Here is a 65,641-nt window from a genome sequence, read left to right as displayed (position 1 = left end):
TGATCATGTGGTCCTGGTTTTCCATTTTATTTTAACTTAGAGATTACATTAAATAGGTAAAACAAACTCCATACGTTTTTATTTGACATGATTTAGTGACCTTATTATGAAAGACAAAAGAAAAGAGCTGGGGTTATTTAAAGGAATTTTTTCTTTGTATAACTTAAAGGTGTCAAAGGTTAAAGGTGTCTGGTTTCATTTCTAGTTTCATCAGAATAGATGCTCACCAGAACGTCAGCCGGGCAAGCCCAACCCCCACTGTGGTGCCCTACCACAGCAGTAGCCTCCCCAGTAAACAGCTTAAACTCACGGCCTTGGCGGGGATCGATCTCTTGCCATGCAAATGCGAGGCAAACACGTTACCACTGTACTAGCCAACTTGTGCTGCATATTTTCTACCAACTTAGACTAATAATAATCAGTGACCATGCTTAATTATTACTGTAATTATATTTAATTTTCAATTTACATTTACAGTCACCCATGGGAAACTGTGACCCAAGCAGTTTGGAGAAAATATCCCAATCCACATAACCCAGCTGTCGTCGGAACTGATGTCATAGAACGGCATGTGGAAAACGGCGTCTTGCATACACACAGACTCATCAGTTCTCGGTGGGGCCTGCCATCATGGGCACAGACGGTATGTGTTTCCCTTTATGTTTGTTTTTGTCTCCTATGGTTTAAACTTTGTGTTTATGATTGACTAGGAGTATTTCTTGAAATTAATGACTTGTTGGAAGTTTATTCTAAAATTAATTTCTGTAGGTGTTAACCCTCTTACCCCCAAAGGACGTACTGGTACGTTTCACAAAAGCCATCCCTTTACCCCCATGGACGTACCGGTACGTTCTTGCAAAAAAATGCTATAAAAATTAGTTTTTCATATTTTTTGATAATTTTTTGAGAAACTTCAGGCATTTTCCAAGAGAATGAGACCAACCTGACCTCTCTATGACAAAAATGAAGGCTGTTAGAGCAATTTAAAAAAATTAACTGCAAAACGTGCTAAGAAAAAAATAACCCCCTGAGGGTTAAGGGTTGGAAATTTCCAAATAGCCTGGTGGTAAAAGGGTTGATATATTTTTAGACAGCAAAAAGTTTTGTGTTTGAGCAGCATTATACAACTGTATATATTTAAGGCATTCAAGTGTTATTTGTTTCTGATTTCTAATCCCTCACACAGATACTCGGTGCTGATCGCATTTGTTATGGTTATGAACATTCAGAGGTGAATCCATCTGAGAAGACAATGACTATGAGGACCAGAAATGTAAGTCTCTCTCTCTCTCTCTCTCTCTCTCTCTCTCTCTCTCTCTCTCTCTCCAGGATGCCTGAAAACTTTAAATCAATCTCTCTCTCTCTCTCTCTCTCTCTCTCTCTCTCCTCTCTCTCTCTCTCTCTCTCTCTCTCTCTCCAGGATGCCTGAAAACTTTGAATCAATCAATCTCTCTCTCTCTCTCTCTCTCTCTCTCTCTCTCTCTCTCTCTCTCTCTCTCTCTCTCTCTCTCTCTCTCTCTCTCCAGGATGCCTGAAAACTTTAAATCAATCTCTCTCTCTCTCTCTCTCTCTCTCTCTCTCTCTCTCCTCTCTCTCTCTCTCATCTCTCTCTCTCTCTCTCTCCTCTCTCTCTCTCTCTCTCTCTCTCTCTCTCTCTCTCTCTCATTTTAGATAACAAAAAGAAGAATTTTTATATAAATGTGATTGGTCAATTTTTGTTAAAATGTTTGATGGGGATCATAAATGTTAAAAGCACATGCTTAACAAAAATCTCGATATAAAGCACAGGTATTTTGAAGTAAGGACTTTATTGTTTCAGAAATATACTGATTTGAGTATTTCTACTTTTTCCAGGTAACATTCTCCAACACAGTCAGCTTGGATGAAAGATTAACATATTCTCCAGATCCTTCCGATAGCGAAAAGACTATCTTACGGCAAGAAAACAATCGTTACCGTCATGGGTGTCCCGTTAAACTCCTATATGGAAAATTATCTCCTCAACAGCATTACTAAAAATTCTTTTAAGGTAAGTCTTTAATTCTCTGTTTTACTCAAGGCCAATATAGAGCAGGTCAGGCGGTGAGGAGATTTACAGTGACTCACCTCTCTCAGCGTGCCTCAAATCACCCCCAGGCGGTCAAAAAAAAACGACGATCTTGTCTTTCGGGCCTCATCTCTGGGCAGATGACCCGCTAATTTGCCTCGGGCATTTCTCTCCGCCCGACCTCCTCTATATTGGCCTTGGTTTTACTAATCTCCTTTTTCTAGTGTATGAGTGATTAACCCTTTTACCCCTCAAAAGGACGTACTGGTACGTTTCACAAAACTCATCCCTTTACCCCCATGGACATACCGGTACGTCCTTGCAAAGAAATGCTATAAAATTTTTTTTTTTTCATATTTTTGATAATTTTTTGAAAAATTCAGGCATTGTCCAAGAAAATGAGACCAACCTGACCTCTCTAGGACAAAATTAAGGCTGTTAGAGCAATTTGAAAAAAATATACTGCAAAATGTGCTGGGGAAAAAAATAATCCCTTGGGGGTTAAGGGTTGGAAATTTCCAAAGAGCCTGGGGGTAAAAAGGGTTAATTTCCAAATTAACTTGCTATTCCCTTATTGCCCTAAAAGATTTTTAAAAAAATATTTTATATAATTTTGAAGGGGTGTGATACAACATTGTCACATTTCACAGAATTGAACTTTGCAGTTTGGGGTGACAGCAAACTGAAAAATTGAACTTTTGCGGTTTGAGGTGACAACAAACTGAAAAATTGAACTTTTGCGGTTTGAGGTGACAACAAACTGAAAAAATTGAACTTTTGCGGTTTGAGGTGACAACAAACTGAAAATATCCATCGACTGTGAACGGGTGTGAGGAATTATTTAGCTAAATTGGAAATACTTAATCTGGTTCTTAATCTGGTTCAGATTGAATAATGATACATTTATAGATAAGATTGCTGTGAATGCACCAGTTGAAGGGGTAGTTACTTTTCATGAATATAAACCTTTGAGATTTCCATGATACTTTACATCAAATTATGTTGTGCTACTCTCATCCTTAAAGAATCTAATAGCGTCAAAATTTGTATGAAAGAAGAATATTAACCATGAATATTTTGGGGTTCTATAGCATTGGAATGACATCTGTAGTGTTAGGACAAAATAACTGTATCATATTAAAGTATGGGGCAGACTCAGGAGAATTATGATTTAAGCAGTTCTCCATAGAAAATATGAAAAATTCATGTCTATTTCTCCATAGGGGCTTTGTATGCAGTCACATACATTAATGATTATTATAAATTACCTAAAGTAAAGAAACTACTACTTGGTTAGGCTGCAAGTAGAGCATAAAAAATGGATTTACTACAAGCGTGCGGTAGAGTAGTTCAGGCAAGGTAGATAGGGCCTCTGTTACGGCCCTTCCCTTTGATGAAGGAATTATCTAAATGGAAGACAGCCTGTGAATAGTGGTTTTCACACGCCCCTGCTTTATAAACGACGCCCACTGGGTGTTCACGCGAGGGTAGTAACCTCTGCATTCCATACTTTAACTTTCTCTGGTATATTTGGAAGTATTTATATCAGAAAAGTGTAAGGAAGGACCCTTTTCACCGGGCGTCACAGGTCGACCCAGAAATAGATTTTTCCTTTGTCAAATTCCCTTTATATTATTAGCCAGCCTTAGGTGTGGTACAGAATAAGCTCCCCAAAATCTGGCTAGGCTTTCGAACTAAAGTTGCCGGAATATCAATGGTGAACCTATACTAGAGTTTGTACAGTAGAGTAGATAAAGGTATGTTATAGTTATCCCACTGATAATGCATTGACTTTAAAAATTGTTGATTGGTCATAATGTGCATTTTCTTGTCATCCGCAGGGTCGTGATGCTATGGAGTTTGTTATAAGCAAGATAAATAGAGAAGTGGAAGAAATCATGTCTACCTACAAACGCAGTACCACGGAACTACTCTCACACACAATAAAATCTTTCGACGAGATTACCGAGAGTGCAAGAAGATCAGTTGACGACATTTCCCTGGTTGCTAAGAAGTCTGTGGATGGGTTCTCTGGTGTAGCTAAAAAATCTATCGACGATATTTCATGCGTTGCCAAGAAGGGCATCGATGAGATTCAGAATTTGGCGAAACCCAACGAACCTATGCCGAGGATATGATATCAGAAGATATTTAGGATGTATTTCAATTGTCTTTCTCCCAGTTCTTGTGGGAAAGAATATAGAATAAAGAAAAAGGAAGATGATAATGCCAGTGACAACATAAATATATGAAAGCTGTTTTGGATAAAAGATTTAGAGATATTGCCATCCGAGGTTAGATGTATATTTTTGTAAGTGTTACAGTGTGTTACATACTGGAGACATGAAAATATTTTCAAATCATGCTGTTATGGTTTCAGGTATTCATTTGTTAATGCTATGGGCTTCTCTCATAGACTTTCTGGGATTATAGGACTCTTAACGTATCCTAAGTTCAGTGACAGGTAACAATTGACCGCAAGATTTGTTTACTGTGATATGGGAAGCTCCGTTTAAGCTTTACAAATTATCCTGAAGTCAATAAATCAGTGGATGTCCATCCACATTAGACACTGGCAGAAGAAGTGCCTATATCCCTTTGGTTAGGGGAGGCAATTCTGGGCATTTTACCTTGAAGGCATTAAAACAGCTGTTGGTTGTCCTGTTCCAGAGGTCGGTATTCGTTATGTTACATAACCAATAGGAGGCTTTTCAGATTGACCATCATGAAAGTAGAACACACTTGTAGTTTGCCTGCTATTGCCAATTCACAGTTGCTCATGGCCGTCCCTAGAGTAGGAAATCTGTTCGTCTTGCATCTGGGACAGGTGCTTCTTTGGTCATTAACCTCTGCCCTACCCCATTTTTATTATTTTAAGGGGGTAAGATTCTGTTTTTGTTAGAAGAGGGCTCTCTCATACTCAGGGTTTATCATTTATAGCAAGAGGATGAACCTAGTATCCATATGACAGTGTTGTTACATGAAAAGTCACTATTCCCATTTTTACGCAATTGTATAGCTTGAAGTTCAAGTGCCAAAAGATTAAAGGTTGCCATACATCATTGGTTTCCAGATTTGTTAACTTGTTGATCCATAACTTGTGTCATTTCATTCAAAACATCTAGATCATGAAACCGATGAGGGCGTTTAGACAAGAAATTTATGGTTCATGGGATCACAAAATGATTTGGCAAGAAATTCATGGTTCATGAGATCACTAAAGGATTTGAACTTTTATAAATACATCCTTTCATTGTTGATGATTTTCTAGGTCTGTTTAGTTGAAGTGTGTACTGTAGGTTGCTAACTGAATTATACTAATAGAAAAATTAGAGGGCATCGTCTTGCTAGTGGTGGAGTCGAGAGCACAGGTATTCGGTATTTCCGAGACTTTGAAATGGATACTCGAGTATTTTCCTAACATAACTTGGTAACAGCTCCTTGCATTCCCCCAACTTTTCTACCTATGAACTTTCAGTGCACAGTTATGTACCTGTATACTTTTTACGATGAGAAATGAACTTTTGAAATACATTGGAATAAGTAAATAAAGGGATTTTGACGAAGGAAAAATCTATTTCTGGGGAGAGACCTGTGACGCCCGGTGAATAGAAATGAATTAATTATGCCTATATTTATGCATATTCAATTCTAACTATGTATAAATATGGATAAATATCCATACAACATCGTGTAACATTAACCTCAATGAATTTTTGTGTTATCTCCAGCGAAGCCGGAACACGATGTTGTATGGATATTTATCCATATTTATACATAGTTAGAATTGAATATGCATAAATATAGGCTTAATTAATATTTCTATTCACCGGCCGCACAGGTCGACCCAGAAAAAAGGCTGTAAGTTTTGTTGGCAATTTGCAAACTGTTGTAAAGTTGAAGTGTTAAATGAATATAAAGGTTGGATAAGTATATCAAATATTTTTAGGTTTTGCAAGTTTTAATTTTCCAGCCATTATAGATAGATAGCTTGAGTATTACCACCAGACCAAAGGTGCTTATAGATCTTTTGTTTTAAGTAGCTACATCATAGACTTAATCTTTCACGAATTACTGTACATATCTCGGCATCTTCCCAACAGTGCAGCAGCTGATTTTGTTCCGTAGCATTTTAGAAATTAGTTTTTTTTTCCTGATACCATATGGCTGCTGCTCCTCAAGATTGTCAAACATTTTATTTTACCATCATCTTGATTTCTTTGACATAGCGTTCATAGAGTATTTATTTTATTTAATAAAATGTTATTTATCATGACCTAAAATATAAAAAAGACAATCTGAATTTTATCATTTTGTTTTTCCTTACTTACCTAAGACTTTTTGTCTCGCAATTAACCCTTTTACCCCCAAAGGACATACTGGTACGTTTCACAAAACTCATCCCCTTACCACCATGGATGTACCGGTACGTCCTTGCAAAAAAATGCTATAAAATTTTTATTGTTTTCATATTTTTGATAATGTTTTGAAAAAATTCAGGCATTTTTCAAGAGAATGAGACCAACCTGACCTCTCTATGACAAAAAATTAAGGCTGTTAGAACAATTTATAAAAAATATACTGCAAAATGTGCTGGGAAAAAAATAACCCCTGGGGGTTAAGGGTCGGAAATTTCCAAATATTCTGGGGATTAAGGTTCGGAAATTTCCAAATATCCTGGGGGTTAAGGGTTGGAAATTTCCAAATAGCCTGGGGGTTAAAGGGTTAAATGATGTTATGAGAGCCACAATGTCAAATCTTATTGTATAAGATGTACAAGTTTAAGAGCTAAATTTATTGAGGGGTTTTAATTTGATGGATGGAATCTTCTCTAAAAAATGAACTGTAAATCCATGAAATAGCTTTTGAGATATTTAATTACTGAACTATTTTCTCCTCAATCTAAGGTGCAATAATTTTTAAAGCCTGTATGGTATGGCTCAAAAACACCTTGTGATGAGTAAGCTCTTATCCAACCATCTCAGAATCCAATTACTGCTACAACTAACACTTCTAAGCTCTGAAGAATATGCCTTCCATTCATGAATTAACAATTTTTTCATGTCCCTGTCATTAAGATTACCTAGAAGATATGACAAATTTGGAGATAATTCATATTTTTCCTAACCATACAAACCTTAGCTATTTACATTGGGTTTACTTTCGGCGTAGCTGAAATGACGAGCCAATAGTTTTTAGCGAGGGTTAACTACCTCCGCGTTAGTTAGCGGGGGTAGGGGAAGGGGTAGCTTGTTACTCCTCCCCCCCCCCCCACACACACACACCAGTGATTTGCTTCACTTCACTTAGAGGTAGGACTTAACTTGGGGGACAGGGCTGGCGGGCAAGAATGTGTAAATAGCTAAGGTTTATATGGTTAGGTAAAATACAAATTATCTCCGAATTTGTCATTTGTTCCGCAACCGAAATACAAACCACGCTATTTACATTGGGTGACTTACCCCTTAGGAAAGGTGGAAAATCCCCAGCCTTAATGACTTTGGCTTTACCCGGGGGCTCCGCCTCCCAGTGAGTAGCACTTCAGAAAAGGAGCCCCTGCACCTCAAGTTCCTTGCTTCGCAAGGAACGTGTGGCCTACATAAGTTGTGTGTGGAGGAAAGAGCGTGACTCGTCCTATGAAGTTGACCTTGAGACCTTTAGATAGGAATCCAGGATAGGACGTTCCCAATACCACCTCGTCAGGGTATGGGGGACGCGATAGTATTAAACTTAATACTAGGAACACAAGGGAGCATGGGTTACCTGCAGAGGTTGAGGTCAGCTATGCGGAGACCAGGATGCTGCTTCCCCAAGAGAGGGGAGGATGAAGAAAGAAGTAAGGGTCAGACATACTCTTTCATTCACGCAGACTAAAACCGGGTAACAACGCCCTCAACCTACTGCTACTTGTCCATAAAGGAGCCTGAAGTTAGACCAGCTGTTGTGCAGCCACCACAGGGCCGATAGAAAAGGTATTGAGGCTCCTGTGGGTCACGTCCTGCAGGTAGTGGGCTGTGAAGGTCGTCTGACGCTTCCAGACCCCGGCTTGAAGCACCTGTGTCACAGAGAAGTTTCTCTTGAAGGCCAGGGACGTAGCAATGCCCCTGACGTCGTGTGCCCTAGGGCGACGTGACGGAGGAGGGTCTGGATTCAAGGCGTGATGGATAACCCTTCGAATCCAAGCCGAGATGGTATTCTTGGTGACCCTCCTCTTCGTCCTGCCTGTGCTAACAAACAATGCTCGCACTTGAGGACAAACTGCAGCTGTTCTCTTCAAGTAATACCTCAGACTCCTCACTGGACATAGTAGCAGCTGGTCTGGGTTGCTTGTTATAGAACGGAGACTCGCGATCCTGAAATAGTCGAATCGTGGGTCCGGCACTCCAGGATTCTCAGTCTTGGCAACAAACTCAGGGACGAACCTGAACGTTACCTCCCCCCATCCCCTTGAATGGGCGATGTCGTACGAGAGACCATGAAGTTCACTAACTCGCTTGGCAGAGGCCAAAGCAAGCAGGAAAGCCGTCTTCCAAGACAGGTGGCGATCAGAGGCCTGGCGTAATGGTTCGAAGGGAGGTCTTTTAAGAGCCCTGAGAACCCGAACCACGTTCCAAGGAGGTCTCACTTCCGACTGAGGGCAGGTAAGCTCATAGCTACGTATGAGTAGAGAGAGTTCCAGCGAGGAAGAAATGTCCACTCCTTTCAGCCTAAAAGCCAAGCTTAAGGCTGAGCGATAGCCTTTCACCGCTGAGACCGAAAGGCGCAGATACACGAGGAACTCCGCTATTGCTGGAATAGTGGCATCGAGTGGAGAGATACCCCATCCATGACACCAACCACAGAAGACTCTCCACTTTGCCTAGTAGACTCCCTCAGAGGACTTTCGCAGGTGCCGAGACATCCTCTCCGCAACCTGTTGCGTAAAGCCTTTCTCCGTGAGGAGACGCTGGACAGTCTCCAGGCGTGAAGCCGAAGCGAGGCTGCAGTGTGGTTGTCGTGTCATTGGGGAAGTTCTCTCGGGAGCTCCGTGAGGAGCTGCAGAAGGTCCGGGAACCATTCCGCGTGATGCCATAGCGGAGCTATCAGAGTCATCGAACAGTTGACCGATAGTCTGGTCCTGTTGAGCACCCTTCTCATCAGACAGAACGGTGGGAAGGCGTACACGTCGATGTTGTCCCACTGTTGTTGGAAAGCATCTTGCCAGAGTGCCTTGGGGTCCGGGACTGGGGAGCAGTACAGGGGCAGCTTGAAATTCAAAGCTGTCGCGAACAGATCCACGGTCGGGGAACCCCACAAAGGCAGGACTTTGTTGGCTATCTGAGGATCCAAAGACCACTCGGTACTCACTATCTGCGAAGCCCTGCTCAGACTGTCGGCGAGCACATTCCTCTTGCCAGGAATGAAGCGAGCTGATAGTGTTATCGAGTGGACTTCGGTCCACCTCAGAATCTCTACTGCAAGATGGGATAGCTGCTGCGAGAAAGTACCTCCCTGCTTGTTGATATAAGTCACTACCGTGGTGTTGTCGCTCATCACCACCACGGAGTGACCCGCCAGGGTCCGTTGGAACTGCTGAAGAGCCAGAAAGACGGCCTTCATCTCTAGCAGGTTGATGTGCAGGTACTTTTCTGATTCTGACCAAAGGCCTGAGGTCCTCTGGTTCAGAATGTGCGCCGCCCACCCTTCTTTTGACGCGTCCGAAAAGTGTCAACTCCGGGGGGAGGACGAGAAGATCTACTCCCTTTCGCAGGTTCTCGTCGACCAGCCACCACCGCAGGTCCGCCTGTTCCGAAGGTCCTATCGGGACCTGCAAGTCCGGGGAATCGGATCCTTGATTCCACTGGGACTTGAGCCGCCACTGCAGGGATCTCATCCTGAGACGGCCGTTTGGAACCAGACGAGCCAGGGAGAACAGGTGACCTAAGAGACGCAACCACGATTGGGTGGGAAGCTCTTCTCGCCTGAGGAAGGGTTCCGCCACCCTCCTCAGCCTTGCTTTCCTGTCGTCTGATGGAAAGGCTTTGTGGAGATTGGTGTCTAGCAACATGCCTAGATAAACCAGTCGTTGGGACGGCTGCAGAGAGGACTTCTCGAGATTTACCACGATCCCCAGATCCTAGCAAAGTCCCAGAAGTCTGTCTCGGTGTCGAAGAACGGTCGACTCCGAATCTGCTAGGATCAGCCAGTCGTCCAGATAACGGAGGAGATGGATGCTGTTCCTGTGCGCCCAAGATGGAATCAGGGTGAACACTCTGGTGAACACCTGAGGTGCTGTGGAGACACCGAAGCACAGCACCTTGAACTGGTAGGTCTTGCTGTCTAGGCTGAATCTCAAGTACTTCCTGGAAGATGGATGGATCGGGATCTAGAAGTACACGTCCTTTAGATCTAGTGTGCACATGAAGTCTTGTGGTCTCACTGCAAGTCTGACCGTGTCCGCTGTCTCCATGCTGAACGGAGTTTGCTTGACAAACTTGTTCAGAGCTGAAAGGTCGATGACAGGTCTCCAGCCTCCAGACGCCTTCTATACAAGAAAGAGTCAACTGAAGAAGCCTGGGGAGCCGTCGACGACCTCCTGGAGAGCATCCTTCTTGAGCATGGTCTCGACTTCTGCCCGAAGGGTTATCCCCTTTACCGATCCCATGGCATAGGAGCTCAACGATACTGGATTCACTGTCAGGGGAGGTAGAGATGTCGTGAATGGGACGCGATAGCCTTGGCCGATCACAGAGACCGTCCAAGCATCGGCCCCTTGTTGCTGCCACTTGTGCACGCAACTTTGAAGGCATCCCCCCACAGGTGGACACACGGGGGGACTGCCACTCCTAGCGTTTGCGGCTGCGGCCGCTCCCTCTAGGAGTCTTGCCTCCCCTGGAGGACTTGCTGCCCCTCTTGACCTTGGCTGGAAAGGGCTGGGGCTTAGACACCACTTTCTTAGCTGCTGGTGCCTGCTTTGGTGTCTTGCGAGACTGCTGCTGCGGTTGTTGTGGAGCTGGAGGCTTATAGGGCCAAGGTGCAAGGGCCCTTTGGAGGAGGGAGTCCTCGCTCGACTGCTTCCACCTCTCTGCTGTGCGTTCCATGTCCTGCGGCTCGAACAGATTCCCCCTAAGGAGGGAAGCGTGCCTGAGCCTGCAGACATCCACGGCGGGGACCTTCGGGTGAATCTTCTCGGTCACTGTATCACGACGCTTCAACACCGAGTTGGCTCAAAGGTTGGTAATCTGATGTGCCAGGAACTCGATGGAGCGAGTGCCCGAAAGGAGGAAGGTCTCCAGGGCCTTCCTATTAGTCTCCTTAAACAGATCCTCGGAGTGCAATAGGATGCCCAGAGAACCTAGCCAGATATCCAGCCACGAAGTGGCCTGCATGGCGCACTTCGCGACCTTCTCATGGCTCAGGATCTCCGACGCCGAGAACGTCACCTGCCGGGCGGAGAGCCTCTCAAGGGGAACTCCCCTAGCGAGCTCTTCTACCGAATGATGGAGGGGAAGAGCGAGGCTAGACTCCCCCATGATCTCAAAATACCTCCTCTGCTGAAGACGAGGAGGTGGGAGGAGTTTGTTCCCGGCAGAGGAACGACTGGAGGCGAGAACCGCGAGTTGAGCATTGGCCCTGGCTCTGGCACTCTTCAGCCCCTGGGACCAGGGCAAAGCCGCGCTGGCCTTGGGGGGCTTCTGAGTACCGTATACCTGATCCAGGACCGTGTCCTTGCCTTCCCGGGCGGGCGATCACGGGATCCATGAACCCGTTGAGTTGCCTCATCAGGCTCAGGACTTGCTAGAAGGCGTGCTCCGACTCTTGCTGGTCTCCTCCCTGTGGACTGGCAGCTAAGTCTCCCATCCCCGGAATCTCTTCCTGGGGAGATGCGTGGACGTTCTCCCGGGGTGCAGCTGGATCCTGACGAATTTGCGAAGACGACTTCGGAATTGTCTTGGAGTCTTTAGGTTCCTTCCTGGGCGGGATACACGACCCCAACAAAGAGGTCTAGAAGGTGCTTTCCACGCGAGACGATTCCCCTCCATGAGGAGACGACTTCCCCCCTGGTGCCGAGGGGGAGACCGCTACCTCACTGGATTCTCCTGCGGACGGAAAAGCCTCGTCTTCAGGAGAAGGAGAAAGCACCTGCGAAGGGGATGGAGCCTTCCTAACGGACCTCTTAGGAACCAGCTTCTCCCTGGGAGAAGTCACCACGAAGTCCACTCCTCTCCTTCTCTTCAGCGGGAGCGAGGCCGTCGTTGGCTTGTGTCCTTGATCGGCGAGTGTCGGCTTCATAGCCTTCACTAACGCCCGCATCAGATGACCAAACCAGGACTGCCGAGTCACAGACACCACTGGATCTGCCTGTGAAGAAAAAGGGGAAGAAAGTAGTTCTGACCTCTCTGATGGGTCTTCCCGATCCTGACACAGAGACCTGCGCTTAGGCGGGGGCGATCCTGATTGCGGTCTGGCGACACGTGTCCCTGCTGCTGTCGTGAGCTGCGGAACCCGACGCGAACTGGGGTCGCGCTGACGCTCGTGGGTAGGCGACAATAAAGAGTCGCGCGCGAGAGGCTGTTGAAGCGCGGATGCGCAAACGCGCGGAGACAATCGAGCGCGGGTGCGGTCGCGCGTTGGTGAATGATCGCGCGGGCGTGTAGGCGAGTGAGCGCGTGGTCGAGTAAGCACGTGGGCGAGTAAGCACTTGGGCGAGTGAGCGTGTTGACACGTCGGCGAGGGAATGCGTTGGCGCGCGGGCGAACGAGATCGTTCCAACGACCGCTGCTGATGGTGTCCAGGGGACCTGTAACGCGTGGAAGATCGATGGCGAGCAGGTGATCGATGGCGCGTTGGTGAACGTTGGCTCGTAGGCGAGCGATGGGGCGTTGGCGCATGGTGGCGTGTTGGCGAGCGATGGCACGTAGAACGCGCAGGCAAGCGACCGCGCACGGTCGAGCTGGAAGAAGGAGACCCATGTCTCTCCAGATCCTCTGGGCGCCGACGCATAGGAGAGAAAGATCACGCGGGCGGTCAGGAGATCGTTGACGCGCAGGAGATCGCTGACGAGCAGGCGAACGTTGATGCGTCTGTGGTCGCTGGCGAGCTGGTGATCACTGGCGAGCAGAAGGGCGACGCGTGGAATCCTGCGTGGGAACTGCCGGCGCGTTGCGCAAAGGTGAACATTCACGAACGGCCTTAGGAACAAGAGGAGCGTGGGCGCGAGGGCGTACAATAGCCTTACAACTACGCGCAGGCGACCGCGAGCGTTGCTGTGATGGAACAGGCTGACGAGCCGGATCGCGAGGGCGAGGGGAAGAAGAGTCCTTGTCCAAGACCTGAACCGAAGTTCCAGGTCGCGCGGGCGAATGTGGGAGCACAGGGCGCGGGTCAGGAACTGGGAGCGCAGGTGTGCTCTGACGGGCAGGAGATCTAGAGTGCTCAGGAGACAGATGGCGCGCAGGGCGCACAACAGGAACAGCAGGATGTTCGGAGTACTCAGGAGAGCGCTGGCGATCAGGAGAACGCTGACGAGCAGGAGAGCGCCTGTGCGCTAACACTGCAGAAGGGCGCTCAGGAGACCGATGGCGGGCAGGGCGCACAACAGGAACAGCAGGATGTTCGGAGTACTCAGGAGAGCGCTGGCGATCAGGAGAACGCTGACGAGCAGGAGAGCGCCTGTGCGCTAACACTGCAGAAGGGCGCTCAGGAGACCGATGGCGCGCAGGGCACACAACAGGAACAGCAGGATGTTCGGAGTACTCAGGAGAGCGCTGGCGATCAGGAGAACGCTGACGAGCAGGAGAGCGCTGGCGATCAGGAGAACGCTGACGAGCAGGAGAGCGCTGGCGATCAGGAGAGCGCTGGCGATCAGGAGAACGCTGACGAGCAGGAGAGCGCTGGCGATCAGGAGAACGCTGACGAGCAGGAGAGCGCCTGTGCGCTAACACTGCAGAAGGGCACTCAGGAGACTGATGGCGCGCAGGGCGCACAACAGGAACAGCAGGATGTTCGGAGTACTCAGGAGAGCGCTGGCGAGCATTGGGGCGACGATCATCAGGAGAGCGCTGACGAACAGGAGAGTGCTGGCGATCAGGAGAATGCTGATGAGCAGGAGAGCGCCAGTGCGCTAACACTGCAGAAGGGCGCACAGGGGAACCCTGACACGGGAAGCACCCACACCGTGGGAGGCAACCCTTGCCCCGAAGGGACCGTTGCCCGTCAGATGACGAGGTCAGACTGCTGTATATCCTCATCAGGGGCGGAACGTCTGGAAGGCATTGGAGATCGATCCCCGGAGAGGTCTAAGGAGGCAGGAGCTGCAGGCTACTTACGGCGAGGAGAGTCCCCATCGGAGGAAGGAGGAGAAGATTCAAAAAGGCGCCTCTTAGCACCCTTATAGGGAGACGGGAGGCCCTTACGACGTAGCGGACGGTGGGCCTTACGTCGAAGGCGGCCACGAGGAGGGTCGTCAGGATCATCCGTCCTCCGAAGGGGAGTCTCAGTCAATGCGCTCCCCCTCGAGAGGGAGGCTTGGCAGCAGAAGATCCCGTGGGACTCCCCTCCCCCTTCGAAGGATGTACAGAAGGGGGAGGAGAGCCTTCAGCAACGTCAACCTCATCAGGAACCGCAGAGGTTTGCCCCGACCCGTCGGAAGCCTCTGTCACCACGACGTCGACGATAGACAGAGGATCTACCTATGCTATCACCGGTGACTGCTTAACAGCGGCCCCCAACTTGACAAGGTCAAACATTGCTTCCTTGAAGGGCAGGCCCTTCAGGCCCAAGGAAGCCCAAAGCTGAAAGAGATCATCATGAGACAACGAATCATTATCAATAACCTCCCCCGGGGGAGGAGGGGGAGCCGTCCCGCTATGGGAGGCGACGCCCTCTCCCCCAACCCAAGGTCGGGAAACAGAACTAGGGCCTGTGCTCCCACTCGGCGGTCTCTCTTTAGGAGCCGGACGAGGAGCTTCGGAGGAGGTTTGGGCGGCGAAAGAAGAGTCCCGAGTGCCTTCCTCCTTCAAGGCAACCCCAGAAGGAGAACGGTCTCTCTTGGACGTCTTCTTACGCCGGCAGCCAAACTTCTCCCACTGGGAGGCAGACCACTCCCTGCACTCACTACAACTATTTTCTCTGTCACACCGGCAGCCTCGACTCTGCATGCAAAGGGTGTGAGGATCCGTATCCACCGCAGACATGAAAGTACCGCAAGGGCGACCGGCAATATCAGGGCACTTGCGCATGATGGATATCCAAGGGTGAGGCCAACTTCAAACGCACACAAGCTAAGGAAAAGCAAAAAAGATTAAGGCTGTCAAACGAGGACGATGGACAGACACGTCTGTTCATCGCCGGAGCCAAAAGTGAAGTGAAGTAAATCACCGGTGTGTGGGGGGGAGGGGTAGCTTCCCCTACCCCCGCTAACTAGCGCGGGGGGGTAGTTAACCCTCGTTAAAAACTATTGGCTCGTCATTTCAGCTACGCCGAAAGTAAACCCAATGTAAATAGCGTGGTTTGTATTTCGGTTACGGAACAAATTTTATTTTAATTGTTAATTAATTCTCTTATTTCCTTGTTTCCTTTCTTCACTGAGCTATTTTTCCTATTGGAGCCAGCCTTTGGGCTTATAGCATCCTGCTTTTCTAACCAGGGTTGTAGCTTAGCAAGTAATAATAATAATAATAATAATAATAATAATAATAATAATAATAATAATAATAATAATAATCAGGATACAGGCCAGAATTTGGGGTTTCCTCAATAAGACAGACATCTATTGGAGTAATGAACTGGGTTTTGAGTTTTAAAGTCTTTTTCTATGATCAATGTTGATATTAATCTTTCAAACTTTCTGAGAGGATATACCAAATTGCAAGTTAGAAATAGGGTCAATTTTTGGTTGTGCCAGTTTGTTTATAACTTCCCAGCAGAAATGGTATCTCCATATTTTTATTGAATATGCTGGTACATGTGAAAATCATAAAATTATTTCAGATTTTCATCATAACCTTGTTATTATAACTGAAAACTTTTCTTTCACACAGTATATAGGACTTTATGACTATACATCACTCTGTATAATACAAAGAGTAATCTAAGTACTGTATTTAGAAGAAAAGGACTTGAAGAAACCAAGGTGTTGAATTTAAAACTATTCAGCCCATAACATTTCTATCATGTTCAGGCACCATAGTCCTCACCTGGAAAATTATCATCCTAAAGAAAATTACCCTGTCCTTATCTCTACTCTTCTAGGGTTACCCAAACATATTTTTTCTAAGATTTAAGAAGTTCTGTAGCAGATGATTATTTGAAGACTTAAACCATGAAGGAATCTAATACAGTACAACAGAATGTGGGTTAAATAACCCAAAATTGATGAGACAGAAAGCAATGCAACAGAGGGCCAAAGAGAGGCTGAAAAGGACCTTTAGTATTGCATAGCATACTAGATAAGGTACACTATGGTATTCACCGACAGAGCACACAGAAAAGGGATTTTGACGAAGGAAAAATCTATTTCTGGGGAGAGACCTGTGATGCCCGGTGGAAAAGGGTCCTTCTTTACACTTTTCTGATATAAATCTCCCAAATATACCAGAGAAAGATAAAAGCATGGAATGCAGAGGTTACTACCCTCGCGCGAGCACCTTGTGGGTGTCGTGTATACATCAGGGGCGTGTGAAAACCACTATTCACAGGCTGTCTTCCATTTAGATAATTCCTTCATCAAAGGGAAGGGCCGTAACAGAGGCCCTATGGTATTCACCGACAGAGCACACAGAAAAGAAAGGCTGTCCCATTCCACTGAATGGTTTAAGGGACAATGGTAAGGAGGCATGCATATTAAGCCCTGGAATTGTGCAGTAAGCTGGGCATCTATTTTTTTTCATCTGCCTTTGATTCCCAGCTAGGGACCCATTTCTATTTAGAGAGGAGTGGACTGTGTGAGCCAATTAAGAAAATCAAACTTCAGACCTCACAAATGTCAACTCAAAACTCATTCATAAAGGTAGAATAAGAAAAACTCTATACACTAGAAACTTTTTTTCCTTTTTTAATATAACAAAAACAAAATTTACTATAAATGCAATTTTATATATGATTCTGAAATCTTAGTAAAACAGCTTTTATTTTGGAACAACAAAGGATAATAATTTTTTCATAAACATATGGAAGAACCAGACTTGCACTCTTACATCTTGACCTAGACCCATGACTTGGTACAAGATTGGACCCCTTCCTCGTCTCAACATATCAATTAATCCCTGAAAGTCTCACTACTTGATGATTAAAATTGCGGCCAGGAAATTGTTCACAAACAAACAGACAAATGGACAAGAAGGGGCAAAAACATAACCTCCCAACTTTGTTAGCGGAGGTAAAAAGGATCATGAAAACTTGATGAATATATTATGTTAAAAATATAACTAATGTTTCTATAACTTAATGCTTCATTGGTAATCAAACAAACCTCGTTGGAACCTACATTACATTAAAAGGTAAAATGATTTATGGTAATATCAAAAATTTTAAGTAATTTTTATTTTTCCTAACATACTTACCGAGAACTACTTTCTTAGGAGTTACCTGTAATCTCCTCTCTACCGACCAGAGTTTTGTGTAGTATACCCTATACCCATTTTCTATGGAGGGCTAACCCGGGAGTGAGAGAACGTGCCCCGAGGGTAGCCTTTGAGCTAGGTTGAGGTTCGCTTGGGTCCCGTGAGTCAGTAAGTTCCTCGGATGTTGCAAAACGTCTCTGCAAGGGCAGAAAGGCACTCGGGGAAGGAAGGGAGGGCCATTACCCGAAAGTAGTTCTCGGTAAGTATGTTAGAAAAAATAAAAATTACTTAAAATTTTTGATTTGTTCCAACACAAATACTTACCTCGAACTACTTTCTTAGGAGACTTACACTTTAGGAGGTGGGAGTGACTTCCTGACCTTCAGACCCCGCAAGCGGACGCCAAGAAGCCTAGATATGAACTAGGTTCTAAATCAAAAACAAACTGGGAAAACGGACGGTAGGGTAAGCTACACAAAGAGCTCACGTTAGTGTCTAAGTACCCACACTTTGAAAAATTCTTCTGATGCTGAGTCCAGTAATACAGTTGCAGAGACGTGTTCTTCAATGGTTACATAAGTGTGGTTATCTCCAATAGGGATAGGAAACGGGGATTAGGGTGAAAAGGAACGAACCTGTGTCTCCTGGTTTTGCTATCCACGATTGTGCCTGGGGCTTCACCGTTAAATCACTTGGAGCGCGGAGATGACTGTCCCAATGAAGAACCCGTCTAAGGACCTTCTTGAGTAATCCTTGAGGTAATGGGCAGTAAAGGTCGACTGGTTCGACCAGGTGCCCGCTCGAAGGATTTGGCCCACTGCCATGTTCTTCTCAAAGCCTAAGGAAGTGCTCAGACCTCTGATGTCATGGGGCTTGGGAGTACCTGGCAAGGCTAGTCCCTCCTTGTAGGCCCTGGCAATAAATTGTCTCAACCAAAAGGATATGGTATTCTTCGATACCTGCTTCTTTGCAACACCTGTGGAGATGAAAAGGCTCTTGATGCCTGGCCGGAGATGTGCAGTCCTCTCAAGGTATTTTCTAATGGCACTGACAGGGCATAACCTCAAAATCCTCAGGATTCCCAGTCCTAGGAATAGCTGGCAGAGAGAACCCCTCGAATTTAGGATCCCAGACTGCTGGGTTCTGGGTTTTCGCCAAGAACGAAGGGACGAACTTGAAAGAGATCTCTTTCCACCCCTTCGAATGAGAGACGTCATAAGACAGCCCATGGATCTCACCTACCCTTTTCGCAGAGGCCAAGGCCAACAAAAAAGACTGTCTTGAGAGTGAGATCCCTGTCTACAATATCCTTCATTGGTTCGAACGGGGGCTACTTAACATCTTCAGGACCCTAGCTAAGTCCCACTGAGGCACCCTAACAGTTTGAGGGGGGCAGGACTGTTCAAAACTCCTGACAAGCATAGAGATGTGTCTAGAGGAGCCCAGGTCGATGCCCTTCAGAAGGAAGACGTGACCCAAGGCTGCTCGTACTCCTTTTATAGCTGGGATTGACATCCCTATCTCGTCCCTGAGATATACTAGAAAGTCTGCGATATCTGGGACCGAGGCTTTGAGGGGTTTTATGCGCTTCGAAGCGCACCACTTCGTGAAAGAGGCCCACTTCGCTTGGTAGACCGCTGTCGACGACCTTCTCATGTATCGCGACATCCTCTTAGCCGTTCCTGACGAATATCCTTCCTTCTTCAGGAAGCGCTTGATAAGTCTCCAGGCGTGAAGGCGTAGAGACTGTGGGTTGTCGTGGAACCTGAGAAAATGTGGCTGTTGTAGAAGATCTGACCTGTCGGGGAGTGGCCACGGAGGATGGCTCGTCAGGTCTTTTAGGTCTACGAACCACTCTCTCTCCGGCCACCAGGGCGCTACCAAAGTCATCCTTAAGTTCCGGGCAGCCCTTACTCTGTTGAGCACTTGCCTGATCAACGTGAAGGGGGGAAAAGCGTACACGTCTAGGTTGTCCCACTTGTGCTGAAAGGCATCCTCCAAGGCTGCCTTTGGGTCTGGGACAGGAGAACAATACATGGGAAGTTGCGCGTTCTGCTTGGTTGCAAAGAGGTCCATCACCGGGGAACCCCAGCGTTGAATGATGAGCCTGGCTACTTCTGGGAGGAGGGACCATTCTGTTCCTACTATCTGACCCATCCTGCTGAGACCATCGGCTAGGACGTTCTTTTTCCCGGGGATGAACCTTGCCAATAACACTATCTGGTTCGCTTCCGCCCAATCTAGGATCTCTAGGGCGAGATCGCACAACTCCCTTGATTTTAAGCCTCCCTGCTTCTTTATGTACACTACCACTGTGGTGTTGTCGCACATCAGCGCCACAGTGTTTCCCCTTAGTAGATCGATGAAGTGCAGGCAAGCTTTCTGGACTGCCTTCAACTCTAGGACATTGATGTGTAGGCCTTTCTCCCCGTCCATCCAGGTTCCTCTCGCCGTCCCGTTGAGGAGATGGGCTCCCCATCCTTGGTTGGAGGCGACTGTGAATAGGAGCAACTCGGGAGGTTCGGTCGCGAAGGGCATCCCCTTGAGCGAGTTCGACCGACAATGCCACCATTCCAGGGAGGGTATTGTGTTTGGCAGGACTGGAATTAATTTCTGGGGTGAGTCCAGTTGGTTCCAGAAGCTCTTCCGGTTCCATTGGACGGCCCTGAGTCTGAGTCTCCCCTGGGGAACCAGTTTCTCCAACGACACCAGATGACCTATTAGCCTTTGCCAGTCCTTCGCCTTCCTGGGTTGCCCCGACAGGAAAGGAAGAAGGACCTTCATAAGATTGCTTATCCTCTCCTCCGACGGAAAAGCTTTCACTAGTAGGGAATCCAGTGTCATCCCCAAATAGGTCATTCTGGTGGAGGGAGATAGGTTCGATTTTTCTGGGTTGATCATGATACCCAGACCCTTGCAAAGGTTCGATTTTTCTGGGTTGATCATGATACCCAGACCCTTGCAAAACTGGAGAAGTTTTATACCCTGCTCCTTCAAAACGTCCTCCGAGGAGGAAAGAAGCAACCAGTCGTCCAGGTACCGGATGAGGCGAATGGCCCGCTCGTGAGCCCACACCGAGACTGTCGTGAAGACTCGTGAATACCTGGGGAGCTGTCGACAACCCGAAGCAGAGGGTCTTGAATTGTAGGATCTGGGTACCCCATTTCACCCGGAGAAACTTCCGACTTGAGGGATGGACCAGGATTTGGAAGTATGCGTCCTTGAGGTCCATGGTCATCATGTAGTCTTTCTCCCTCAAGGACAGCAAGACTGACTTCGGAGTGTCCATTTTGAAATCTGTCTTTCGCACAAACTTGTTGAGAGCTGACAGGTCTATCACCGGTCTCCAATCCCCCCGTCGCCTTTTCTACCAGGAACAGGCGGCTGTAAAAACCTGGCCCTGGGTGCAGGATCTCCTCCATGGCGCCCTTTTCCAACATCGTGGACACCTCTTCTTGAAGAGCCGCCCTCTTCAACGGGTACTTGGGTGCCAACCACTCCGACAGGCCGGCCGGAATTAAAGGCGGGGTTCTGTCAAGAACGGTAACCTGTACCCCTCCTTCAGTACGGATACTGTCCAGGGCTCTGCTCCGTGAGCCTTCCATGCTTGCCAATGTAGTCTGAGGCATCCCCCAACCTGAGGCTTGGGCAGGAGTAGGGGGCCTCCCACTCTACCTCCTCCTGGAGGAGCGGCCTGAACGGCCTCTCCCGGAGGCAGAATACCCTGTTCTAAACGAGGCCGACGCTGCTGGAGCTCCTCTACGGGGGGGCTGAGGCGTTGAAGCCCACGAGGAAGAAGGGGCTTCTCTCCTCGTCAGGTTAGGGGGGCCTGAGAAGTAGAGGGACCGTCTGAGGCTAACCTCTTGTAGGGGGGCCTCCTTACCGGTTGAGGCCTGGGAGCGTTCACTTCTTTTCTTTTAGCCACCTTTTCCATGATCTCCTCTAGCTCTTTCAAGGGGAACAAGGAGTCACCCCACACAGGAAGGCTCCTCATGGCCCTTGCCTCCCTGTCTGGGACCTTCCGGGAAAGCTTCGCCAGAATAGTGTCCCTTTTGCGAAGAACCCAATTCGCTGACAGGGCAAGGGACTGATACGTGAGGAACTTCAGGGTCTTGCCCCCGGAGATGATAAGCTCCCTCAGGAGGCTTTGCTGTTCCGGGTCCGTCAAGTCATATGTGGCTTGAACACCTACCAGTGTGGAAGCCCACCAGTCCAACCAAGAGGAGACGTGAACTAAGTCTTACTGTGGAGGATTTATTTTTGCTTTATTTTATTTTTTGTTTTTTGCCAAATCCTGAGAGAGAGAGAGAGAGAGAGAGAGAGAGAGAGAGAGAGAGAGAGAGAGAGAGAGAGAGAGAGAGAGAGAGAGAGAGAGAGAGAGAGAGAGAGTAGTTAGCGAATGATCGTTGGTGGTGAGAAAGACTATTGGTACAAATGAGATAGTTTGTTTATGTTTTTAGTTAGGTTACGACAGTGGTGAATGTCTTGGGTGAATGCTTATTTTGATTTTGACTGCAGCTTGAGACAGTTCATTTGAATACTGGATTATTACTATTATATATTTTTACCAGTGTGGAAGTGATTTTTATATTCTGAGTAAGTACAGTTTTGTTTATCTTTGCTTATCGTGATTGTGAATGATAGGAACAATTTATTATTTATCTTTGATTATAGTGCGATAGTTCAGTTAGCTAGAAGTGTTCGTAAGTGTTTTCTTTTTTTTATTTTGGCAGGCCGTGATTCCTCCTTTGGAGAGAGCTCCATTGAATATTTACTCGATTGTTGATGACTTGGCTTGTATAAGGAACTTGATAAGGCTGCTGAGATTTCGATAATTGTTGATGACCCGGACCGAATTAAATTCCGATTGCTGTTGTTGATGAGGATGATGATGATAATGATGATGATGATGATAAAAACCACCCCAATCAGGGAAGTAGCTGTGGCAAATTGCCACCCAGTGGACTGTTAAGCACAAAACCGTCATATTGGTAGTTTGCCTTAAAAAGACAGTGGCAGTGTGTGGACGACTGTGTTGGTGTCCATAAAATATATATACATATGTTTCTGTGTTTTGATGTTTGGGTTGTGGTAAATTTAAGTTTGTTTTGTTAGTGTTTAGTTTTAAGCTTTATTTATTTTGAGGGTTTATTTGAATAGTGGTGTGATCAATGTCTATTTTGTGTTACGTGTATGATTAGTGATAAGTGTGATTTTTGGTTTATGATGAGCGTTTTAGTTTGTAAGGAAATATAGTTTTAAGGTCATGTTTTTGTTTATTTTGTCCTTTTGTCTAAGAGTCTGGTTTTAGATAACGTCAGGGGAAAGTTTGTGTTGCGGAGACAATTGTCAGAAGTAAGATTCAAGGGTGTGGTGGGTTTTCCGACTGCGAAAAACAAATCGGTGCTGAAGAGGCTCTGTCCTCTGAGGCACCCTGTCCCAGAACGTCGAGGGCAGGCTCCACCTTGCAGGCTCCCGGTCGTTGTCCCTCTGGCACATAAACCCTACTCTGTGACTTGAGCCCTTGGAGCAACTTCGAAGAGCTCTGTGTTTTGGGAGCTTCGGCATTGCCTGCCACAACTCTATCGACATGAGCCCGTCCCAGGACGAGATCTCGGGCCACAGGTAGGGCCAGGGAGGTTTTCTGTTGGACGGGTGCCTGCATCAAGCGGGTCAGGCTGGACCTCCAGTAGTCCTCATCGGTTGTAACCGGTTCTTCAATTCTATGATGCCTTCGAATCAGGCCTATAACCTTCCGATAGGCCGAGTCCTCGGTCGGGGAACCTTCTCTACCGTCAGCAGAACCTTCGGCCTGATCCTGAGGAGCCGGGTCACCGGGCACTCCCACTGGGCGCTTCGGTTCTGGAACAACAGGCACTCCCCTGCGGTGGTACCGGTCTTCCCCGGCAGAAACCTCCGCACCAGGTTCGGGGGTCAGAACTGGCATCGCCGTGCCGGCGAGGACTACCGTTCGTGCATTCTCTCTGGGGGACGAGGACGCGGATCCCGTGGGCTGACCCGATGGAGGGAACCGTTTCTTAAAGTCCGAGGGCCGAACCAGCTGTGCTGATTCGGCCAGGCTGCCCGTAAGGAAGCACGGTTCCCCCCGCTGGGCGGGGTGAACCGGAAGCTTCGCGGCCTTACGCCTGCCTGAAGTGGCCTTCTCGCATTTCTCCCTGCGAGGGTCATATCTTCGTCTGGAGGATGGCCTTCGTGGCGAGAAATCCCTGGATCGCCGATCCGGGGAACACTGCAATTCAGACTTACGGGGAACGAAGACCCAATCACCATCGGGGGACCTACTCCTCCTGTGTTTCCTCCGTGGAGAGCGGAACCGTCTCCTGCTGAACCTCGAACGGGATCTTGAGCGGGAACGACTGCACCTGGACCGCTCCCTCCGGCGCCGATGTCTCCTCCTGGTTTCTTCTTCTGAAGAGAACGAAGCCCCACCATCTGAAGAGCCCGACGAAACTGTACCACCCGCACGACGGGCAGAAGCGGGGGCTACGGAGGGCTTCGCGACTCGCTGCATACCAGAGGTAGAGGGTTGCAGGAAGGTTTCTGGAACCGCCGTCAGAGGAGCTGGAAAAGAGGGTTGAGGCCCTACACTAGGGAACCAGGTATCCAGGCCCTCTTCCATCCGCATTGGGGACCTACCTGGTGTTTTAGGGAGCTTCCACTCGAAGGACTCACTTACCGTGGAGTCTAAATTACCCTGGGCGTCGCCAGCTGCCGAAGAACCTGAAACACAGGCCCACGAAGTGGGCGAAGAAACAGGCACAACATTACTACACCATAAGGGGTCGTCGGAGGAAAACGTGCCCCCCAAGCACAAGGACAGAGTCTCCCGAACCCCCCCAACACAGCACTACCAGGCCCCCCACTAGCCTGAGAAGTCATAGCAACCCCCACTTCACACACATTAGACTCCTGGGGAAGAACCCTCGGCTCTTTCCCCGCAACGGACTTACCTCGTCCCCTACCCTGGGTAGGGGAAGTCGAGACAGAAGCCCTGTCGGACCGTCCACTGGGTGACGGTAGCGGCGAAGAGATGCTAGATTTCCTGGGTGAACGTTTCGACGACTTCTTTTTCTTAGTGCCGTATCGCACCCACTGCATCTCACTCCAACTAACACACTCAATGCACGTATCCGATGGCGAGCACATCCTGCCCCTACAGGAAGAGCAAAGGGAGTGAGGGTCTACTTCAGGCTTGGAGAGGAACACTCCACACGACTTTCCGGCTCTAGGCCCAGGACAACGGCGGATCTGCTCCATAGCACACAACCACAAGGCACAGGAACGAAGGGAATCCAAGGGATACACTTGGGAAGCACAAGGAAGGGTAGTGAACACGCAAGAACACAAGGGATAAGCACAAAGCTACCACGCGGTAACCACGCGGGACACACGAGGTGGACACAAAGGGTCGAGAGAGACGAGAGCGACGTGAGAGTATGGTATCACATCGTGACCAGAGAACTTACTGACTCACGGGACCCAAGCGGACCTCGACCTAGCTCAAAGGCTACCCTCGGGGCACGTTCTCTCACTCCCGGGTTAGCCCTCCATAGAAAACGGGTATAGGGTATACTACACAAAACTCTGGTCGGTAGAGAGGAGATTACAGGTAACTCCTAAGAAAGTAGTTCGAGGTAAGTATTCGTGTTGGAAAAAATTGCATTTTACTCTCAAAGAGACATGATAGCTCACGATTTCTGGACAACTTGGTTCATACTTCATCAAAATGTTCTTCTTTAACAGTACACTTTTCTGAGGAACACTTGTTTTCCAAAAAGTTTTTATCTTCAGCTCTAACTTCTAATAAATATATAGGATTTATAAAATCCTCTTCTTTAGAGTTTTTCTAAGTCATTCCAACTGGAGCAGCCCGGCTCAACATGGTTTTTTCTGGGACTTGAGCTTTCTTCGTCTATGTTTGAGAGATCGGATAAACTTCCACGAATCTTTATCCTCTTTATGAGTTTTCTGAAAATAGGGACAACGCATTCCATCTTATCTATATTCTTTTTCTTTCGAGCATGTAGTTTCAAGTGTTCGCTCAACTGCGACTTCAACGAAAATTTTCCATACATAACGGGCAATCGTATGATAGGGAATTTATATGCATAGTCATATGTTGGAAAAAATCGGATTTTTGTAGGCACTCTACACCACATAGTTCACATGCATAATTTTTTAAAGAATTGTTTCACCACATGCTTAGTCAATTCTGACCTAGTATTAAAGGGATTTTGACGAAGGAAAAATCTATTTCTGGGAAGAGACCTGTGACGGCCTGTAAGCAGGTTAAGACATACTCTGGAACAGTTGATTCCTTTAATGTACAAGAGTTGATTACAGATCAATGGATGAGCGGGAACTGACTTGTGTCTTTTCCTGAACCCCGTGCAAAGAGATACACATAACAGGGAAAACATATCGTACATCAAATTGAACATTCCTACACCTTCCCTTTAAGATCAAAGCTCCCCATTCAAAGCAAATAGAGTATATTTAAAACATAAGTATAGATTTCTCCTTTTAGTTGCAAAAATAATAAAACTGGTAAAGGTAGTAACATGTGAAGCAAAAGGAATTCAGCTATAATAAAGATAGTCCTTCGGACACAGCGCTGGAACATACATGAATGGTAAACACAACTAAAATGCATTACTCTGTAATATAATCATCGTGCCATTGCGGAGGACGACGTACCCTAGTGCTACTTCTCTCCTGGGTGGGTACTGGGCCACCCTCCCCCAAGGCAGTGGGAGTAGGTTCTCCCTCAGGTAGTGTGGGTGGCAGGGATCTCAAATGCTTGCGATTTCTTGTTGAAATTCTTCTGCTCCCGTCTAACCTTATGCGATATCGGCGGTAGCTATTCTTTTCAATAACCACCCCGCTTCTATTCCAGGCTCGTGTAGTCACATCCTGGATAGCTACCCTCTCACCTATTTGTAGGTGGGAAAGATCCTTGGCTTTCTCGTTATACTTGGATGATATTCGTTGCTCAACAACGCTTCTTTCCCTCTCTCTTGCGGACAAGGTTTCCGATCAATGCTCGGTGACGAAATGATAACTTTTTAACATTGGCACCGAATCTTGAAGTTGGCGACCCATGGCCAGCTGTGCAGGAGACTTATCTATACCACGTAATGGTGTATTTCTATACTGCAATATCGCCCGAGCCACCTTGTCATTGTCTAGTCCTCCATCAGGTAGAGTATTGCCCATTAATGTTCGTTTGGCGGTGCGCACAGCAGCTTCTGCCTGCCCGTTGGACTGGGGGTAGTGAGCAGACGACACTCTCATAGATACCCCCCACTTACCGAAGAAATGTCTCATTTCCATGCTCGTTAGATTTGTGCCCTCGTCCACTGGTATTTCTTCAGGTGCTCCCCACTGCATAAAATATCTTCTAAAAACTGGGATCAATCTCGTGTATGTAGTTCCGTTAGCGAAGAAATAAATTTCCATCCATCCAGTCAGTCGATCGGCGTAGACCATATACTGCCTCCCTGCTACTTGAAATAAATCTGCAACAGTTCTCTGAAATGGATATTCGGTAGGGGGAGTGTATATAATACTTTCCCTTTGTTGCGAAGGTGCCGCAACGTTGCAATCATGACACTGTGCCCTATAATTTGCCAAGTCACCCTCAATCCCAGGCCAATAAACCGCCTGTCGTGCTCTTCTGATCATGGAGTCAGTTGATTGATGACCTGAATGTAAATTGGTTGCAATGCGTAAACGTAGTACCTCCGGAACTACCAGACGAACATGCCCCTCGTCATATGCATATGTGACTAATCCTTCAATGACACTCAGTCTATCACATACATTGAAAAGAGGTTTTAGGCAGGGCTCCTTTTGAGACCTTGACGACGGCCAACCCCCTTCGCTGACACGTCGCTGCAATAGTAAATAATCAGGATCCTTCTCTGCTTCCCCCCTCATGGTAGCCCAGTCCATAGTAATGACGTCATCCGCCAGCGATGACGTCATGGAGGCAATACAAACTTCGTTCATAAGTTCCTCCTCTTCTCCGTCTTTGACGGTAGTTTCACTGCGAATCACTGGGTATCTTGATAATGTATCGGCTGCCGAATTCTTCTTCCCCGGCAAATATCTTATGGTAAAACTATATTGCATAGTTTTCTCCTTCAACCTTAGTAGTCTCGGGTTTGCAATGTCTTTTAGGCTCCTATCCCCAAAGAGTTTTACCAAAGGTCTACTGTATGGTCCGTGATTAAAATGAAATTCGGACATCCCAGTAAAAACAATCTCGATTTCCTAAGGCACCATACTACTGCAGCCGCTTCCCCCTCAATGACGGCATAGCCGGCCTCCGCCTCCGTCAGGTGCCTGCTGCCACATAATGCCAGTTTCCATCCCCCCTTACAACAAAAAGGGGCATTGAGATCCTCGCAATTGCAATATTGTTGTAATATAACAAATCCCATTCCTTCTCTGCACCAATTGGTAACAACAGCAGTGCGCCTTGTCTTATCATAACATGTCAGTCCGTCGCCCAACATCTTGCAAATGCTGTCCCGGGCTGCAACAAAACTGTTTTGAAGGCGTTGGTCCCAATAAACTTTCCGATGGGGGGATTTCTTGAGAAGATCCCTGAATGGTTCCATTACTGGTGCTACAGCCACGAAAGGTGCAATTTGGTTCACAAGTCCAAACCAAGATCTTATATCTGTGATAGTTGGGCTTGCAGGCATGGGGAAGTTCTTAATGGAACTCATATGCTCATTAGAAGGCCTATAATTATCCCAATCAAGTTCGTACCCCACAAACTCTACCTGTCTTTGACAAAATCGGAATTTTTCCGGATTCAGCGTAATACCATTATCTCCACATAATTGCAAAAAATCACAAGTATGCCAAAAGGCTCCCTCAACACTGTCGTCATATAACAACACGTCATCTATGCACTTGTACTTTCTGTGTACATCAATAATGACGTCATCGAACCTTTTCGTGTATGCATCGGGGGCAGCGCAATGACCCATAGGTGTTCGACAATACTGGTATCTCCCCCATGGTGTAATAACCGTTGTCAACTGTCGGCTCTCCTCATCTAATGGCACCTGGTGGAATCCGGCTTAGGCATCAACTACAGTCTTATATGTACAAAGTGGCACACCATGTCAAAAGGAGCACATGTGTGATGCGTTTCTCGTTTGCAATTCTTATTAAGCTCTTGATAGTCCACGGTCCTCCGTGGTTTACCATTTTTCTTTGCTACTACTACCATCCTCGCACACCAGTCCGTAGCTGTACCAGCAGGGACCTCCCTAATTACTCCTAATTTGACATCTTCGTCGAGCTGAGCCTTAACATCGGCCTCCCAATGCTTAGGAACTGGTATAGGTGTATGACACGCATAGGGGATGGCACCTTCCCTCAGGTGAATGTGGCGAGGGGCTCCTTTCATCATCAGCAGAGGGTTTCTTGAAAAGTTGAACGTTGTCTTCGCAAAACGTTGCAGTAGCCAGTCCCTCAGCCTAGAGACATTCTCCTCCGTGGCAGCGTATGGCATCTCGCGCTGACGACCACACCCCCTACCCGTGTGTGAACGTTTTCTTCAGGCGTTTGGCGGGGGTTAGTCGACGCAGAGGGTTTCCGAGTGACGTCATTCACGGTAGCGACAGTATGATTATGAAACTTTGTATGCACTAGACCTAGTGATTTACACACTCCTAAAGACATATAAAAACGGGTAGCACTCTGCTCAACGATAACACTAATGCTCACTGATTTATCACCCAATTCTATTAGCATATCAACAGACCCATATATTCTCAATGACTTCTCCCCTGCGTGATTTACAATGACATTACACCGAGAGAGATTAGGTACCTTCAAATTCAATTTTGGTAACAAATCTACCCCTACTATACACACTTCTGCCCCTGTGTCTGGAACAGCCTCAACAACAACACACTCACATGAGAACTCATGCTTAACCTTTATTTTCACCATCGGCAGTTTCCCCATTGCCGCACATAGGCCTACCTGGCGATTGTCCACAGGTGGATAGGCAACAGTGCATGACGTAACAGACGTGTCCACAATAATAGGCGCCGTTTTGGCGGGCTGTTGGCCCCCTTGACGACAGAATTTAGCAAAGTGCCCCACAATACCTCACTGAAAACAGTTGACATTATCAGCAGGACATTTTCCCTGCCAATGAGAACGACCACCACACTTTTTACACCTGGTATCTGACTTACTGCTACCAGTAGGTTTCGAGCTACTACTGCCACGGCCATGTCCCTTGTCACTATTATTAGACCTATAGCTAGCAATAATTTTACTTTCACCTTCTAACCCACTTTCAACTAGGCCTTAGCCTATCTCATCCCCTTTTACCAAACTAGCTACATTTGCCCTTCCACGAGCGCTAATATTATCCTTTTCTGCGGATTCATAAATTTCACATTTACGTAACAATTTCTGCACAGTATTGAAAACTTCATGATCCTGTAGGATCTCTTGCTTAAGGTCCCACATTGCTTAAACCACTTGTTATCCGCTGAACTAACACAAAATCATTCAGATCAGCTCGACAATGGGGACACTTAAACCCACAATCTAAGGCCAATTGTTGGCACCTATGTACAAAAGATTTCGCGGTTTCTTGGTCGCCTTGTTGCGCTGAGAAAAACTTGTCCCATGCCACTGTCTTATTCACAGACTTCGCCGTGATCTCCTCCAGTCTGTCAAATGCCTCAGAGTCCGTTAATGAGTTCCACTGAACCTCTGAGTGCGTTGCATCTATAGCCATCCTTAACTTCTCATCGCAGTTTAACCGGATACTGATAAGTGCATTCTCTCCTGAGACGTTTCCTAAGGCCAGCCAATCACTCGTAGAGCGACACCATTCTCGAAAACTGCTTTGTGTCATCTCATAGCTACACTTCTCAGGGCACATCACCCTAATACCTGCCGAGGCTGAACCATGTGGTCTTCCTTGTGCCATGAGGCCAACCAAAGCCTGTAACAAGTCCTGTCCCTCGTGGCGCCGGGTTGCCGGTGTTGCATTCCTGCTTGCAGTGCCCCTGGGGGAACGTCTTGCTGTGCCCCTGGGTGTGTTGTGATGGCCTCGTCTCAGCATCTTGTGGGTCCTGCTTTGGAACGAGATTCACTGCACCATGTAAGCAGGTTAAGACATACTCGGGAACAGTTGATTCCTTTAATGTACAAGAGTTGATTACAGATCAAGGGATGAGCGGGAACTGACTTGTGTCTTTTCCTGAACCCTGTGCAAAGAGATACACATAACAGGGAAAACATATCGTACATCAAATTGAACATTCCTTCATATTTATATATATATATATATATATATATATATATATATATATATATATATATATATATATATATATATATATATATATATATATATATATATATATATATATATATATATATATCTATCTATATATATAAAGGCAATAATGGAAGTGGAGAGTTAAGGACTCTCCCTGGGATGTCAGCAGCCATATTCCCGACAATGTTACCATAGATTACTTTACAGTGATGTTAGTTCCTGAAAAGATTTATTTCCTGAAATTATGGCTTTATAGCGACGTTAGTTCCTGAAATGAGGACGTTACAGTGACGTTAGTTCCTGAAATGATGACATTACAGTGACGTTAGTTCCTGAAATGACAACTTTACAGTGACGTTAGTTCCTGAAATGATGACTTTACAGTGATGTTAGTTCCTGAAATTATGACGTTACAGTGACGTTAGTTCCTGAAATGATGACGTTACAGTGACATTAGTTCCTGAAATAAGGACGTTACAGTGACGTTAGTTCCTGAAATGACAACTTTACAGTGACGTTAGTTCCTGAAATGACAACTTTACAGTGACGTTAGTTCCTGAAATGATAACTTTACAGTGACGTTAGTTCCTGAAATGATGACGTTACAGTGACATTAGTTCCTGAAATGACAACTTTAGTGACGTTAGTTCCTGAAATGATGACTTTACAGTGATGTTAGTTCCTGAAATGATGACTTTACAGTGACGTTAGTTCCTGAAATGATGACGTTACAGTGACATTAGTTCCTGAAATGATAACTTTACAGTGACGTTAGTTCCTGAAATGATGACTTTACTGTGATGTTAGTTCATGAAATGATGACTTTTCTGTGATGTTAGTTCCTGAAATGATGTCTTCACAGTAACGTTAGTTCTTGAAATGACGACTTTACTGTGATGTTAGTTCCTGAAATGATGACTTTGCTGTGATGTTAGTTCCTGAAGTGACGACTTTGCTGTGACGTTAGTTCCTGAAATGATGTTTCAGAGTGACGTTAGTTCTTAGAATGATGACTTACTGTGATGTTAGTTCCTGAAATGATGACTTTGCTGTGATTTTAGTTCCTGAAATGATGTCTTCACAGTGACATTAGTTCCTGAAATGATGACGTTACAGTGATGTTACTTCTTGAAATGATGACTTTACTATGATGTTAGTTCGTGAAATGATGTCTTTACAAGGACGTTAGTTCCTGAAATTATGACTTTACTGTGATGTTAGTTCCTGAAATGATGTCTTCACAGTGGCGTTAGTTCTCGAAATGATGACTTTACTGCGATGTTAGTTCCTGAAATGATGACATTACAGTGATGTTAGTTCGTGAAATGATGACTTTACTGTGATGTTAGTTCCTGAAATAATGCCATTACAGTGATGTTAGTTCATTAAGTGATGACTTTACTGTGATGCTAGTTCTTGAAATAATGACTTTACAGTGACGTTAGTTCTTGAAATGATGACTTTACTATGATGTTAGTTCGTGAAATGATGTCTTTACAAGGACGTTAGTTCCTGAAATTATGACTTTACTGTGATGTTAGTTCCTGAAATGATGTCTTCACAGTGACGTTAGTTCTAGAAATGATGACTTTACTGTGATGTCAGTTCCTGAAATGATGACATTACAGTGATGTTAGTTCGTGAAATGATGACTTTACTGTGATGTTAGTTCCTGAAATAATGCCATTACAGTGATGTTAGTTCCTGAAATGATGACTTTACTGTGATGTTAGTTCTTGAAATAATGACTTTACAGTGACGTTAGTTCCTGAAATGATGACTTTACTGTGATGTTCCTGAAATTATGACGTTACTATGATGTTAGTTCCTGTAATTATGACGTTACAGTGACGTTAGTTCCTGAAATGATGAGTTTACTGTGATGTTAGTTCCTGAAATAATGACTTTACAATGACGTTAGTTCTTGAAATGATGACTTTACTGTGACATTATTTCTTGAAATGATGACTTTACAGTGATGTTAGTTCCTGAAATTATATCGTTACAGTGACGTAGTTTGTGAAATAATGACTTTATAGTAACTTTAGTTCCTGAAATGATGACTTTACAGTGACGTTAGTTTGTAAAATGATGACTTTATAGTAACTTTAGTTCCTGAAATGATAACTTTCCAGTGATAAAGTTTGTGGAATAATGGCTTTACAGTCGCATTAATTTCGGAAATTATGACTTTACAGCGACATTAGTTCCTGGCATGATGTCTTCATTGTAACGTTAGTTCGTGAAATGATGGCTATACAATGACCTTAGTTCCTGAAATGATGAATTTACAGTGACGTCAGTTCCTGAAATGATGTCTTCATTGTAACGTTAGTTCCTGTAATGATGACTTTATAGCGACGTTAGTTCCTGTAATGATGATTTTATAGCGACGTTAGTTCCTGAAATAATGTTATCACCATGGGAATAGTTCATGAAATGATGACTTTACAGTGACATTAGTTCGTGAAATGATGTTATCACCGTGACTTTAGTTCGTGAAATGATGTTATCACCGTGACTTTAGTTCGTGAAATGATGTTATCACCGTGACTTTAGTTCGTGAAATGATGTTATCACCGTGACTTTAGTTCGTGAAGTAATGGGTTTACAGTGATCTTAGTTCCTGAAATTTTGACTTTGCAGTGACGTTAGTTTCTAAAAATATGACTTTACAATGATATTAGCTCCTGAAATTTTAACTTTACAGTGATATTAGTTTATAAAATTATGACTTTACAGTGATATTAGTTCCGGAAATGATGTCTTTACAGTGATGTTAGTTGCTGAAATTATGAATTTACTTTAACATAAGTTCCTGAAAAGATGACTTTACGGTGATGATAGTTCCTTAAGTGATGATTCTATAGTGACATTAGTTCCTGAAGTGGTGACTTCACAGTGACGTTAGTTCATGAAATGATAAATTTACATTGGCGTTGGTTCCTGAAATGATTTACAGGAGCGAAGAGGAACTGTTTGGTAATGTCAGATGTATGAAGAAAGAGGAGAATGGGGAAAGAATGGGCTAGAATATTCGGTGTATGTTCAGGCAAGGGTAAAATCAGTCTTAACCAGAGAGGGGTCCAATTTAGTACTGTCTGACCAGTCAAAGGACACCATATCTTTCTAGCAGTAGTATTTCAACGGGTGGCTGATGCCTTGGCCAATCTATTACTATCTCATTTATATCTTTGCATGAATGGCTTCCCAGGTTCTAGCCCCGATTCATAGTTTATACATACATACATACATATACCAAGGCACTTCCCCCAATTTTGGGGGGTGGCCGACATCAACAAATGAAACAAAACAAAAAGGGGACCTCTACTCTCTACGTTCCTCCAGCCTAACAAGGGACTCAACCGAGTTCAGCTGGTACTGCTAGGGTGCCACAGCCCAACCTCCCATATTATCCACCACAGATGAAGCTTCATAAATTCCAGAAATAAAAAATATGAAAAGCACTCGAGTTAGCTCTCGGCGTCAATGATCTTAGATATCAGGGTGGAAGAAAACCTCAGATCAATCAACTTGAGTTAGCTCTTTAGGGCAATGAACAATAAAAGCATTACTGCAGAGTGGTACGTCCATAAAATTCCTGTATTTCTGATCAGTGAATGTGGTAAATTCTTGGATTGTTTTAATATTGGTCACTAAAACATACTAAAAACTATTGACTCATAAGCTAATGTTGCACTTTGCAATAAATACCTATCACGAGAGTGGCAATGGAGCCAAAAAGCTTCAAGTCTAACATCATATCTTAGAACAATTGTATGAACCTTTAATAAATAAATGGCCAGTTGAAATTATGCTGCTTCAGTTTTAGCTTTTCAATTTTAACTTTTGTATATACTACCACTGTGTCATTAGGTTACAAAAGCTTTCACGAACGTTAATAGAGCGACTCGGGTCAACAATTCGTATCATTATTATTGCTGAAATGTTTAGGGAAATGTCCTTCCAGAAGGAAGGCTACGATTGATGAAGCTTTGATAATGATATTTTCTAGTAAAAAAAAGATTTATCACTTCCTGAAATGGAAGGCCTTTTTCACTTTGTTTGAACTTAAGAAATTCAGCACAAAACCTGAGTCAGAGTTTTATCGACGATGTTATTTGTGATCATAAACATGGAAACAAATTAGTTATTGATTAATGGACTGACACTCCTGGTCATACATCTACTCTAAAAAGAACAACAGAATAATAAAATAGGTCAAACGGTCGCAATGGACATTAATAAATTTTATATCGACCTTGACTTTGCCAAAACGGCTTCAGGGTGACTATCATTTTTATTTATGACTTAGAGCAGGGTTGCCAGGTTGGTCTTTTTCAGGCGAAAAAATCACAAATTTGGCCTTTTTGAAATTGGTTGGCCTTTAGTAATATCATGAAAAAGGTGGACCTTAAATACTATATATATTGGTCTTTTTCTAATAAAGGGTTGGCCTTTTAAAGCGGTAGTTTATTTAAAGTTGGTCTTTTCTCCTTTAGAAAACCTGGCAACACTGACTTAGAGCTCATTGCAATAAGCAAGCAGTATTGAAGGTCACGTAGCTGTCCCCTTCATTTGCTGTCTTCTCCTGCAACTCGCGGGTCAGGAGAAAACTCGTTTTGTTTATATAGTCAGTACTGTTTCTCTCATCAAAACGTGATAATGAAATTCTTCATACTTTTGACCCTGTCTGTCAGTTTTCATAGTATAAATGGTGTCATTTTCAAACCGGACTTGTCAGTGTTTATGATGCAGTATGCACAGCGCCAAGGATTCTACCATATTCACTTCATTCATCCCCTTGAAGGTAAACCAAACTTAAAAAGAGGAATAACAAAATCAATTAACCCTTTAACCCCAAAGGACGTACTGGTACGTTTCACAAAACCCATCCCTTTACCCTCATGGACGTACCGGCACATCCTTGCAAAAGAATGCTATAAATTTTTTTTTCTTTTATATTTTTGATAATTTTTTTGAGAAAATTCAGGCATTTTCCAAGAGAATGAGACCAACCTGACCTCTCTATGACAAAAATTAAGGCTGTTAGAGCAATTTAAAGAAAAATATACTGCAAAATGTGCTGAGAAAAAAATAACCCCTTGGGGGTTAAGGGTTGGAAATTTCCAAAGAGCCGCGGGGTAAAAGGGTTAATGATTAAATAATTAGGTTAATAAATAAATCAGTATATGGAATTTAAGATTTCTTGGACTTGGTAGACCACAAAATCAGTATTAATATCAGCTCCTCAAAGGAAAATTTGATCATGAATAACACAAATCATGTCTTTGTTGTGGCATTCTAAAGACCAGGTCAGATTTGCAAGGAAACCAAGTGAAAAGAGTCTCACTATCAGGTTCATTTCCATCGGCCCCTGGAAATTTGCAAGTGTGGAATTTGGGGTCAAATTGAGAAAGCGATAAAGAGGATACGTCCATACTCGTCTAATTCAATTTCTATACTTTGAAGACCATATAAATAGTATTAAATTTTAAAAGAAAGTTCTTAACACTTCGCTTAACTAAGAGAGACTGTGTAATTTCATGTGCTAGCGATACTAAATTCATCATTTCAGGAAATATCATGACTGTAAATTCATCATTTCAGGAACTAATGTCACTGTAAAGTCATCATTTCAGAACTAACATCACTGTAAAGCTATACATTTCAGGAACTAATGTCACTGTAAATTCATTATTTCAGGAACTAATGTCTCTGTAAATTCATCATTTCAGGAAATATCATGACTGTAAATTCATCATTTCCGGAACTAATGTCACTGTAAATTCATCATTTCAGGAAATATCATGACTGTAAATTCATCATTTCAGGAAATATGATGACTGTAAATTCATCATTTCCGGAACTAATGTCACTGTAAATTCATCATTTCAGGAAATATCATGACTGTAAATTCATCATTTCAGGAAATATCATGACTAAATTCATCATTTCAGGAAATATGATGACTGTAAATTCATCATTTCAGGAAATATCATGACTGTAAATTCATCATTTCCGGAACTAATGTCACTGTAAATTCATCATTTCAGGAAATATCATGACTGTAAATTCATCATTTCAGGAAATATGATGACTGTAAATTCATCATTTCCGGAACTAATGTCACTGTAAATTCATCATTTCAGGAAATATCATGACTGTAAATTCATCATTTCAGGAAATATCATGACTAAATTCATCATTTCAGGAAATATCATGACTGTAAATTCATCATTTCAGGAACTAATGTCACTGTAAATTCATCATTTCAGAACTAACATCACTGTAAAGCTATACATTTCAGGAACTAACTCCACTGTAAGGTCATCTAGGGTAACACTGTTGGGAAAATGGCTACTAACATCCCAAAGGGGACTCCTTCACTCTCCACCTACATATGTTGCCTTCCATAACTCCTGCAAAGGAGAACCAAATTCTTCCTTAACCGAGATGACTCTTGAAAGGGAATGTGGCAAGAGACTTGCAATGTTGAGGAGAAGAAGCAATTCTTCGCCATTATTCGTGACTTATGTCTTGACTGGAAAGGATTTTACAAATGTCCAAAAAGTATGTATAAAATTATTTTCTTTTTAATTGGAAAAAAAAGAATCTCTATCATATTACTATAAATTTCATACTATTCTTTAACAAATTAAATGAAGAATATTGACATAGTACGAGAATAGACACTAATCTAAAGGTTTTATATCCTGAGATTTGAAATGATATATATATATATATATATATATATATATATATATATATATATATATATATATATATATATATATATATATATATATATATATTGAGAGTTTGGACGTTTTTTAATGTAATTTGAACTTGAAAAGTTCAAACGCTGCGAATGTCTTGATGTTCATAAGTCTCTTTTACAGTTTATATATGAAATATCTATTTTAATGTTGTTGCTGTTCTTAAATTGTTTCGTCTTATTTGTTCATTAGCAAAAGAAAATTTTGTTGGGATTGCAAGTGATGTATGTGGCAAGAAGGTTGTTGGAGGCAGCATGAGGAAGGGCAGTGAATGGTGGAATGAAGGAGTGAAGGTAAAAGTGGAAGAGAAAAAGAGGGCTTTTGGAGAATGGCTGCAGAGTAATAGTATAGAGAAGTATGAAAAATATAGAGAGAAAAATGTGGAAGTAAAGCGCAAGGTACGTGAGGCAAAGAGGGCAGCTGACCTGAGGTGGGGTCAGGGACTGGGTCAGTCATATGAAGAGAATAAGAAGAAGTTTTGGAAAGAAGTGAAGAGAGTAAGGAAGGTTGGTGCAAGAATTGAAGAGACAGTGAAAGATGGAAATGGAAGGTTGTTAAAAGGAGAGGAGGCAAGGAAAAGGTGGGCGCAATATTTTGAAAGTTTGCTGAATGTTGAGGATAATAGGGAGGCAGATATAATTGCTGTTCCAGGTGTTGAGGTGCCAGTGATGGGAGATGAGAATGAGAGGGAGATTACAATAGAGGAAGTGAGGAGAGCACTAGATGAAACGAGAGTAGGAAAAGCATCTGGTATGGATGGTGTGAAAGCTGAGATGTTGAAGGAAGGGGATGTGACTGTACTAGAATGGTTGGTGAGATTGTTTAATATGTGTTTTGTGTTGTCAATGGTACCAGTAGATTGGGTTTGTGCATGTATTGTACCACTATATAAGGGTAAGGGAGATGTGCATGAGTGTTGTAATTCAAGAGGTATTAGTTTGTTAAGCATAGTTGGAAAAGTGTATGGTAGAGTAATGATTAATAGAATTAAGGATAAAACAGAGAATGCAATCTTGGAAGTACAGGGTGGCTTTAGAAGAGGTAGGGGTTGTATGAATCAGATTTTTACAGTTAGGCAGATATGCGAGAAATATTTAGCAAAAGGTAAGGAGGTGTATGTTGCGTTTATGGATCTAGAGAAAGCATATGATAGAGTTGATAGGGAGGCAATGTGGAATGTGATGAGGTTATATGGAGTTGGTGGAAGGTTGTTGCAAGCAGTGAAAAGTTTCTACAAAGGTAGTAAAGCATGTGTTAGAATAGGAAATGAAGTGAGCGATTGGTTTCCGGTGAGAGTGGGGCTGAGACAGGGATGTGTGATGTCGCCGTGGTTGTTTAACTTGTATGTTGATGGAGTGGTGAGAGAGGTGAATGCTCGAGTGCTTGGACGAGGATTAAAACTGGTAGGCAAGAATGATCATGAATGGGAGGTAAATCAGTTGTTGTTTGAGGATGATACTGTACTGGTAGCAGACACAGAAGAAAAGCTTGACCGACTAGTGACAGAATTTGGAAGGGTGTGTGAGAGAAGGAAGTTGAGAGTTAATGTGGGTAAGAGTAAGGTTATGAGATGTACGAGAAGGGAAGGTGGTGCAAGGTTGAATGTCATGTTGAATGGAGAGTTACTTGAGGAGGTGGATCAGTTTAAGTACTTGGGGTCTGTTGTTGCAGCAAATGGTGGAGTGGAAGCAGATGTACGCCAGAGAGTGAATGAAAGTTGCAAAGTGTTGGGGGCAGTTAAGGGAGTAGTAAAAATAGAGGGTTGGGCATGAATATAAAGAGAGTTCTATATGAGAAAGTGATGTATGGATCGGAGTTGTGGGGAATGAAAGTGATGGAGAGACAGAAATTGAATGTGTTTGAGATGAAATGTCTAAGGAGTATGGCTGGTGTATCTCGAGTAGATAGGGTTAGGAACGAAGTGGTGAGGGTGAGAACGGGTGTAAGAAATGAGTTAGCGGCTAGAGTGGATATGAATGTGTTGAGGTGGTTTGGCCATGTTGAGAGAATGGAAAATGGCTGTCTGCTAAAGAAGGTGATGAATGCAAGAGTTGATGGGAGAAGTACAAGAGGAAGGCCAAGGTTTGGGTGGATGGATGGTGTGAAGAAAACTCTGGGTGATAGGAGGATAGATGTGAGAGAGGCAAAAGAGCGTGCTAGAAATAGGAATGAATGGCGAGCGATTGTGACGCAGTTCCGGTAAGCCCTGCTGCTTCCTCCGGTGCCTTAGATGACCGCGGAGGTAGCAGCAGTAGGGGATTCAGCATTATGAAGCTTCATATGTGGTGGATAATGTGGGAGGTTGGGCTGTGGCACCCTAGCAGTACCAGCTGAACTCGGCTGAATCCCTGGTTAGGCTGGAGGAACGTAGAGAGTAGAGGTCCCCTTTTTTTTGTTTTGTTTCATTGTTGATGTCGGTTACCCCCCAAAATTGGGGGAAGTGCCTTTGGTATATGTATGAATGTATGTATTACCTCTTGTAGTTTATTTATTTTCTTATTTCATTTCCTCACTGGGTTATTTTTCGCTTTTGGAGCCCTTGGGCTTATACTGTAGATCCTGCTTTTCCAAGTAGGGTTTTAATTTAAATGATAATAATAATAATAATAATAATAATAATGATAATAATAATAATAATCAAGAAGTCGAAGAAATTACACATTCAAATCAGAATATCGATGAAAAGGTATGCATCATTATGTCCTGCTGCGACTGGAGAGTCCTGCATCATTATGGAGTTCCTCTTAAATATGTAAATTTAATTGAGATGGTTCATGAGTGTAGCAAGTACAAAGTTAATGTTAGTGGAGTCCTATCAAATAAATTTCCTGTGAACAGTGGAGCACTCCAAGGGAATGTGTTGTCACCTATGTTGTTTATCGAGTATAGCAAGTACAAAGTTAATGTTAGTGGAGTCCTATCAAATAAATTTCAAGTGAACAGTGGAGCACTCCAAGGGAATGTGTTGTCACCTATGTTGTTTATCCTCCTCATGAATCTTGTAATGCATAGATAGTTGGGGATGGTGGAGAAGGATTGGACTGGATTGGTAACAGGAAATTAACTGACCTAGAGTATACTGATGACACTGTCCTTATTAGCTGAACAGCACAGGAATTGCAAAGCTTGATTACCAGCTTGAAATATCACATGAGGTTGGGCTCTAGATAAATAAAAGATAGAGATGATGTTAATGGAATATGTAATGGAAAATGAAATATCATTGGAAGGAGAAAGGATTAATGGGGTGGAATCGTTTAAATATTTAGAAACTATAACCTATAATACAGGATCTTTAGAATTAGAGTTTGATGAAAAGTTGCAAAAAAAAAAAAAAAAAAAAAAATCAGACAATGGCTATTTTAAATAAAATTTGGAAATCAAATCCCCTGAAATTACGCATTAAAATCAGGCTATATATCAGTTTAGTGAGGTCGGTGTTACTGTATGGACACGAGTTTTGGTATGACAATAAAACAATATTCAACAGATTTTGTATATTTGAGAACAAAGCCCTCAGAAGAATATTGGGAGGTAAATGACAAGACAAGATTAGAAATGAAAATTTAAGAAATTAACCGAGTGCCATGGTGAGGGATAGATGAATATGGTTTGAGCATGCTCTTCGCACTCCCCAAGAGTTTAGTTCATCAAACTTTCAACTGGGCTCCACAAGGCACTATATGAGTTGGAAGAGCCAGGCCTACATGGCTGAGGAATAGGAAGTGTGAAGTAGGAGATGATGAATGGAGAAGTATTGATTAAAAAACTCAAGATATAGACGCCTGGCGAAATCTAACCGAGCCCCTTTGCGTCAACAGGCGTAGGAGGAGATGTTGATTGCAAGTATGAATAGATAATTTAGAGATGTAAGATGGATGAGAATGAATATGTTTATACATTCTATATTTGGTAGGCATAAAAATGTCTTCCATTATTAATGCGGGAGAGGATTTTGAATAGTGTTGGATTTATAATTTGATTAATCCCTTGAGAAGTATAATGCCATTATTAGTTTTTATTACTTTTAATATCATCTTATAGGAAATGAAAATTGGATTTTAAACAATGATTTATTCATATATAAAAATATGTATGTATACTGTATACTGTATATAAGTGTATATATTCAATATATTTATACACATACACACACACACACACACACATATATATATATATATATATATATATATATATATATATATATATATATATATATATATATATATATATAGTATATATATGTACAATATATACATATATATATAGGAAATGAAAATTGGATTTTAAACAATGATTTATTCATATATACAAATATGTATGTATACTGTATATAAGTGTATATATTTAATATATTTATATACACACACACACACACACACACATATATATATATATATATATATATATATATATATATATATATATATATATATATATATATATATATATATATATATGTATGTATATATATATATATATATATATATATATATATATATATATATATATATATATATATATATATATATATGTATATATATACATACATACACACACATATATATATAGTATATATATGTATATATACATACATGCATACATACTGTATATATATATATATATATATATATATATATATATATATATATATATATATACAGTAAATTTATATATATGTATATATATTACGTATATATACATACATATGTATGTATATATGTATTAATGTATATAAAATGTATGTGCAGCAGTTGTTCATTCATGTTCCTATGGCAATTAGATCTTCGATTCTGAGGAACATTGCCGATCTTCGTGGTTGATCTTACTCAGTCCCGGAATGAGCTCAGCCATCAACGGCCTTCACCTGCCACTCGACCATAAGGTAATTCACCTGCCATTCGACCATAAGGTAATTCACCTGCCATTCGACCATAAGGTAATTCACCTGCCACTCGACCATAATTCACCTGCCATTCGACCATAAGGTAATTCACCTGCCATTCGACCATAAGGTAATTCACCTGCCATTCGACCATAAGGTAATTCACCTGCCACTCGACCATAATTCACCTGCCATTCGACCATAAGGTAATTCACCTGCCATTCGACCATAAGGTAATTCACCTGCCATTCGACCATAAGGTAATTCACCTGCCACTCGACCATAATTCACCTGCCATTCGACCATAAGGTAATTCACCTGCCACTCGACCATAAGGTAATTCATCTGCCACTCAACCATAATTCACCTGCCATTCGACCATAAGGTAATTCACCTGCCATTCGACCATAAGGTAATTCACCTGCCACTCGACCATAAGGTAATTCATCTGCCACTCGACCATAATTCACCTGCCATTCGACCATAAGGTAATTCACCTGCCACTCGACCATAAGGTAATTCATCTGCCACTCGACCATAATTCACCTGCCATTCGACCATAAGGTAATTCACCTGCCACTCGACCATAAGGTAATTCATCTGCCACTCGACCATAATTCACCTGCCATTCGACCATAAGGTAATTCACCTGCCACTCGACCATAAGGTAATTCATCTGCCACTCGACCATAATTCACCTGCCATTCGACCATAAGGTAATTCACCTGCCACTCGACCATAAGGTAATTCATCTGCCACTCAACCATAATTCACCTGCCACTCGACCATAAGGTAATTCACCTGCCACTCGACCATAAGGTAATTCACCTGCCATTCGACCATAAGGTAATTCACCTGCCATTCGACCATAAGGTAAGAGACCTCAGACTTACCAGGCAGTGGATATACTGTATTATCTCTTGCTTGATAATTTTATGGCTAACCATTGCGATAATAAATTTTTTTTTATTAACCCTTTTACCCCCAAGCTATTAGGAACTCTCCAACCCTTAACCACCACACAATTTTTTTCTATGCACATTTTGCAGTATATTTTTTTTTTGAATTGTTCTAACAGCCTTAATTTTCTACATAGAGAGGTCAGGTTGGTCTCATTCTCTTGGAAAAGGTCTGAAGTTTTTTTGAAAAATCATCAGTAATATGCAAAAAACAATGTGAATAGCAGTTTTTTGAAAGGACGTACCTGTACGTCCATGGGAGTAAAGGGATGAGTTTTGTGAAACGTACCAGTACGTCCAATTGGGGGTTAAAGAGTTTAGGTAATAATGTTCTCATTTTGTTTTCTTTTCATCATCTGGTAACTGAGTTCCTTTGTTCATATATCATTTTTGGTAATTTCTCTCTGTCTCCCTCTCTCTCTCTCTCTCTCTCTCTCTCTCTCTCTCTCTCTTTTGCATGCACTTTTACAATATCTCTAACAACCTAGATATCTTTAACTATTTTTGCTTTATGTTCTTATTGTTACCAAATAAATCTCCAATGCAATCATATTTAGCAAATACTGACAATTCAAAGACAATATAAATCATTTCCGATAAATGCCTCAGAGTGGACCGACTTCCTATTGATTTCACATTTATCGTGAAAGCGAACATATAATATCATAAGCTACTTTTCACACCACTAGACTCTAAAGCAACGTGAAGGAACGAGTAGGAATGCAGGCATTTAATATATGCTGTCAATGTGTAATAGTGTACCAACCGTGTGTCACACGATCGTACATAAATTATTTTGTATATATTATGCTTGTATCTGCGCTCTTCCCTCGCACTAAAAAGAACCAGAATAAACATGTCTCTGGTTTTCCTCTGTAACATTGTCACTTTCTCGAACATGTATTTTCCTGTTGCCTTGAGGTTTTGTATATAAAGGAGAGTGTTCTTTAATAAACTTACTCAGTTGATTGCATCCTGCCTTTGAGTCATAACCTCTCTCTCGGCCGTCACAATAGGATTAATCGAGACAAAGCATGTTGAGCGCACATCGTGAGCTATAATCCTCGATGGGGCATCTTACGATTAGTAGATAAAAACTTTTTTTTTTTATTAAATGAATAGTAAATCAAATTGGCCAATAAATGAATATATTGTCATGTTCAAAATGTACTATTTTGTATTCAATTCCTGAGAAAATAATACTGTAATATTTATATTTATTCCTTTTTTACAGACGCGTCAAGTAATCTCATATTAAAGGTGTTTAAATATATTCATAATTTTGATAAAAATTTATATGTTTATCAGATAGCTTTCAAATATTTGATGTGATCATAATCTTCGTATAATCAGACATTTGTATTTAATTTTACAACTCTCATCAAACGGTATCTATGTCAACGTACTTATAGTTTTTAAATAGAAAGTTTTCTATCAAAACTTACATTTTATTCGCACTTGAAAAAAAGACATATCTTATTATAAAAAGGTTTTATTGCCAAGCTTTACTTAATGGTTGTTAAAAATCCGACATCATTATTTGAACTGATATTGTTTGGCTTGGCAAGACCCCTTGTAAGGACACCGCTCCCTCCGTCGTCCAGAAATTCAACAAATTCTCTATTTATTTAAATTCTCCTTTCGCCACACCGTGGCTTCCTATATATATGTATTCCGCTCCCTCAGAGCTACAATTTGACATATGTATTATTTCATTACATGTTCCTGTTTACTTGCACTTCGTGTATTTGTTCATATGAGAAAACACATATATTTTGGCGGGAAGTTCAAGCTGAATTGGCGCCAACGCCATGCTACCTTTCCGTCCGCACCCTGTATTATATTCCCACGCATGTTTGAATAAACCTGTGCCCTACGGGCCAACCAAGGGAAAGGCCCGTGCCAACAACAAGTGTTGGCTATAATACTCCAACAACAACAACAAATGAATAAACTATCAGTTGATGTTGGTGACGCTTGTCTCACTGTCCTTACAACCTAATTATGTTTTCCTAACTCCCTGAACAGGCTGTATTTGCAATAGTACACAACGATGACGACACAAAACCGATTTCGGTGGACTTATGGGATATATACAAAGCAGCTCCACATTTTGCACCAAAAAAAATCTTCCTCGGGAAATGGTCATCCAAGGAGTGGAGGCCTTCTCGCGACGGATCTCACCAGGAGCCATCATGGAAGGAACCTCTTCCAAACTCAGAGCAGGAGAGAATGGAAAGCATGCCACCATCCCTCGAGTGGAAAGATCAACAACAACACGATCTTCTTCCTCCTTTCTTCACCAGGGAACCCTGGGAAAGGAGGAGTGACCTGATGGGTCTCGTCCTCCGCTGCACCACACTTCAGGTGAACATTTATATTATCTCTCTCTTCTATAGTTTGATATAAAAGTAAAACTATACAAAGAAAAGGTCAAGAGATTTATATCTTAGTCTGTTTTCTATTTTTTCAAGACTCAGTTTGGGAACGAACCGTAAATATTGATCGTAATATTAAACACTAGAAGCCTAAAACCTTTTGATTCCTGAACCTGTGCAGAATTGCTTGATATTCATTAAATGTAGAGCAAGATTGTATATCAATACTAGCCCCATGGAATAAGCAAATCAATAGAAATATCCCTCAGTAAAATTGAAATAAGAATGAACACGCAATTATGTCTCTTTTTGTGAGGAATTTTAACTGTTTATTTATATTATTGCTTATTTTGATACACAAATAGAGACAAAGCAGTAATTTCTTTGCCTTGGCCTGATATGGTCTACAACAGAACAAGATCCATAGCACAGTAATAACACCAATGTTAATATATGGATCGTAAATGAGATGAGGATGCTGAGGTGAATTATGTGGAAATCACTGCTTGAAAGATTGTAAAATGATGAAATAAGAAGAATGGCAGGTGTAGTGAAGATTACAGAGGTGATAGTGTCACTACTGAGATGGTGTGGTCATGTGTTGAGGATGGATGGTGGAGAAGGAGTGAGTTGGGCTTCTGATCAGATCACATTCAGCTTGAGGCTTTGCCTTTGCAACGGGACCTTAGGAGAAATCTGTTAAGAGGAGAAGAAAAAGAGGGAGTTAGAAGAGAATTAGATGGCGAGATAAGTTGAAGGATGATATGGAGCGAAGACATTTGGTGGAAGAAGATGCCTTGGATGGAAGGCATTGGAGAGTGTGCACGGGGCAAGTGACCCCTTAATGTAGGGATAATGGTGAGAAAGAAGTAAATAAACAACCAGAAGCTGAAATATTTGTAAAATTAGCAGTAGTAAGAGAGAAAACTATGATCTGGAGCTTTTCATTCCAGGTCTATCCTTATATAATGTATGACGGGGTGAACGAGGACGGAACTGTATCATTCGACAGTATGAGAGGCATAAATGGAGAACTATTCCACGTCTTGAAGCAGATCATGAACTTTACGTAAGTATTTTCAAAGCCACCCGAGCACAAAATAAATTTAGGACATTTTAAGTATTCAGTTTGGATAAGGAAAAGAGCTTTTCAGTTTCTTCATATCAATTAATTTTAATATCACACAATTTAAACAACTTTAACTGGAGTAGGTGAATGTGCTTATCTCCTTTCTCTACAAGAGTGTCCTTATCTGGGACCGCTGTAATGTTTCTTCAACAGATTCTTCCATTTCCTTCGGTCCAGTGCATCTTCCTCTGTCGATCTCAACTCCCTCATATCTCTTTTCACACTGTCAATCTATCGTAATTTTGGTCTACCTAATCTCCTCCCAAATAGTATTCCCTAATCCACTATCTTCCTCATCGGACGGTCTTCCTCTTGTTTCTTTACATGTCCATACCATCTTGGTTACTTTCTTTCACCTTGGTTGAAGCTGGTGCTATTTTGAGAGTGCTTCCAACATGTTTGTTCTTTATAGTAAGTCCACATTGCCATCTTACCATCGTAAGTCCACATTGCCATCTTACCATCGTAAGTCCACATTGCCATCTTACCATCGTAAGTCCACATTGCCATCTTACCATCGTAAGTCCACATTGCCATCTTAACATCATCATCTCGGTTACATTAACCCTGTTCTCATCTCTCATGTTAGTTGCACATGTTTCGGATGAATAGAACATTGCAGGTCTCACAACCTGACGCTGGATCCTTGGTCTTTACTTTTATTGGCATCCTACGATCACACAGCACCCCACTATATTTCCTCCAGCTATTCCACTCTGACTGTATCCTTCCGGTCGACTCTTCATCTAGGTCTCCTGTATTTTGGATCACAGATGCCCGATAATTATCGCTTTCTACCACTTCCAACTTATCAAAACCAATCTCAAGATCTACCTTACTTATATTGATACTATTCATGGCATGTGGTAACTATATTAAGGGTTTATAGAATTCGAAGATGATGGGTTGCTTCTACTTCATGTGGATATTGCAAACTGCAGATTATTATAATATAAAATTATTGCAAATACTTATACAAATTATGAACACAATGTTAAGATTATTAAGAAAACAGTCATTAGTTAGCTAGATATGAAAATATTGGTGATGATTATTGAGTTTAAAAGTTAACTTATTCTCGGTTACTGAAAAAATCTGAATTTGAATGATGAAGAAAAAATTTCCCTCATGTAGCCCAGTTGTATCTACAAAACAGGAAAAAATAAAATGAAACCTTCTATTGAGCATGGGATGAAATACTGATTGCTGTTACTGGTTTCAAGTTACAGAAATTGAATATTCACTCGAAGTGTGACTTCCTGAAGTTCAGAGGAAATTGTTACAGTCAACTATATCAAAACGTTCAATATATGAAATGATAAAACGTTTTATTCCCTTTTTAATCGATTTAGCTTAACCTATAGCAAGACAGTAAGAGCGAAAGAAAATAATATCCAGCAAATGATAATTACGATATTTAAGATTAATAAGAATATTTACAATATTTTACAAGATTCTTAACCCTTTTACCCCCAGGCTCTTTGGAAATTTCCAACCCTTAACCCCAAGGATTTATTTTCTCCTCAGGACATTTTGCAGTATATATTTTTTTTAAATTGCTCTAACAGCCTTAATTTTTGTCATAGAGAGGTCAGGTTGGTCTCATTCTCTTGGAAAATGCCTGAATATTCTCAAATAATTATCAAAAATATGAAAAAATAAATTTTTATAGCATTTTTTTTGCAAGGACGTACCGGTACCTCCATGGGGGTAAAGGGATGAGTTTTGTGAAACTTACCAGTACGTCCTTTGGAGGTAAAAGGGTTAAGATATTCACAGTTCGCTTATTAAAATGTTACAGAAATTTATAAAGTAATACAGGTCGGTGGTTTGAGACGCGAATGACGATAAGTACAAAGAATTCCGAAGGTCCAACAAATTTCCAGAAGCATTTCAAATGTAAAAGATGATAATCAGGGACATGACTTCTAATGATATCTGGTCTTCCAAGATCTGCTTTTCTTTGTAAATCAGCAGCGTTGTAAAAATGGAAGTAAATATATATAGCATCTGTTATATCCCAATTGTACTTGGTGGAATACTGAAGAGATAATACCGTTGTCCTTAAACCTTCTTTATTTCCTTTAGCCGAAGTTACAGTAATCCTGTTAATCCAATATCTATATACAGACTCTTGAGATGAGTATTTACATAACCAGAGGTAAATGTTAACTGCTCTTTGGTAAATGATCAACAACCCAATATAACAACATATTTATAAAACTGGTCTATTTTAAACAAGCACTTTGTTACATTACTAATAACAGCCAGTTATACTCTCTTGTTCTATTATAAATAAATATATATGTAAGGTATATCAGCATCACATGTGTCACAGAAATGTCTCCAAAAATGCAGTCTTGACTCGCTGGGCTATTTTTCCCTGTTCGAGCCCTTGAGCTTATAGCATCCTGCTTTTCCAACTAGGGTTGTAGCTTAGCTTGTAATAATCATAATAATAATTAGTGATAGCAACTTCCTGCCTCAAATGCGTAGGCTGTCTTCTTTAAATACACGAGACTCATTTTCTATAGAACTCGAGTAAAATCTTGGGGATTCTTTTACGTTAGCGAATCGCGACTTCGACAAATTACGAGAAATTACCGGAAGCTCTTGTCTAGAATACAACAACACCTTTGATTTATAAACCTTTACAATGTTTCCATCTTAACACTAACATTTAATATGTAATAATAAATCTTTCTCACAGGTCCTATGACATAAAATAAATAAATTTGCCCTACATATAACAGAAATTTCCTTTTATAATCTCGTCAGGCCTCATTGCTTTGAAAATGTCGACCAAACCTGGGGAAGCCTTCGTGATGGGAAATGGATTGGAATGGTGGCAGACCTTGTGGAGGATCGAGCAGATATCGCCGTCTCAGATGTAGATTTAAATTACGTAAGGAGCCAAGCCATTGACTATCCATTCGGATGGCAAACTGGAGGGTGGGTACAAATTCTGAATCTAGTGACATAGTTCCATTTCAGGAAAGAGCCAATGATTATGTGTCTTTGTGTATATCATAGCCATGAAAGTAAAAGTGGAAAACCTTTTTCTCTTATGGGGTGCCTTAGTACAAGAGCCTGTGGCTGCACCTTCTGTGCAGGTCGATCTAATAGCAGTGGTAGAAAAAGTGAAAAGTATTTTCGTCTTAGCCTTCAGTCCTGATGATTCCCACGGAGGAAAATTTGACTTTATTTGTTTTAATTGATTGTTATCAAACTCATTATTCCAGATAGTTTACCATTTTGCTACTAAGAAATGTTTCATAATCCAGTATTTGACAACATAATATCTTCTTCCCAGATAAGGATATCAATTGGGACTCTTCCTTCGCTGTTTCGTTTCATTACCTCCATTGAAAGAAATCAAATGTAATAAAGCCGACCAATTGCTAACAACCATAAATTATTGCATCATCATGTATGAACTAACGCATAATACAAAGCCAACAAAGCCTCTTTCGAAGTTGTAGACAAAAACAATATGTCAAGAAGAGAATTATAATTTCTGATTCACCCTCTCTCCAATGCCGTCTATCAAAGGCTTCCTATTCCACCAAACCTCTTCTCTCCATATCATCCTTCTTGTCTCGCCACCCAATTCAGTGTTTTCCTCTCGATCTTCTCCAATTACCATGTTCTTCCCAAGCCCCACTCCCTCCTCACCATCCATCCTCAACAACGGCCCACATCTTCTCAGTCGCGACACTCTTAGCACCTCTGTAGTTTACAGAAGCCGGCCATCCTTCATAGTCCTACTTCCTGATAGAGAATTCAGTGCGGCAGAGTTGACATCAATTTGATTACTGGAGAAACCTTTTCAATATATCATCATCCTCATCAGCGGTAACGAGACCACTGCCAAATATGCTTAACAAATCAATTAAAATAAGTATGGCCCGAAGAAAGGGGCTGTGTCATAGATTATGGAAAACCATCATACAGCCTAAAACTCTAACCTCTACAGATATTCTTTGTTGATGAGACATGATCCAGCCATTTGGAATGCCAGGAACAGCTACACCAAAGAATTTACATGGCAAGTTTGGTTAATGGTCGTGATGTTTGGAATCATACTCTGCCTCAGCTTATTTTATGTACTTCGTCATTCTCCCCACAGTGAAGAGATGCGTCTATCAGAAGTCATCTGGTTGACTGTGGCAGCATTTTGCTATACAGGTCAGTGGAATTTCAATCAGTATTCAAAATGTCTCTAATTACACATTAAGGAAAAGTCCCTCTTCATGCAATACCTTGGTAAGTCAATGCATGTAATAAGGCAGATATCCTGTCTTGGAAGAGGAATTGTAGATTTCATGTAAGATAAGTGCTTTTTATGGCAAACATAGATATATCTCACGGGAGTTGAATTTATAGCCACATCCTCACAAACACAAAATGTACACACAGACACACCATTCCCTCACCCTGCCCCACTCATAAATCTATCTATCTGTCCATATATGTGTATACATAATATAAACTGTATATAATATATATATATATATATATATATATATATATATATGTATTGTATATACAGTCAGTCCTCAATATTTGTGCGATCTATCTCAGCAGATTTGGTCATTCACGATACAGAGGACCATATAACTTATTAGATAAGAAATTACTTATTCGTGATAAGTACTCTTGCTGTACATGTGTTATAGTAATATGCACTAAAGTATCGCAAGTGTTGTTAGATGGGAACAACAGTGTTTTTTGTTACTCTATGTACCGTGTTATGTGTACAATTGGCTGACTGTGTATGTATTACACTTACTCTACACTTATTGAAATATGTTCATTCACTAACACAGTACTTATATTGTGAAAGAAACCAAATAAAATTAATATTAGGCATTACCTAATATGTTAGTCGACCACGCGTAGACATAGGCAATGTGAAGTGAGTTGATATGTTAGGAGTTAATGCTCCTTAGGTCAGGAAGTATTCGCCTATTCTCGCTCTTCATGCCTGTGTACGTTACCTAACCCCACGAATAAGGAGGGCTGACTGTACCTATGTTCATAAACATGTGCATTTGTGTTTTACACAAGAGTCACAGGACAATATGAATGTGAACCATCAATCTGATAAGACAAGAAATAGCTGCTTGTTTTCAGTATGAATGCTAATGAAATAAAAACTACATATATATGTATATAAATATATATATATATATATATACACACACATATATATATATACACACATATATATATATATATATATGCACACACACACACACACATATATATATATATATACACACACACACACACATATATATATATATATATATACATTAATACATATGTATGTGTGTATTTTGTGCATTATGCAAGAGTCAGGTTAGAATATATGCTATATAACTGAGCCACTAACTGAAAGATAGACAAAAATAGCTGCTTCTTTTTTCTATAAATTCCATTAAATATAAAAAAAAGGTTTTAAATATATATGTATTTATAAAGTTATAGAATTCGCTGGTTTGAGACGACGACAGTAATCCAAGTTAATAACTATACGAAGGAAATAATATCGAATCCTTCGTAATTGCCTGTACTCAAGGTAACAATTCAAACCTAAACCCTAATCTGTTTTCCATTAATCCTGTATTACGCTCTTTTCTATAATCCGAGTTTAGGAAATCATCAAGAAACTGACAGCTGTGGGATCCCTTGTTCCTGCATAAATACTAATTAATATCGTATTCTAATTGTGAGTTTGTCGATGTGACCAATAAGCTAAAAATACCAACTCCACTCAAATCTTTTCACTTTTCCTCTGGGAGCTATAATACATATTTTATACTCATCAAGTGTCAACTTTCGTGATTTTTACGCTTATGTATGCATGTATGCATTTATGAGGTAGTAGGTTGGCCAAGGCACCAGCCGCCCGTTGAAATACTACCGCCAGAGAGTTATGGGGTCCTTTGACTGGCCAGACAGTACTACGTTGGATCCTTCTCTTTGGTTACGGTTCTTTCTCTTTGCCTACACATACACCGAATAGTCTGGCCTATTCTTAACAGATTCTCCTCTGTCCTCACACACCTGACAACACTGAGGTTACTAAACAATTCTTCTTCGCTCAAGGGGTTAACTACTGCACTGTATTTGTTCTGTGGCTACTTTCCTCTTAGTAAGGGTAGAAGAGACTCTTTAGCTATGGTAAGCAGCTCTTCTAGGAGAAGGACACTCCAAAATCAAACCATTGTTCTCTAGTCTTGGGTAGTGCCATAGCCTCTGTACCATGGTCTTCCACTGTCTTGGGTTAGAGTTCTCTTGCTTGAGGGTACAATCAGGCACACTATTCTAATTTAATTTCTCTTCCTCTTGTTTTGTTAGAGTTTTCATAGTTTATATAGGAAATATTTATTTTAATGTTACTCTTCTTAAAATATTTTATTTTTCCTTCTTTCCTTTCCTTACTGGGCTATTTTCCCTGTTGGGGCCCCTGGGCTTATAGCATTTTGCTTTTCCAGCTAGGGTTGTAGCTTAGCAAATAATAATAATAATAATAATAATAGTATGTATGTATGTATGTAAATATACATAAATGTATGCATATGTGGATATATATATATATATATATATATATATATACTTTACTTACTTTGATGGCTGCTTTTCCGGTCCCATACAGCAGGGGAACCCTACTCTCTACAGGACCTCCACTGTCGTTTTTATCTTATTCGTTCAGAGTATTTAACGTTTCATGTCTCATATTCTTCATTTACTGTTAAATCGTCACTGTCAAAAGACTCATGAAATAAGAAAGTCTTCAGTTTCCTTAATGTCTTCAATCATTCGGATGTTTCGTGGAGCTTATTATATATTCTCGGGTCCGCTTATAATTTATATATATATATATATATATATATATAGTATTGTTATTATTATTATAATTATCATTATTATTACAAGCTAAGATACAACCCTTGTTGGTAAAGCAAGATGCTATAAGCCCAAGGGCTCCAACAAGGGAAAATAACCCAGTGAATAAAGGAAATAGGGAAATAGATAAACTACAAAAGAAGCAGTGAACAATTGATATAATGATATAATGAATGAACATATTTCAATAAGTGTAGAGTAAGTGTACTACCTACACAGTCAGCCTATTGTACACATAACACGTACATTAGATTAGATCTTTCTTGTATAAACTATAAAAATTTAAAAGACAATAGGAAGAGAAATAAAATAGATTAGTGTGCTTGAGTGTACCCTCGAGCAAGACAACTCTAATCCAAGACAGTGGAAAACCGAAGTGCAGAAGCTATGGCACTACTCAAGACTAGAGAACAATGGTTCAATTTTGGAGTGTCCTCCTAGAAGAGCTGCTTACCATAGCTAAAGTCTCTCTTCTACCTTTATCAAGAGGAAAGTGGCCACTGAACACTTAAAGAACAGTACTTAACCACTTGAGTGATGAATTGTTTATGCAAAGAATATGCCAGACTATTCGGTGTATGTGTAGGCAAAGGAAAATGACCCGTAACCAGAGAGAAGGATCTAATATAGTACTGTTTGACCAGTCAAAGGACCCAATAACTCTCTAGCGGCAGTATATCTATCTATCTATTTATATATCTACGTATATATATATATATATATATATATATATTTGAAATATTAAAGACGTAGCGAAGAAAGTGAGCATATTATCTACACGCACGATGAACCAAAAAAATTCTTTGGTATGTCTCATTTAGAAAACGTTTCAACTTAATTGGGTGGAGATAAATAATTTTTTTTTAACATGAATGTCATGATTTACAATATATACCCTTCTTTAATACAATCTAATGGGTAAAAATACAAATTCTATTATTTACCGTACCCTTTTTTTATTGCTTTATTGGCAAAAGCACAAACACAAACAATATTGTTCTCGACCTTGATTTCACGATACAAAGCATCTTTCTTTTTGACTTCCGCAGGGGAAGCCGTCTCCACAATAAGCTTATCATCACGAATACTCCTGCTGGTGTTGTACCTGACTGTCATGATGCTCTACACCTACTACAACAGCTTCCTCATCTCATCTCTCACTGTGGAGACAAACTCGCTCCCCTTCACCACCTTGGAGGGAATGTACGAAGCAGGCACGCACTCCTTTGGCTGCATGAGTGGAACAGTGATTGAAGACAATATTAAGGTGAAAAAGAACTCTAAATTATTATCGCTTATTTTCTCTGCTATACATTTCCATATTAGGAATCTTACATAGAACCTAGTAAGTTTGGGTGGGGGTGTTACTGACAGCATTAAACTCTACGAGGTGCATTGTAGGTATTAATGAAGAGTCTTTGCAGTGTCCCTTCATCCCGGGTGGGGGTGTTACTGACAGCATTAAACTCTACGAGGTACATTGTAGGCATTAATGAAGAGTCTTTGCAGTGTCCCTTCATCCCGGGGGGGGGGTGTTACTGACAGCATTAAACTCTACTAGGTGCATTGTAGGCATTAATGAAGAGTCTTTGCAGTGTCCCTTCATCCCGGGTGGGGGTGTTACTGACAGCATTAAACTCAACTAGGTGCATTGTAGGCATTAATGAAGAGTCTTTGCAGTGTCCCTTCATCCCGGGTGGGGGTGTTACTGACAGCATTAAACTCTACGAGGTACATTGTAGGCATTAATGAAGAGTCTTTGCAGTGTCCCTTCATCCCGGGTGGGGGTGTTACTGACAGCATTAAACTCTACGAGGTACATTGTAGGCATTAATGAAGAGTCTTTGCAGTGTCCCTTCATCCCGGGTGGGGGTGTTACTGACAGCATTAAACTCTACGAGGGTACATTGTAGGCATTAATGAAGAGTCTTTGCAGTGTCCCTTCATCCCGGGTGGGGGTGTTACTGACAGCATTAAACTCTACGAGGTACACTGTAGGCATTAATGAAGAGTCTTTGCAGTGTCCCTTCATCCCGGGTGGGGGTGTTACTGACAGCATTAAACTCTACGAGGTGCATTGTTCTCCCATATTTGAAACTTAGCAGTGAATGATATACTACCTTCCATTACTGGACCAATCTTTTAACACATGTACTTTGTTTTCAAAGGAAAGCATTTATCGAAAAACTCAATTCTATCCGTAAGGGAGCCCGCACCCAGGTGAGGATCTAATGAAGCCAACATAATCAGCTCCACTCTCAAAGCTGCTAGTATCACTATGAGACTCACTATCACTCGCCATTTCTTCTAACTCGCGAATGGTTTCTTCATCTTTCCTTCCATCATAATATAAATTTCAAATTGTACTTTTAGGAATGATTTGATTCTCAGTTCTGTCACGAGAGAAATGCAGTGGTCCACATAATACAATTTTCTTAATTAGTACTTTATAATAATGGACAAAAACTTCAAACATTCTCATCCAGTCGTGCCTTTTCCGGTTACAGTTTTCCCCGTTTCCGCTTCAAAGGCGTATTTGGGATGAGATAGTTATGGCTGATCCAAAAAATTTGAGTCCCACCTTTAGAGATGCTAAAACTCGTCTGTGTACAAAAAATCATGTCTTCATGACCTCTGATAACATATATCGGACAGCAGAGTGGCCCTGCAAAGTCACATTATTAGCACGTACTAACTTCCTGGCTCAAAAATCTATGCCTCTTCAAAAGGACTCTCCATTGTTGTCTGCATTTCGATTTCAGTAAGTATTCTTTCAACATTATTTGCTATATTCACAAGCATGTAATATTTCACACATACAAATGCACATAAAGAAGGGTGATTACTCATTACTCTAATACTCCAAACTATTTTCTAAAGGATAAAATTTCTACTAAGGATAAAACATTCAAACCTAGACTCAAGTTTCATCTCCTTCAATACCATGATCCCGTTCAAGCTTCTTTTTCTAACTCACTAGTATATTTTTAATTGATCATACTGTATATTCTCACTGAGGAATTCAGCAACCCAGCATCATCCCATGACTGCCTGGCAGTAAGATCTGTCTGCATGGTAATAATTAATGAGAAGCTGACATTTGTGTTTGACTACTTGGCATTAAATTCGATAGTGTGGCTGACAGTGTAGCAATAAAATATGGCTTAGTCTTGACCAAAGTAATGTTTGTTCCATCTCTACGTAAGCATTTATCTTTGTACTTGGTACCGGTCGTGATTGGTAGCATCAGCTTCCTTTTCGTAGTGGCATTCCTTACACTTCTAATTCATTACCTTTTCTTTACGTCCTTATAGGCAAAGATCTTTTCCAGTTCATCTTTTTCCTAATCATGCTTTTACCATCGATTCTCTCATTTACATTTCTTCAATATACACCTCCATGTCATTTCCTGTTGCTTACACTTAATCTCACATCAACTAAACCAAGCACAATAGTACCCGGGGCACGTGTAACTTTGAATACTATCGTTACTTATTAGGGTCAAACAAGCAACAACATATAAAGACTTCAGTCATTCACAAATTACTAATTACCAGATTCGTTAAGAGAACTCAAGACCCTTTCTCTACATTAGGAATTCATTGTGTTGTGTTACAAAGATAAATGGTCATACTATATTCTATTGAGCTTTTGCCCCAATTATTACTTATTTGGTTTCATATGAAGTTCTTACTGAGTTTGGATTACAAATAGGCACGGGTTAACCACGATACCACATATAAATATTTGATTTTACCCAGTCACAGAATCCCACGCACAGATATGCATATCCCTAGCGAATTATCCCATCCAAGGTAACTAAATATTATATGATACTCATCCAAACTTCGGTTGATTAATTCATCCACTTCATTAAATGCTGGGAAGGAACGGTTTCGTTAATCAAATGAAATTCTCTTCATCCTGATTAAGTCCACTGAAGATTACGCTACAAGCGTTGAGAAGTGACAGGTAGCAACTGTCCCGATTTACCTCTGCTGCCTTTGTCGTAAACATAATGCGTTCGCTCTCTCTCCCAAAGTCATGACTTCCGCTTCGTTCGCCCACGACAAAGAAAACAACAAACGAACGAAACCAACTATTCAACGCAAACCGAACGAAACTATTCAAACAACTTACATCGCATTGTTAACCACTTATACAACTATTCACAAGACAATATTCCTTGGTAACAATGCTTATTACAATTAAATATAAACAAAACCTTCATTTGTACTGAAACCTGCACATTTCCACTTAACACAATGTAATATAAAAGAACATTTTCCATATACAATATGAACATAGATATTCAATAACAAATGATTTCCCATGTCGTTATTGTAAGTAACGACAAATACAAGCAAATTGGTATAAAAGCGTAGAATTCAGATTGAGTTACGAGCATTGTATAAGTCTGCGAGCGAAAATTTACCTCCTATGCACATTTTATTGTGAACAAGACTAGCAAGTTACCCATACGACACCCAGGCAGTGTCCGCTGGCTTTTTACACCATTTTGTTTTGTATTATAACACCCACTCCCCAGTTCAGAGTTTAACGGTTCCCCTCTGAGCAGCACTAGTAGAAGTATTATAGAATGATGTCACACACACATCTTTGGATTTTTCATATTATTGTCACCGCATGTTTTTTTTGTTGAGTTATAATCACTATTGTTCATCCTACAGACATTTTTTATGGTGTTGTAAAGTTAACAATATCGTAATAATGGCCGCCGAGATTATCAAGAAAGATGGTAAGAAGACAGAAAAGATTATGCATATGGACGACCTGTATAAACCCTAAATTCGTACTGCAGCATCCATGATTGTTACAGTTATAATTCTGAACAATAAAGAAAATATCAAAGCATTAGATAATGTGGAACCGATGCTATCATTGACTAGTTAAAGAAATGATGTTCTTAACCATTCTGCTTATCTGGATTGATGGGAAGGAGTTAGAAGGTGATACAATTACCAAAAACACTATTTGTGATAAAGCAATGGAATTGGAGCTGAATAAGGTGCAGCCTCATGAAATTGCAGAGAAGATTTCAACAGAGTAGAAGTTGCTAAGAATGTGGGAAACCACGCAAAATTTTATAAGAGATAAGGCGTCAGCACTGCGAGCAGCGAATCTATTTGCTTACAATACGATGTTCCATCCGTGAGATTTCAAATAGAAAATAAACCAGTCGACTCTAAATAAATTCCTTGTCAAAATTGAAAGTAAGAGTGTAAATAAACAGACGACTAAGTGTCCAGAAAATGAAAATTAAGTGATGCAGTCAGTGGTGGTGAAATCCATTAAGAAGAGAGAACTCCCAATGAAGTTCTCATAGAGGGAGATTCTCCCTCCAAGCAGTAACCCCCCACCCCTCCTCTTCCCCTCCTCAAAGGTAAAGTGAAAGTTAATTTGTTAATGTTTCTATTTTCTGTTTTGAAACATCAATATGTCCTCCTTTTTGGTGTCAAAAGTCATAATTTGTTCCCTGGATTACATTACAAACCTTTAAAAAATAGTGGTTACGTGTATTTATGCATGTGTGGAATGCATCGAGTGTATTTCCTTTATTTTTCTAATTGTTTCGGTTTACGAGCACATTAGGTTACTAGCTCAACCCCAGAACGAGTTAAAACTCGTAAACTGAGGTACAAATATATTCTTGTATTTTAAACTAAATCTCTAAACATTTACAGGAGAAATTAAATTATGCCTTCATGATCGTATATAATTTCTTGAAATATTAATTTATTGCTTTCAAAAGACTTATTCTTATTTGTAAGTTTTAGCCTTATTTTCTTTAATTTTATTATGATTAATTCCACTTTTGCATAATTTGAATGAATATATTCTTATACATTTATTTAATAAAAGCTTGTTTCTAATTACCTAATTTATGTTTAAAGATTCTTTGAAGTCAATTAACTCATCATTAGGAAACCTCCTGGGGGTGTAGTGTTAATCCAATTATTGTTAATACAAATCCTGAATGATTATAAAGAAAACGATTACCAATTCTTTTTCAAGAATATAGGAATGCTAGAATAGCCAGGATTCGGTTATTGTTGTCTGTGGTTGTAACTCATTTGGGGAAATTGCTGGCCATACCCTGCTGCGCTGGCCCATGGCAAGTTGGCAGGGGAAGAGATAGCGAGAAGTAAAGTTTGATAAGGGATTGGACAGAAAATATAGAAGGATGAAAGAAATGAGGGGACAGTATGAGAGAAAAGAATTGACTCCGGACCGAAGGGTCGTCAAAACCCTTTAGATATTGTCTACTTATAATACAGACAATATCCCTGTACGGGGCAATTATTGTTACTACAATCTTATTTTTTTCAGTATGAAGAAGCTCGTGGAAACCGGAATCGTAAACCGACTGAAGAGAGAAATGGATGGTGAATCCAAAACCTCATGAAGCTGAGAGATCTCCAATTAGCCTCTTGCAAGCAAGCACGGCTTTCCTTCTTCTCCTCATCGGCATCTTATCTGCATTATTAATCCTTATGATTGAAATAATTATGGCAAAACGAAAGAAAGACAGGTACGAACTTAAAGGATTGGTCATAGAAGGGTAGTTTCTGATGGCTAACAACTCACACCAACAATTCAAGCTAGCCAACACATTGTGTCCTTGTGTAGTACAATCTTATTGGAAAGAATCATATGAATTAAATACCGCAGCCAAGGATTGTAGAGAAACTCAAGGAGGAATTGTAACCTCCTTTCAAGCTAACGTTCATCACCTCCAAGGTACTCACAATCATTCGATTTGAACTGAAAGATTAAACATATAGTAATTTAATATTCAGAACAATAATGGCAATCGATAATGTCATATATGTTAATTCATGAAAAGGCAATAGATTGACCATAAATTTGATGTGTATTTTTGGCTCATTCATTCCTTCGTCAAGTATTCAATTTCATACTAAATTCCTTCCCAGTACGGTAATAATTGGTGCAGTAGGTATGATAGTAATAAGAAATATTGCAAAAAATACTTCAAAGGGGATAGTCACTAATTCTTTCCAACAATAAGTTTGTGGTCTCAGTTGTTTGATAGAAAAGAATGGACAACTGTAATGAAAAGAAAGCCACAGCCTCTTGTTGAACATTTGATCATTAATTTCACGGCTTCGGTAACACCTAATTATGCCACTAAAATCTTCTATAAAAATTAAGGGTTGCTTTTAAACCGTTCACTTCAATTTATCCATGAGAAGACACATGAAAAAATAATTAAGGTATTCTTAAGAATGGCTACAGTATGTCTTCTTGGGAACTAGTTAGTGATGTGATTTTAGTGAAAGAGAAGTTTTATCAATCAAGTGGATTCAAGAATTTGGCTGTATAACCCAGTGCCGGACATAAAGATGCTGTTTGGTCGAATCTCACATCAAAGCAGTGATCGATTGAAGGGTGGAGGGAATCCAGATTGGGAGGGATAAGAACCGCATGATTAGTACCGTAAGGACAGGATCAAATGAATGAAGTTTACGTAGTAGTTAGGATTTCTGGAAGGATGAAAGGAAACGATGGGAGTGATGAAAGGCAGGTAGATGGCAGATTAGGTTAGGATATGAGAATCTCTTGCAGACACCTTGCCTGGAGAGAAGGATGTTGTCGCCTCTCGTGAGGAGGACCTCTTTATCACGTCCTGCTTTCACCACTCTTGAAGAACGACCCCTCCTACAACCTGATACCAAACCCCGAATTTTTCGGGCACATGGTATGTTCCACTGGTCCTTGTTTTTGGTCCCACTGTCAAAAGGCCTATTCTTGAACTCTCCATGAATCCTTATGGGTAGTTCTAGATGGTACCCTTTTTTTCGAAGGTGCCGGAAAATGAGAGACCTCAGCTTCATCAAGAGGGCGTACAGTAGTCTAATATAGGATGGGTGGACAGGTGGTGAAAGTCTGGTAAGGATCCCCAACGTTTGTAGCATTCAGACGGGTCCTTACATGGAGTCTCTTATATGGCATTAATGACTCAATTACCGTCATGAGTGACTATATATATAATTATATATATATATATATATATATATATTTATATATATATATATATACATATATATATGTACATATATATATATATACATATATATATATATATATATATGTGTGTGTATATATATATATATATTACATATATATATATATATATATACACATATATATATATACATATATATATATATATTTATATATATATATATATACACACACATATATATATATATATACATATATATATATATATTTATATATATATATATATATATTTATATATATAATATATATATATATGTACATATATATGTATATATATACATATATATATATATTATATATATGTATATATATATATATATATATTTATATATATATATGTATATATATATATGTATATGTATATATATATATATATATACATATATATATATATATATAAATGCTCAGTCTGTAAAAATGGAAAAAGTACAATAACTTCCCCTTGGTCTGCTATTCGTAACTTAGTTTTAAAGAAGCACAAGTCCCTTTGGTGGTGGGAAAATCTAATAGAAGAATGTGAATAACGTTTTGTTTAAAGAACTCTTTTTTTTCAATTAAACAATTAATGAAATTTTGTTTACTAGGTAGAGCAAAAACAATAATCAGATACCACGACTTCGTAGATAATACAGAGCATTGCTAGATTTGGTAAATCACTCCCATAATTTCTGGTATTGATCTTGAGTATGGTTTCCAGTAAAATAGGGCTTATTTATAATCATACGAGAAGGAGAGGGATACCAAAGCGAAGGTGGATGGACTGTATCAAGGATGACCTTCGACGGATTAAGTGTGGGACAGAGGTAGATGGTGAACCCACATTGAGGTGGGATAATATGCACACAAAGAAGAAGAATGGCACTGAAAATCTCAATGAACATGTCTTATGCTTAAATACGTATAGTAATTTTAGTTGCATCAAGAGCACACACACACACACACACACACACACACACACACACATATATATATATATATATATATTCTAGTAGAATAGTCTCAAGACTGCAATAACGTAGGACACCCATTCGATCTAAAAGAACGTTTATAATAATCTTTACAGAATTATTACCCCCATTTATATGGGGTCGCCGTTTTAGATGAGTTTTCTCCGACTTAATCTGTCATATATTATGTTATCATCTGTATTCTTTTCCCGCATATCCTCCCTGATACAGTCTCTCCACCTCTGTCGCCTTCCTGGAAGTTCCTTCATATCACTGCGGCCTACATACTCCTTATCCCATCTCATCAAACCTTGTTCCTGCACCTTTTTTTTTAAGCTTCTGTAACCCCCTGTCGTACCTCTGATATATTCATTTCTCATTCTATCGTCCCCTCCTCACTCCAGGCAAACGGCGCAACATCGTCATCTCTGCTATATTCAATTTACTTTCATCAGATGAAAGTAGATTGAACCACTGGTATAGCAACTCTCCCAGTCAAGAGGACAGATCTCTTGATTGGGAGAGTTTCTATACCAGTGGTTCAATCTACTTTCATCAGATGAAAGTAGACTGAACCACTGGTATAGAAACTCTCCCAGTCAAGAGGACAGATCTCTTGATTGGGAGAGTTTCTATACCAGTGGTTCAATCTACTTTCATCTGATGAAATTAGATTGAACCACTGGTATAGAAACTCTCCCAGTCAAGAGGACAAATCTCCTGACTGGGAGAGTTTCTATACCAGTGGTTCAATCTACTTTCATCAGATGAAAGTAGATTGAACCACTGGTATAGAAACTCTCCCAGTCAAGAGGACAGATCTCTTGACTGGGAGAGTTTCTATACCAGTGGTTCAATCTACTTTCATCAGATGAAAGTAGATTGAACCACTGGTATAGAAACTCTCCCAGTCAAGAGGACAGATCTCTTGACTGGGAGAGTTTCTATACCAGTGGTTCAATCTACTTTCATCAGATGAAAGTAGATTGAACCACTGGTATAGAAACTCTCCCAGTCAAGAGATCTGTCCTCTTGACTGGGAGAGTTTCTATACCAGTGGTTCAATCTACTTTCATCTGATGAAAGTAGATTGACCTCTTGACTGGGAGAGTTTCTATACCAGTGGTTCAATCTACTTTCATCTGATGAAAGTAGATTGAACCACTGGTATAGAAACTCTCCCAGTCAAGAGATCTGTCCTCTTGACTGGGAGAGTTTCTATACCAGTGGTTCAATCTACTTTCATCTGATGAAAGTAGATTGAACCACTGGTATAGAAACTCTCCCAGTCAGGAGATTTGTCCTCTTGACTGGGAGAGTTTCTATACCAGTGGTTCAATCTAATTTCATCAGATGAAAGTAGATTGAACCACTGGTATAGAAACTCTCCCAGTCAAGAGGACAGATCTCTTGACTGGGAGAGTTTCTATACCAGTGGTTCAATCTACTTTCATCTGATGAAAGTAGATTGAACCACTGGTATAGAAACTCTCCCAGTCAAGAGGACAAATCTCCTGACTGGGAGAGTTTCTATACCAGTGGTTCAATCTACTTTCATCAGATGAAAGTAGATTGAACCACTGATATAGCAATTCTCCCAGTCAAGAGGACAGATCTCTTGATTGGGAGAGTTTCTATACCAGTGGTTCAATCTACTTTCATCTGATGAAAGTAGATTGAACCACTGGTATAGAAACTCTCCCAGTCAAGAGGACAAATCTCCTGACTGGGAGAGTTTCTATACCAGTGGTTCAATCTACTTTCATCAGATGAAAGTAGATTGAACCACTGATATAGCAACTCTCCCAGTCAAGAGGACAGATCTCTTGATTGGGAGAGTTTCTATACCAGTGGTTCCCAAACTTTTTCCTGTCATTTCCCCCTTCATGTGTAAAAGGGAAAGAGTCGTTAAAACACACTTGAGACTATTTACTGATTTATTTTTCAAATATGCCAATATACTGATAAAAACATATAATTACAGAGTAAATTGGATAGAGGGCAATTAGTAACAACTAAGCATAGCCATAGAGCCGGTTAATAACAAATAAAAGGACTTCTGTTCGCTCTTCTGCTTTAGAATTAAATTAGTGAGAAGGGTGAGGCTGCTTCTTGTGCAATTATTTCCCCCCTGGAAGCTTCAAAATTTCCCCCCAGGGGAAATTTTCCCCAGTTAGGGAACCACTGTTCTATACCATACAGCATTGCTGGTCTTACGGCTGTTTTATATACCATTCCTTTGAGATTAACTTGGACTTTCCTGTCACACAATACACCCGACAAATCTCTCGATTTTTTTCCATTCAGCTTGTATCCTGCATTTGATCTCTCCATCCCCACTTGCAGTTTCATCCATCAAAGATCCAAAATATTCGAATTTATCCACTCTCTTCATGTTGTCTTCATTTTGTTTGTTAAAGAAGAAAAGGGAAATTTGTATTTTTTTCTGTGTATGAGAGATCGGTCACCATCAGCAACAGTTGATGTGCTTCAGGCAGAAGTAACACTCTCTCTCTCTCTCTCTCTCTCTCTCTCTCTCTCTCTCTATATATATATATATATACAGTATATATACATACATATACATACATATATATATATATATATATAAATAAATATGTATACAGACACACACACAC

The 65,641-nt window shown here is 41.2% G+C and overlaps 1 protein-coding gene and 1 pseudogene across 1 annotated transcript; both read left to right on the top strand.

The window, feature by feature from the left end:
* Nucleotides 1-472: 472 nt before the first annotated feature.
* On the top strand, nt 473-6,358 carry LOC137657402 (protein slowmo-like; annotated as a pseudogene).
* Nucleotides 6,359-37,396: 31,038 nt separating this feature from the next.
* Nucleotides 37,397-51,299, top strand: LOC137639440 (probable glutamate receptor). The gene is made up of 5 exons (XM_068371717.1): nt 37,397-37,513; nt 45,595-45,933; nt 46,898-47,013; nt 49,852-50,025; nt 51,050-51,299. The coding sequence occupies exons 1-5, from the start codon at nt 37,397-37,399 to the stop codon at nt 51,297-51,299; spliced, it is 996 nt and encodes a 331-aa protein (XP_068227818.1).
* Nucleotides 51,300-65,641: the final 14,342 nt, after the last annotated feature.

The sequence above is a fragment of the Palaemon carinicauda genome, chromosome 1 (assembly GCF_036898095.1).
Source record: "Palaemon carinicauda isolate YSFRI2023 chromosome 1, ASM3689809v2, whole genome shotgun sequence".
Taxonomy (NCBI): Eukaryota; Metazoa; Arthropoda; class Malacostraca; order Decapoda; family Palaemonidae; genus Palaemon; species Palaemon carinicauda.
The sequence above is the reverse complement of the archived record's forward strand: the minus strand, read 5'-3'. Positions and strand labels throughout refer to the sequence as shown.

Bases quoted from the DNA above. Each gene is read 5' to 3' on its own strand.
- LOC137639440 (XM_068371717.1), top strand. From the start codon at position 37,397: ATGACTCTTGAAAGGGAATGTGGCAAGAGACTTGCAATGTTGAGGAGA. The intron at 47,014-49,851 runs GTAAGTATTTTC...TAATCTCGTCAG, and splicing joins AAGCAGATCATGAACTTTAC to GCCTCATTGCTTTGAAAATG. The intron at 50,026-51,049 runs GTGGGTACAAAT...TAACCTCTACAG, and splicing joins TTCGGATGGCAAACTGGAGG to ATATTCTTTGTTGATGAGAC.